Source organism: Urocitellus parryii, chromosome 10 (genome assembly GCF_045843805.1).
Source record: "Urocitellus parryii isolate mUroPar1 chromosome 10, mUroPar1.hap1, whole genome shotgun sequence".
Classification (NCBI taxonomy): Eukaryota; Metazoa; Chordata; class Mammalia; order Rodentia; family Sciuridae; genus Urocitellus; species Urocitellus parryii.
Window position 1 is genome coordinate 36212383 of NC_135540.1, and position 72089 is coordinate 36284471.

Genomic DNA, 72089 nt, shown 5'->3' on the forward strand with positions numbered 1-72089 from the left:
ACCAGTAGTGGCCATCAGTATATCAGCCTTGGTGAGAGCCTGAGCTGTCACAGGACCCAACGAAAGTTCTATTCCTGCCACCTTGACATTCTGTCATAAATCCCATTGAACAAGCACTAGAGTGGGACAAAGACATCTCATAAATGAGTGGGGTTACTTTTCAAGTCTATAGGTGCTATAAATGTTAATAAAATTCAAATTTAAAATCATTGAAGATGGTTTCAAAGACTGGCACAAAGGTATATGCACTTCCTCTTCAACATCTCTCTCCACACATCTCTTTCCAGCTGTTTCTCCCCTTCCTCCCTCCCACCCCCAACATACCAAGGAATCTTCCATGGTCACAGTCTTCTTGTAGTCTTTCTTGATAGCCTGACAAGAGTAACTGGAGTATAAAGAGCAACTAGAATTCATTTATTCTTGTGGTTTCTTTTATTTTAAACCAAATTAACTGTCCCCTCCATTATATATTAAATATGATAAAATATCTCATAAAATATAAACAAAATTCATAAGAATATACACATATTCTTAAGTAAACTTTAAGGAAGTAATGTTTTGTTCTTCACCTTACGGAAAATAAACTTACACTTTCAAAAATATTCCTGTAATGAATTTATAACATGAGTTTCTTAATACAATAAAAAGTAGTAAAAGGCAATTTTACAATAAAATGGGAGGACAAATATAAAAAGATATGTTTACAGTCTTATTAATTGAAAAAGTAGGCATTCATGATTTTGGTTGTTTTGGAAGGCACGCTTTGTGAAAAAATACTGATACATAAGTTTCTCTCTGTGGACTGAAGAAGTGGGAACATAGGGAATCCTGAAGGAGGCCTGGTTATATATTCCTGTACAAAACCACGTTCATAACACTGGTAAATCCTTCCTCATTCCTGGAAAAGGCCGTTTCTGGAAATAAATGTGTACAAGTGGTGGGGGAACCTTCTGTAGCCAAAGATACACAAGTTATTAAACCCCAAGTGTAATATTTTCAGAGCTGAGAGGATGTTGGAAATACCAAATCCAGCTCTGGCAAGTTCTTCAGAGAGATGTCTCTTCAGGTGCTGCTGTGGTGGGCCAGGCAGGGCCGGACGTGTAGCATAGCAAGGCTCTGCAGGAGATTTGGATACAACCAGATTATATACCACTGAACCACGCCAGGAAGTGAAGTGACTTCAGAGCAGAATGTCCCATAAATGGCACAAGAGCCACATCTGCAGACCCTTGGCCCTCTACTTCACTTGTAGACCAAAGCGCCAAGACTCTTGAGCTCTTACAACTCCAGTAGGTAAGTATCAGTAAATTCCACCAACCTCAATAAGCTTATCAAAGACATGTTTTTCAGTCATCATGACTTTTCTTGTACTAGAAGTAATACTGGTTTTTCTAATATATTTTAGATCTAATACTTTCCACAATGCATTCATATACGTGTTACTTATTAAACAATGGCAGATCAGAGATTCATAGCCTATTAAAACTAGAGAACTATCAACTAGCTTATTCACTTTGAAGATGAGAATACTGATATTAGAAGTATTAGTAGCTTGACAAGCATTTCTAGAATTCAATTTTCCTTTTTGACGTCAATAAGATAGCCTATATTTTCTTCTTCTTGGTTACTGTCTGTAGAGATGAGCTAATATGTAATGCATTGCGTTAGCTTTCAGCTTGGGTTCTCTCATGTATAAGACAGTTTGCTGTGGTTTTTCTGAATGTTTCTATTGAAAATTGTTGCTATACAACAGTGTGATGGCAGCTGATCAAAAAACTACAGAAAGTCTTCATCAGACATTTAAAATAAATCCAGGTGCTCCTTTTGAATGTAAGGGTAATTCATAATAAATTAAAGGGGAATTTAAGAATATTTTTTGAGAAATACCAGTTTTAGGTAGGTAATTGTGAGGAAAGTAAAAATCATACAAGTCAAACTCAGGAGATTCTTCCACAAGCCCCAAGGTGAGAGATCAATGTCTTGGATTGTCAAGAATTCTTCACCGGTACATCTGAAATTCAATTAAAAAAAATATATATATATATCTAAATTTCTAGTATCTGTCAAATTTATTAACTCTTCTTTTGCTAAAGAAACTGATAGGTTATCCAAATCATTAGGAGTTAGTCTTTCTTATATAATAGCTAAAAGTCATTGAGTGCTTATAATTTTGCTAGATACTGTGCTAAGCAACTTGGATCTAATAGTTTAGTTATATCTTAAAACAATCCAAGGGAATATAGATATACACATTTGAAAGAGGAAGGGAGTAGACTTAACAAACTTGGCCAAGCCTACAGCGACATACTGTGGAGCAAGTTTCTAGCCTTATGATTCTTTCATTTCCAAATTTATAATGCTGCTCTCTTCAAAGGATATATTCTGTAGGGTGAACTTTCACTGAGAGTTTCCCCATTAGAGCTAACTTCTATGGGTCACCCTCAGCTTTAACTGATGACATCTATGGCCCTTGCTAAGATGATCAAAGCTCCCCACAGTTCTGCTTACTCACAAGACAGTAAACTACACAGGCTAAGAATTCTAAAACAAGGACCAAAGGGGAGCAGAGCTTCCAGCAAGTCATGTCTGTCAGCTGCTGCACCAAGACTGTGGAGAGCATCACAGATATTCAGCTCCAGGATGTCACCTGCAGGCCCAGGAATAAGAACTGAACTCCAGCTGGAGCAGAGCAGGATGCAGCATTTCTGCCACAGGCAGAAAAGCACCTGATACTAAAAACACCTGCTGCAGCCACAAAAATTGCCTGCTGCCATTCTGGTGCCTATTGTTCCATCTCTTAGAATTTAGCAGTTACAAAAATATCTATGGCTTCTCTTTGCTGTAAGAGGAGCTCGTCTTTCCTCTTGTGAGGATGAGCCCATGTGAGCATGAAGCCTCTGGTGGCTCCTCCTAATCTGGTCCCATTTTTCCCATCCACTTTGTTCTCACCAGCAGCTTGGCACTGATTTTGTGCCACAGCCTGATCAAACAAAAGAGAGCAGGCAAGTAAAGAAAACACCTCTTCCCAGATTTTCTGGTTGGTATAGAATTATTTCTATACTATTTGAAAAATCCAGGTGAGTATTAGTATTCCAGCATTCTCTTTTTCTTATTAACTTAAGCATCAAAGTCAAGCCATTAACAAACAACTATCATTGAACAGGTAGGCATCATCAAAATTTTAAAGCAAGATCCTTAAATTTTATTAAAATCTGCATTTCTGTTTTAATGACAGTGTGTGAAAATAAAACTTCCTTCTCAATTTACTGAAATATTTCTTTTTTTCCTTTAAAGGATACATCCTATGAGAGGAAGTATTCCAAGTCAGTTTATACACACACATACATAACTGAGCAGCCTTTGGTTTTGTCATGTCTCCCACATGTGTGAGCAAAGGGAAGAGCCTGGACTTGGGGCCATTGTTCCCTCCCTTGATGCCATTACTGCCTCGTTAATTCCTACTACTGTCCATGGGCTGGGCTCACAGACAACATATAATCTGTTCAGTTCAGAGACTACAAACCCTTGAGAAACTATTGAAACACCCATTTCAAATTCAAATGTTCTGAAAAATAAGAAGTCAAACTCACAATCAAAACATCAAAATAAATTTTCCATAGGGAGAAACCAAACATTTCTCCACATTTAATACAACATTGAGACTGTAGTGGAGTACAAGTACAGCATGTTCACATGCACTAGTGTACAAGGTCTCACTTTGTGAGTGAGAAGACTTACGTTCAGAAAGATTCATTGAGTTCGGGCTCTAAACCCAGGGGACTTTCTATATCTAATCACAGTGGTAAGAAATCTCATATGACATGGAATGGAAACTTACATCACATAGCTGATACAGCCACTGCTTTCGGTTGTACTGAGTCCTGGACAGAAGTTTTGTCCCAAAAATTCATTATGTTGCAAAGCCTATATCATAAAGGGCAGAGGAAAGCAAGATAAATAGTTTTACATTTCAAGAAGTTTCCAGATGCCAAGTACAGAACTGCACACTGTAATCCCTCCTGGTGGGGAGACTAATGCAGGAGGATAGCAAGTTCAAGGTCAGCCTGGGCACCTCAAGGTAATGAGACCCTGTCTCAAAAAATAAAAAGAGCTGGGGAAGTAGCTCAGTGTTAGAGTGCTTGCCCAGCACACACAGGTCCCTAGGTTAAATCCCTATTATTGCAAAAATTAAAAGTTGCAAAAAAATTATCATAATTAGGCCCTCAAGTTTAATCTTCATTGTTGTTTCTAAAAATAAACCAAGTCTTACATTCACAGCCTTTGTCACAGCACAGAAGCTGACATATTTTCCCTGGTAATCAAGAGACCTAAGTTTGGGACGTTGGTTCTCATTGGCAAAAAAGGGAGACCTATGGCTAGATAGTCCAAACTTCTTTCTTCTCCCTCAATTTTATAACCCCATAAAAACTAAAATTAAAATGATATGATAGTGCTTAGTAAACATTGTCAATTTATAATAACAATGTTTTCTTGTTTGTTTTCATCAAAAAATAGTTGTAATTATGGGAGTTAGAAATTTGGTTACACTGTGTTAAGACACAGCTTCCTTTGGAGTTGATTAACTTGCCAGTATGGCTCTGGGTATAGATGGTCTTCTGATTCTTTTTTAATTTCACTTTCAGTATAAACAATGTGTTTCAGTCTCCCTTCCTCTTATTGATTCCCTTATTGAACTAACACAAAATATGTTTTTCATTAATTAGTTAACCTTTTCTATTAATTAGATTTCCCCCTCAAACAATGATGTGATTGGGAAAATCCAGATACATTCCTAAAAGACAATTCCTTGATGAAAGAGATTCACAGTTCATGCCCATGGAAATTAGATGATTGAGATTTATTTTGGTTGTTCCCACTCTGGAAGCTCTGTCACAATGGCAGACATGGACATCTTACCATATAGCCATAATGAGGAATACTCAAGTACTCAAGCCATGAGAGCCAAGGTGTTGTGGTGCCAAAATTCAGAGTCATACCCAAGATGACCTAAAAAAAGCAAAACCAAGTGTCATGAGGACTCTAGACAAGACCCTATATAAGAACTTTGCAACCTTCTAAACATTTCTACTAGGACCTACTCTTTCTTAAAATTTCTTCCATTTTCTTCTAAATACTGATTTTAGTCCTTTGTATGTATATACCTCTGCATGCCTAAGGCAGTTTATGGTGTTAAAGGAAGAAAAATCCACCTATAATCTATATAATATACTCTACTGATTTGGGGAAATTCTTTATTATTTATTCTTTATTTAAGACTCTGTCCTTAAATTGCTCTGTAACTGTACACTAAATAAAGATTAAGAAGTAAGGTCATCTCTTCTTATCTGATAGAGATTAGTTATAGGAGACTCCAGCAACTCCCACCCACAGACACCAAAATCTGACAATGCTTATATCCCGTATTTCAAAAATGTCATAACATTTGTATACAACTCTGTATATACTTTATGCTTTAAATATGTATATTCTGAATTTTTAAAATAATTTCCATATTTCTTTTGAAACATAATACAAGTCAACCACCAAATAAAAATTTTTACTCTATAGTTTGGGGACTAATGAAAAGAAAAAGTATATATTTTCAGTACAGATGCAAATTTTGTTTAGAAAAGATTTTTTTCCCATGGTTGGATGATCTTTGGATGTGGAACCCATAGATATGAAGGGCTGATGGTACTGACTACTCAAATTATACCTCCACTATCTGTCTCCCTCACAAACCTGAACATCTAAAAAAAAATACACCAGAAAAATCCTGAGCATTACATGCTCCTCTCTACTTGTACACAATAATAAGAGTTGTTATTTACAAGGGTTTGCTTTTTGTACTCATGCCTGTGGGAAATATCTGGAATTCAGAATGTCAGCTTAAATACCCCTAAGCCTAAAACTAAAAAAATAATAATAATAATAACATGGTGAATTCAGAAGAACACAGTCAATATCTCTATTTTAAGCTATCAGAAAGCAGTATAGTGGAGATGCCAGGAAGGACTGCCAGAGACTAACAAGAGACAGCTACGAGTTTCATATAACACTTGTCCTAACTGGTGTGAGACGCACTGGGATATGCAGAACAATGACAATGTTGGGGTGTGTGTGCATATGTTTAGACCGGACCTAACTAAGTGCTTGGTATATAATAGCAACTCTGAGCAAAATGTTTTTTTATGATTGGTTTTTAAAATTCCATTTGGAATGCTTTATATAATAATTAGCAAAGCATCACATCAAACAAAACATCTTCATGTATTGAAAGATAAATTATCTGTTGTACAACAGCATAGGAACTGTAACAAGATCCCTTTCTCAATGATATTCATTGTAGTTGCCAAATTCATAAACAGAAGAATTAAACTTTGGCAACAGCTTATGCTAAATATGTATCATTGAAAAACAATTCCTACTGAAACAGAGCGGACATGTATATTAATAGGATGAGCACTCCTGTTTAGTTCATGTCACAGGGAGAAGGTTGGTAGCAAATTTTTGCTGATTCATCATTTTGAATGCACAATTTAAAGCATATAAGATTAGAACTAAGTAAACATTAAAAACAACTAAAAGACATGCAGAAATACATTGATATAAGAGAACCTCAGGATCTCCTATAAGGAGGGAACCTGTGGACTTTGGATTTTCCAGTACTTTCAATACTTCTTTTCAAAATATAAGAGGCGCTCCAGTTAGACTTCCCATGCCACACACTGTTAAACTCCTCATAGATCTTCACTTTTGCCTTGAAGCCTACATAATCCAAAAACCAAACCATCTCTGCTGATTATAGACCTGGCAATTCTCTAACACCAGCATGAAGGTCAGGCACAGAACCTGTTGTTTTTATGAGGGAATTGGCCAATCATAATTCTTCTGGGTTTTGAGTTTCCAATGTATCAAGGTTTCATGATACATCATCCAGAAGTATTTTTAAAAGCTCATTAGTGAGGATTGGTTAAAAGTTAGAGTAACAAAATTAGAACTCTAGCAAAAAGGACCAGGAGGTCTCTAATATCAACTGTATGGCCTCCTGAAAGTATTGGAGTCCCACACAGGATCCTAAAAGCAGATTTTAAGGACAAGTGAAGAAGCAGGCACGAACAAGGGAAGAGATTCCCTCTCAAAGCAGTACAGTTCACACTCACCATCATAAATACAAAATAGACAGTCACAAGAAACGTCTTTATTTCCATCGCCTTCTCCCCTGCTCCCAGGATCATTGCCATGGTACCGGTGGCATAAGCCACCAGCAAAACAATAAACATCAACGTGAAGAAAGCCCCCACATCTGGTTTCAACCCTTAGAAGGAAAAGAAAGAGTTAGTCCAGCTTCCTAGGTCACCTTGTATTTGAAATTATTTATTTTGCCAATAACACTACAACATTCTGATAAACTAATATCAGAATGAAACATGTCACCCACTATCCAACTATCATTATTGTTTCCTTCCATGTAACCACATAAAGTTATCAAATAGTCTTCTTTTTTACATTTACCGCAAAAGCACTTTTCCATGTAACATCCATGCTCCTCTATGTGTAATGATGAACAACTTCTAAGTGGCTGAGATGGAGGGATATGGGCAACAAAAATGGTCACAATTCTACTGTCACAGGAAACTCCTCAACAAGCCATTCACGTACCCAGACATCTCCACATTGTTCATTGTGTTCTGTAAATTATTAGTGAAGAAACAGGGATCAGGATTTTAATATCCCATAGTGGGAGGAAAAAGGGACTACTAGGGATTGAACTGCTTGGGTATAATTATGTCTGCATTAACCCTAATATTATGTCTAACTATAATACACTAATAAAACATTTTAAAAATACATGGGGGGGCTGGGGATGTGGCTCAAGTGGTAGCGTGCTCGCCTGGCATGCGTGCGGCCTGGGTTCGATCCTCAGCACCACATACCAACAAAGATGTTGTGTCCGCCGAGAACTAAAAAATAAATATTAAAAAAAAAATTAAAAAATAAAAAAAAATAAAATAAAATAAAAATACATGGGGGAAAGAAAGGTATCCCCATAACCTAAGAACCCCTAAACAAATCACCACATGAGTCTGATTGAAAGTGGGCTAATTAAGTTTCCTAAAGTATTCTATATAGTATAATGAGCTAAGGCTCTGTGTCATACCATCTGAGAGTTTTGGAAGAGTTGTAAAAACACTGATCAGAAGTCTGGGGGTCTCGATTCCATGATTAATTCTTTATAACACATATGATTTGTAAAATGGAAGGCTTAAGATCTATCAGTGGTTCTTATCCTACAGTATGTTGGAAAAAACATATATTTCTTGTATGTATGTGTGCAGGGTGGGTGGGGAGGAGAAATGGAAATTCTGAGGCAGTATCTGAAGTGAAGCCTGAGTCTAATGCACAAAGGAATCCATCTACAGCCAACAAATAATATTTTTATTACATAAATGAGCACCAAGTTACCATCTTCCTTTCTCTGATTATAGAGGAGGAGAAGGAGAGAATATATATATATATATATATATATATATGTTGATTTTTTTAATTCCTCACAGTACATCCTTATACATAGTAGGGATATTATCTGTATTTTATCTCTACATAGAGACATATATAGTTATAGAGAATAGATAAGCCAAAAATATCAACTAGTTTATAATTTCTTATTTGTGTATGACACACAGCATCTCTCAGTAAATTGAAGTTTTATAAATAGTTTTGAAGTTTGTTTGGCCCAATCACAGGGATGCATACTGGCAATCCCTGGTGTCTGGGAAGCTGATGCAAGAGGATCCCAAGTTCAAAGTAGGCCTGGGCAATTTATCAAAACTCCAACTTAAAACAAAACAAAAATAAAATTTCTGGTGATATAGCAGAGTGGTTATAGCACTTGCCTACCATGCTCACACTCTGGGTTCAATTCCTAGTTTCTGTTTAAAAAAAAAAAATGGCTGGGAAAAATCTTGACAACAATGCCATCAGTGAACACTTATTTTACAGAGTGCATGGAGGGTATATGTACTTCCATAGCTTACATACAGTTTGGTTTATAGTTTTAATAACTATGAACATGCTCACAGAGAGAAATGAGCATTACCTGATATTCAAGGCTAAAGACACAACTGCTTCATCTTGCTACTTACCTAACATGAAGTATAGTATAGAAGTAAATATAATAGTTGGAAACAACCTCCGGGGTATTAATTCAGATAACAGTTCCCCAAGGAAATAAGGCAACACTCTGTAGTATCCACTGAGGTACTCGTGTCTGCAGAAAAAAACACACACCACACATCTCAGATTAGTCCAAGAAGGCACAACCCAGATGAGATGCTGCTGTTCAGATCCTGCTGCCACCAGGTCTGACACTGCAGCTGCCCATAGGCTCCAGGCTGACCCCCCCAAGCCCTTCTTTATCTCAAGGCAGCCTCCCTAAGATATCAGCCCCATGAGGCTCTTACTGTGACCCTCTCATGACAGCACCCTTCCTGCTGCCGCCCACTCTCCCCAACATCATCCCTCCAGGGACACAGTCTGCATCTCCTCACTCTCCTCAGAGACCCTGCTTCTCCTCTGAGGCTGTCTCTGCCTGAGGAGCAGCATTTGAGGGGCTAATGTCAGTGGTAAGAGGCTTTTCTTCTCTCCACTTGTGATTGTGAAAAAGGTGACTTTATTATGTTCCAAGGCCCCCAAATGCAGGTGCAGTTTCCTAAATTCTTTTTACTTGTGCTGCTCTTATGTTTAAAAACAAAAAGACTTCTTCCTTCAATGAGTATGTCTTTCAATAATACACCCTTTCAGGTACCAAATCCTCATTTTTCCTCTTCTTGATGTCTCTCTCCCATAATTTCAAATCCATAATTTCAAATTCTTCCACCAGTGTCCTCATTCCTTTGCTCTCTGAAGATTCCTGTCCTTGGCATGTACGTATGGGCTAATCTCTTGCATCTTCAAAAAGCAGAAGAGACAAAACCAACCTGCCTTTTACTGTAAGGCTGTCCTCTGGCTCTTCCCACTCCTCCATCCACTGAGAGCTAAACTTAAGTCATATTCTTTGCCATTTTTATTTCCCATCTCCAATTTGCTGCTGATGTCACCACTACTCTATACCAAACACCTCAAACTTTTCTTGCAAGGGTCACAGTGACCTGTTATTTCCTAAAAACATAAAGATATTTTCCACCCTGATTATCTCTTGCTTTCTTGCTACATCGGGATTGGCTGTTCATATCTAAACACAAAACACTCTTTCCCTTAGTGGCAGGCTTCACATACTCTTGATATTTTATCCTCCCAAGACTGCATTTTATCAGTTAATATTGGTAATCCCAAGCTGTATCTCAAAAGTTCACATTGTGCATGATAAGTCTGCACAATTTATGGCAAATCTCCAAGATCACATCCTTGTCCCAATCCTAGAAGTGACCTGTATGACCAATAGCTACCCATGCCCCTTTCTGAAAAAGAGAGCTACTCACTTAAAGAGTTTCTTCTGGAGCTCAAAGATCTCCCCAGCTGAAACACTGCTGAAACACTGAAAGACAACCAGCACGTAGAGTGCCCAGGCTCTGCCAGGACAGAACAGGAACAAAAATATTACAGTCAACACAATGCTGTTAGCTCATACCATTAAAAAGACTTTTAATGCTTCCTTTCCTTTAATACAGAAGTGTTCTGGTTAAAACTCAGAAGGAAGCATGAATCCTTGAGATCTCGCCCCTTCACTGTATCTCCACAGTGGTGCCCCTGGAATTCCATAATATAGCCCTATTTGAAAATCATGATCTTAGCTTACTGTGAGCTGAATTGGGTTCCCAGAAATTGATATGTGGAGGCAATAACTCCCAATATGAGGGTATTTGGAAGTAGATGACTTAAGAAATATTAAGGTTAAATGAGGTCATAAGTGTAGAGACCCCCAAGATGTGATTAGAGTCTTTAGAAGAAGAAGAAACATCACAGCATACTCTACTGTGAGGGTACAGAGTGAGGCTGCTCCCTGAAAGCCAGGAAGAGACTGACCCTCCTGGAATGAAACCCTGAGCTTGGACTTCCACACTCTAGAATTGAGAGAAAATGAATTTCTGGTTTTTAAGCCATAATGTCTACAGCATTTAGTCATGGCAGCCTGAGCTAATTCATACATCACAGAAATACGACCACCTTCAATTTTAAGAAGAAAATGACCAGTATCATTCCCAATATATATCATTCTTAATGGAAGATCAATAAACCCCCAAAGTGTTAAGACATCCACTTAGCCTGTTTGCTTTTCAAGTGGAATAAAGAAAAAAATAAGACATGTGGAAGGAAAATGCCAGACAGTGGAGGGAACCCGCACTCAGCTCTATACCACAGACACCAGCACTTGACCATCAGCAAAGCCTTGACAGTTAGCCTTGACATGGGACAACCACCCTCCTACCAGGCTTCCAAAGTACTCAGAAAATAAATCAAACTGATCCTGATTCGTGGAAAGAAAATTAATTTGTGAACCTTTGTGAAAAATAAGACTTTTAATGCTTCCCTTTTTAGCAAAGTAATTGAAATTTAACAAGGAAATGTTCAGTCAATCTATACTTTGATAGATACATGGATGTAACATGGATAGGCTGCACGTCACAACCAAAGGGTTTAATTAATTAGTTAGTTGTAACTTTTTGAAAAAAAAAGAGATGATGTGACACATCATTTAAATAACAAAAGCAAGAGAACATATTTAAATACTGTAGCCCAAGTGAAGAACCCCAGGTTCTTTAAGGGAAAAATAAGAGTCCTTAGATGATAATTTTCCATAGTACCTAGAGAATGAAGAACTAAGTGTACAGGCTATTTTAAATGTAAATGTTAATATAATGATTAAATTGAATGGTAATCAGCTAGGTTTAATAGAAAAGCAGCTACACAACTTTCAAAAGCTAATTTGAGAAATGTGGGACATGGCAAAGATTCAGTTCAATATGTTGTGTTACACCTAACAATACAGTGATGTTAATAATTCTGGAAAAGGAGACCATGAAATTCCTTGTAAAACATAGGATAATTTATTTTATATTAATTTTTTTTCATTTTTAGGTAATTCAGTGCATTCAAATTCTTTCCAAGGTGGTAAGACACATCTGTATTATGTACTTAATTTATCTGATTTATTTTAAAATTTTAACGATAAGTTAACAAATTACACTTGTATGTTTATGGGTACAAAGTGAAGTTATGGTTCATGAACATAATGTGAAATAATTAAATCAAGATAATTAAGGTAATATCTACCACATCAAATATTTATCATTTTATGGTAAGAACATTTGAAATTAATTCTCAGCAATCTTGAAATATATATTATTAATATTTATTATATTCATCACATTGTGTAATAAATCTCAAAGGAAAAAAACAATGCCTTATTCCTCCTGAGATTCTGTACACTTGACAATCTTCCTTTTTACCCTGACCCTCAGCATCTGGCAATCTCCATTCTACTCTCTGCTTCTAAGAGTTCAATTTATTTAGCGTAAATAAATTGATCCATCCATGTTGTCACAAATAACAAAATTTCTTTCTTAGAACTGAACAGTACTCCACTGTGTATACACATCTCAATTTCTTATTCATTCATCTGAGGATGGACACTTAGATTGAATCCTCAACTTGGCTATTGTGAAGCGTACTTCAGTGAACATAGGAGTGCAGATATCTCCTCATCAAACTGATTTGAAATGTTTCATGTTAATACCCAGAAGTAGGACAACTGGGATTGTCCTATTCCAAGGAGGGGAGGGGAGTGGGGAGGAGAGGGGCGGGGAGGGGAGGGGAGGAAAGAGAGAAAAGAGAAATTGACACTTATTTTTTCTTTCAAAAATAATCAGCCTTTAATAGACATCCAAACAAATTTGCTATAACTTTCTTCAACTGTCCTCAATATTAAAATGGGGATAAGACCATGCACCCCTCCAGCTGTTGGGAGGTACCTGAGGTGGTGGATGTCAAGCATGGGGTCCAGTGTTTAGCAAGGAGTGGTTCTCATACATAAATTATGATGAGAACCTTGAGGTCTGTGATGTTGCTAAGCACCCATGCTATGAACATGACACAGCCACTAAAAAGTTTCATCCTATAATGAGATTTTTTTAAAAATTTTTTTTAGTTGTAGATAGACACAATAGCTTTTATTTTATTTATTTATTTTTTATGTGGTGCTGAGGCTGGTACCCAGTGCCCCATGCATGCAAGGCAAGCGCTCTACCGCTGAACTACAAACCCAGCCCCTAAAATGAGATTTTTAAGGGCATACTGTGATTAAACTAGGTAATGATCACAACACTAAGATAAGTGTTATCCATAAAACAGGAAACCCTGATTCCTACCAGCCAACCCTATACCACCACGTCAAATGAATTGAAAACCATAAAGGAAATTGCCTCACAAGTAACAAGAGAAATAAACAAACTGGACTACACCAAATTCAGAAACATTTATATACCAAATGCATTATCAAGAAAGTGAAAGACGGCCTACACAATGGGAGAAAATATTTGTAAATCACATATACAAAAAGGAATTAATTCAATTTTAAAATGGACAAAGGACATTATACCAGAGATCAGATGGATGCCTATTATTTAGCAAAAGAAAAAGTAACAACTTTTGGTAAGGACATGGAGAAACTGCAACCCTTGTTAACTACTGGTTAGAATGTAAAATGGTGCAGCTCCAGTGGAAGACAGAATGCAGATCCTCAAAAAAAAAAAAAAATAACAGAATTACCATATGGCCCAGCCATTCTACTTCTGGATATCTACCCCCCCAAAAAACTGAAAGTTTGGACTCAGAAAGATATTTATAAACTCATAGCAACATTATTCATAATAGCTAAAAGGTAGAAGTAACCCGAATTCACATGAACCAATGAATAGATAAACAAAATGGAATATGTAGATACAATAGACTATCATTTAGCCTTAAAAAGGAAAGAAATTCCAATACATGCTACAACTTGAGGAATCTTGAAGATATTATGCTAAGGGAATACTACAAGAGTCCAGGCATGTAAGATTCCTGGAGTAGTCAAATTCACAAATGCAGAGTAAAATGGTGTTAGGCAGGTCTAAAGAGAAGTGAGTTTGGGGAGTTGCTGGTTCGTGGAATTTCCATTTGGGAAAATGAAAACAGTGTTCTGGAGTTGGGTGGTGGTGGTAGTTGCACAAAGGGAATATATTTGATACTGCCCAACTATCCACTTGAGAATGGTGAAAAGGATAAAATTTGAGTTGTACAGTTCACTACTACATATGTTCATACATACATCTGTAAAAATTTAACTCTTCCATTCATTCTTCAGTACATTAACTCATCCTACCCACAATAAAACAATGATATTTAATTGCCATAAATTCAAATATTTAAATGATGTTCATAAGCTTGAAAAAAGTAACAGCATATTCTCAAACTGAGATCCAAATTTACTTACCTATTCTGGATTTCAGTACAATCATTTTTTAGCACAAGAAAGGTGGCACCTACAATCAGTCCCAGAGCACCTGTGGCAAACATCTATCAAAAAGAAAAATGAAAATAAAAAGGAAAGAATTCCCACTAGAGGTAAAGTTTTTATACATGATTTATTATTACAAGAAATATGGCTACATAATCAAATCTCTCCATTGAGATCAACAGTTTAAATGGCATGGCTAGAATCCCTGGGAGAATATAAAGCAATGTACTTATTAGATGCTTTCTAAATTAAATTGAAAATTAAGGTATCTGTTGTTTGGAGAACTGATAAAACAACAGAGCAGATGATTGAACAAGCTAAGTTTCCTCTCAGGATCCAACAGGCTCTTGTAGTTTAGGGCTGGTTGAGGTTCTGCACCCACAATGCCATACAGGGTAAAAAGTCAAGCACACGATAGGGAAAGTCATTTTTAGGCACAAACTAAAGTCCAAGTGGCTAAAATTTTAGACCGAACTGAACTCTCAACTTTTGTGCCCGTAAACATGCATACTTTCATCCATTAAGAGGTTCATATGAAAGAGGATGTCTTTCCTCTGATTAGAAATAAATAAAATTTCAGGGCTGGGAATGTAGCTCGGGAGTACAGTGCTTGCCTAGCATGTGTAAGACAATGGATTTGATCCCCAGCATCACAAAGTTAATAAGTAATAAAATTTTAAAACTACACACACAATTTCTTACAATGGAATTTTGTACAAACAAGGAAGTAGGGGTGAGCAGGATCCTTCCACTTTACCTCTGGTAAAACCCCATTTGTTTGAGAAAGTGCATTGTCACTGTCACCAAATCACTCAGCCAGCTCTCTCTGGGGACACCCAAGTGCTTCCATTACCACCTCTTCCATCTCCTCCATCACTGCTTGTCCTTCAACCTCAGCCACTGAGGCCTACAGTTAACATGTCCCACCTGAGCCTCCCCCTCCCACCCACCCCCCACCCAGCCTCGCCTACCTTCACCTAATCAATCAGCATGAATGGCTCCCAAGGAGACTTGACAACATCCCTTTTGTTTTTAGGATAAAATCTCTCAAAAGGATGCCTCACTTAGCAAAGGCTTAAGGGTAACTGTTATAATTTAGATATGTGCTGTTTTCTCAAAGGCTCATATATCACTCAAAGCATGAATAGTCACAGGTAAAATGATTAATTTATAAGAGCTGGAACTTCATCAGTGGTTTGATCAACTTGATGGATTAAAAATTTATAGGCAGTGAGAGTGACTGGAGGAAGTAGGACACTGGAGGCATGCCCTTGGGATTATATCTTGTCCCTGACTCCACCCCTGCCCCCCACTTCCCAGCCACCAACAGCTGAGTAGCTTTCCTCACCCATGCCCTCCCACTACGATTGTTGCATCATCTTGGGCCCTAAGTAATGGAATTGGCTGAAAATGTACTGAACTTCTGAAACTATAAGCCCACAATAACTTTTCCTTCTCTAAATTGTTCTTGTCAGGTATTTTGGTCACAGGGATGAAAAGCTACACTATAATATAATTTATTCAAGTAATTCTAATTACTAATGGGGAAATTATAAAATAAAGAAATGTTAGTCTAAAGAAAACAAAATATGTATCTTGAAAACTTCAAAGCTAAAAGAAAATCTCAATAATACAGTAGTACCAATATATGAAGTAATCTGTAAAGGACATTTTAGGCAAGAAGAAAACCAAAGTAGAAAAAGGGACTCATAATCAGAAAACACTGGTTTATGAAGACTACAGCCTAGAAAAAAAATATTATTTAAATCTTTTCTTTGCTAGATGTTCTTAAACATCCCTTTGCTAATAAGACAGAACTCCATTCTGCATATCTTCACTACTCTCAGAATATATTCTACTTCATGTCAGCAGATCAACCTTCCAAAATAAATGTTAATGTCTCTGCCAACAATCAGCATGAACATGTATATAAGCCTATATTTTCATATGGTATACTTTAGAATATTCAGTCTTTCAAACTAGACACTGCATTCTTTGTTTCTTGTGCATTTCAACATGACATTTTATACTAAATATTATCATTAGAATGCTTCTTACAAGTTTCAAAGCTTTTAAACTATTTTTAGTCAGTTTTCAAACACAATGACAAAACTATGAATCCTATAATCATGCCATACTTTCTCGAGGTCTCCATGTGTCATTTTTCTTGCATGAAAAAAAAGAAAACCACTAGGCAAACTAAATATTGCACAATCGGGCAAATGACACTCCATGAGCTTTGTACATGTGGCCTCTATTTTTAACAGAAGGATAAAAAAATAAATTCTTGCATAAGGTTACTGTGTTTTTGATCAAATGTGTTAACCAACATTTCTCAAGGTGTATTCTGAGGGATGTTTGCTGCTTTCACTAAAAAAAATGTTTAGCATGCTAATAGGAAAAATGATGTTCACAGAGATTAATAATAAAGTCCTTCAAATTGATTGGATCAGAACATCGTTGTCACATTAAATGAACGTTAAGTCTTCTGTACAGATAATCAATTCATTCCAAAATGTTGCAAATAAATGCAGCCTTTGGTTAGAAACCAAGTCTGAATTATGTATGTATCTAGTTCAAATCAAACGAGGGCTCTGAGAGAACAGATACAAGATATTATCAACAGAAAGAAAACATTTTCACAACTCCATGTACAAAACTTTGAGAAGTAAAAAAACAAATGGTTAAAAACACCAGGCCAAGGGTCAATAAGCTGCAGCTTGGGGGCCATAATAGGGTCAGCAACCTATTTTTTGCTCTGCTCAAAAGTTAGATGGTTTTATGTTTTTAAAGAATTGGCCAAAGGGAAAAAAAAAAGCTAAAGAGCAATATTTCTTGTGATAATGAAATTTACTAGATATTCAATGTTCATGAATAAAGTTTTATCAGAACACAGCCAGGTTCATTTGCTTATGGCTGCTCTCACAATAAAATGACAAGAGTTGACTATCTGAGACAAAGACCATGTTGGCCTGCAAAGATTAAAATATTAACATCTGGCTCTTGACCAAAAAGCATTTTCCAATTCCTACACTAAAACTCCAGTATTTAAAAATTGTAACAAAAGGTGTCCCACTAAACTTAGGGAGCTATAAGGTTCTACTTTTATTATTCTCTGAACATTACTAGAATTGCTTTTGTGGAACTGAGTTCACTGATGAGGCAAATAAGCTAACATGGAACCTAGAAGCTCTGGGTCTGCTGTTTGCACCTAGGACCAGTGCATGGTGGTACATGCCTGTAATCCCAGTGACTCAGGAGGCAGAGGCAGGAGGATCATAAATTGGAGACCAGCCTCAGCAACTTAGTGAGGCCCTAAGCAATTTAGAGACCCTGTCTCAAAAAAAAAAAAAAATAAAAAATTTTAAAGATAGAGAGAGGAGAGAGAGAGAGAGAGAGAGAGAGAATTTTTAATATTTATTTTTTAGTTCTCGGCGGACACAACATCTTTGTTTGTATGTGGTGCTGAGGATTGAACCCGAGCCGCACCCATGCCAGGCGAGAGCGCTACCGCTTGAGCCACATTCCCAGCCCCCTGTCTCAAAATTTTAAAAATAAAAAGGGCTGGGGATGTGGCTCAGACACACACACACACACACACACACACAGAGACACACACACACACAAAAGAAGCCTAAGACCAAAACAAAGCACAATTAACAGCTATGTTCTGATCAGGCTTGTCCACAACTACCTACCATATATGCATATATGTTTTGGACAAGATATTTATAAACCAATTTACAGGCAAGTAATTCAAAGCAGAGCCCAAATCACAAAGAAGAAATATTATCACATCACTGTTTGAAAATAGGTAACTCAGGTTGATAGATCTAACATACCTAACAGCTCCAAATGACATTAGATCTATTCTCAAAGAAGAAAACTTTACCTTTCACTGATAGGACACAAAAGTATTCATGTTCTGACAGAAATGCCAAAACACAAGTATCAAAATGTTTGGGAAAATTGATAGTATATTTCAAAAAGCATGTAGACGCTCAAATATTTTTGGAAGGTGACAATACTTACGCATGAAAATTACAGTGCACTAGTTAAGTATCCTGCAGTATTTCATTAGAACCAACCATATAACATCTTTCAGTACTCAGCAGAGATTCAGTGAATGTTAATAAAAATAGTAGCACCAAAATAATTAGTAAAATTGATTTCCTTATGTAAATGATGGACCAATGTCTGGAAAAACTAGTGTTTTGTGTGGCACAGAGATTAAAAATAACAACAACAAAAACTAGACCTTTAAAAATGATAACCAACAACCACCCCAGAGCCAACCAAAAGAAAAAAGGAACAGTATCTCATGTTAGTTAAGAGAAGTAATGAGACAGTAAATAGCCTTGTTAGGTCTGATGATGAACATCTGTAATCCAAGCAACTAGGGAGGTTGAGGCTGGAAGATCACAAGTTCAATGCCAGGCTTGGTATCTTAGTGAGATTTTTATATTGAAATAAAAAAAAATTTTTGAAAAGGGCTGGAAAGATAGCTCAGTGGTAAAACAAAACAACAAAAAACAGCTTTCCATATGTAAAAACTAATGTTTTACTGTTCTATTGACTGTTTCTCTATCCAAAGTGTAGTGCAAATGACAAGTTAATGGAAAGGTAGGTAGAAGATACACATAATCCTGACCGAGACTAGAACCAAATTGTTCCCACAGTAGTACAATAGAGCACAAGAGCCTGGTAGGTTACCTGAGGAATAGTGACCGAGGGGAAACCTAGATAATTTCTGAATGCACGCCAGAGAATCCATCTGAACTGATGGCAGAAGGAGGTGACGTGAGTGATCTCCTTAAAGCCTGAGCTCCTCTTCTGACCATCTGAGAGCTCCTGTAATCTAGCTTCTGTGTTTCTGTAGAAGGAGGATTTGGCATAAGATTCAGCTAATGTGTCTACGACTAGCTTTTCTCTCTTGGAAAACTGTTCAGCCCTGTTGGCTTTGGAATAAAAGGGATAAAGAAAATAACCATTATTAAAAGATAACAGCTGATTTAACCTGTTTTTCTGTGACTCGTTTTTTGGATAACACCTTAACTCTAAAGCTTAAATATAAAAAATCACAAGGATTGTCATTGCTTTACACATTAGTAAGCACAGCTAATTGACCTAATTTCTGCCATAATCTTATGGATATAGAAAACTGACATTGTCCTAACTATTGGGACTCTTGTTCTTAAAATAGACATCGTACCACAGCCATAATTATTAATATAAAATCTAGTCCTTGCTTTCTTCTATGTCCAGATGCATAAAGTGCCAAGTTTCTTATTTTTAATGTAATAAAAACCACAAGCATATTTCTTTTTAATGCAAACTCGCTTTATAACTCACAGTACCATATAAATATACATGAATAAGTTAAATTAAAAAAACAGCACTCATGGGCAATGAAGCCTATCTGTTGATTGGTGTCAGAACACAACATTAGTGTAAATTCAAAAGCAATGTTTTAATGAACCAGCACAAATCAATCAGGCAAAAACATGTGAATCTGAGACTCATATACCTTCACAGTCGTCTTCTTTTCTATTTAACACTATAGCAGAAGAGTCTCTATTAATGACGTCCAAAAAGAAGTATGCAGGATTGTTGTAGGGCTCACACTGGTAACCTATGAAAGAAAACCAAAGAAACCAACCTGATGGTCTCAGAAAAAAAAAAAAAAAAGTGGATCACCTCCAGAGGGTGACGGAGGTGAGGCTAAGAGAATCTAACAAATTCTCCCTCATCCTCTTGCTCTTTTTTACCCTAATTTGTCTCTTCAGAACATTTTATATTAGTCCTTACTCATCATAAGTCAAGAAACTCAAAGAACTATTAAAATCCTCTGGTGCTTATCAGGACTTCTTCATAAATCTAAAGCTAGGTCCAAGGAAAAAAAGTGTTAAGTGCCTGGGTGCACTGGGCTTAAGTTCACCTGGAAAATTCTGTAATGGCAATACACATAACAATTATTGCTTCTCTGCCATTTAAATAGAGGTTCAAATGATCACCTCTCAAGCTGCCATAATTCCACGTAGATGACAAATCTCCAAAGCACCATTATGAAGAGAAGGTGACCAGCATAGCACATCTGGGCTCTTACCTCAACTTCTTGTGGCACAATCATCTGAACTTGGCCTGAGGTCTGACTCTTAAGTTCATCTACTCTGGATTCCACACAGTCATGAGTACTTGATCATTTTTAAATGACAGACATTAAATAAAAATTAAGAAAATAGCTAGTGAATATTTAAACTTCATTTGGGACCATAGAGAAACATCTAGAATCATATCCAAATCTCTAAAATAAAGTAGATCTCATAAGCCATTAAAAAAATCACATAATTCAACCTGAAATACAAAGATCCAGGTGTCTCAGAAATTTTGGTGCATCAAAGTCAGATTTAGAACCAGCCACTCTAATGACTAGCAGGTCACTCAAATTCATTCAGGGCCTAAATCTGCAATCTCATCTTACTAGAAATAAAGTACCATGTCCCTGAGCCTCATGAAGGCAGAATATAATCACATGTCAGAGGGAAAGCTAAAAAAAACACAATCTCCTATATGGTCAAGAAGAAGATAATGTTGGGACTTTCCATAAATATTCAATTGATGGAATAACTGGCTGTTGGTCCAACCAGTTAAGCACAGAACTTTCAGGGAAAGAACATCATAATTTTGAAGCACAACAAAGGCCTAGTAGAAACACACTCACACACGCACACTCTAATATGAAAACAAAAACAACTACAGAACAAGCAAGTGCTGCACAATGAAGCAAAATTTAGCACCAAACTGAAGATCCTTTGCAGTGATGGAACCTGAGATCCATCTGTACAGAGATCAAGTAACACTCCTGTTGACCCCTCCGCTCTCCACAGGAGTCTGTGAAGGAAGGATCTAGTGCATGAAAAGGTCAACCACACCTGCTGATTCAAAGTACTCCAAAGCCTTCTGGGCAGGACCGTGGTACATGAGTTTTCCTGAGGCCAATAAGGTGAGGCTGTCAAACAGCTTGAAGATGGAATAGCGAGGCTGATGAATGGTGAAGATGATTGTTCTTCCTCGCTCAGAAATGCTAAGTTTAAAAAGGAAAACTATTAGCCATTAAATATCTGATTCCTGCACTTCTTAGTAAAATATTTTATTTCTGCTGTCACCCAGTTTTTCTTAATTTTCATTTATGAACTTCCCCCTTTCATCTCCTATTTTCTACTTAGGGAACATAAATTCAATGCATTTATTGAAAATACTGTTTTCTTGTTTTGCACGGTGGAGTGCACAGCAAACTTGCTCCTGCAGAGAGCTCTACCTAGTCCTTCTCAAGCACCACTCTGTACTCAGGCTGCTTAAATATGCAGGTTCTGTTTCCAAGGCCCTGAGTTCTGTCTCAGCCCCTCATTAAAAGAAAATAGTTATAGTATTGGGTATAAATTCATCATTCTCTAACAAATACTACTAACAGAGTTATAGATAATAAAAATATCATGGATATGTTCCATAAAGGGACCTGAACTGCATACCATGACTTGGCATCTCCACTTACGTGTGCAACTGAAATCTTAAGAAGTTTAAACCATACACATATTCCTATTCTTCTGTTCTCCTCTTCTAGCATAGAAACTCGTTTACAGGGGCATGGGCCACAGACGAAGAGGAAGCTACTGATAGAGAGGAGAAGCCATGAAGGTGGTGTGTCTGGAAGCTTAAAAAGTGGGCCAAAAGGGGACTGCAGAGGCCACTTCCTGTCTAAACACTAGAAGGAATACGTACTTGATGGATCCACCAGAGGTTTAAGAATAAATATTTGTTTCCAATTTAACAAGGGAATAGTTGTCCTTAACATACTCTAGAAATACTGTTATCAAGCTTCTATAAATGGTCACTTCTCTCCGTTTTTTCCTCTCCCATCAGATTAAAAGACATTTAATACAAATTCTTCAAATTCCTATAGTATTTGGGACCCTGAGACAGGTGAACAAATATTTCATTACTGGTCAGACTCCCCTATTTTGAGTTTGATTTATCTTAGCAGAGCCCTGGACCCAGAGGGTACTGGTGTTTGGATTGAAGGAGTTGGCCAACTGCTACCTTGGATATGACTGTCAGCTTTTATCCTAATGACTGGATGAGTCATGATAATCTTAGGACCAGTGGATATAACTCTTAATGATAATAAATAATCTGCTTATAGGACTTTTTTTTCTTTTAGAAAACAAATCCTTTAAGTTTTACTTGATATAATACATTTCAGTAATTATTATAAATAGCTCTTAGACTGTGAAAAATTGACTAGTGTGATAAAATACACAAGATGTATTTTTTCCTCTTTGATGAAAATCATGTCTATAGCTAGTATGACAATTATAATACTTAATCGTATTGGATGTATGGCACGGCAGTGATGACAATTAGTACTCAGGGCTGTCTGTTAGTAATTAGACCTTGGAGAAGGGACAAGGTTGGTATCATTAGCAGGGCAGCACCTTGCCCCTTCTGTCAACTAATCTATCTGGTAATTGTCTCTAGCCTTCAAATTGACTACAGACCATCCCTCGAGTGGAGAACTTTGGGGGTGTGAAACAAGTCTAAGGGCTTTTAATCCAGGGGGAAAAGGCACTGGTATTATTCATAGCATGACCTGAGGTTGGAGAGCCTATAACCAAAAGTAGAAGGTAATTTCTTGATGGATGGAGGTTCCCTTGAAGCACTGCCAACATAAATCTACCTCAGTTAAGTAGTCAGAGTAACTTTTCAAGATTTCAGATGTGAGATACTTCTATTTCAGTCAATGTATTCCAAATCTTGATGTTTTTGTTTCCCTTTAATTCTAAAGTAAACAATTATCATGAAAAGAAAATAAGGCAGAAATGTTTACAAAGTGGGTGGAGGACACAGTAGACAGCAGAGCAATTGGAGGTCTGGTTGCATTAGAAAATTAAATTACTTGTTTGAGTAAATAAAGGAATATATTGAGAAAATGGGAGTCACTCTCTCCTGTCTGATATCATTTATAAATATGAAGATGGCAAAGACTCAAAATGACAAGGAGATTTTAGACTGGAATTCAACTATTATTGTGAAATTTTTAATAGGTACACACTAACAGAAACAGCAACAGTGACAGATGTATTTTTACAGGGTTCTTTCTTTTCAAATATATATGTGCATGTGTGTACACACATATAGGCACATGCACATAAAATATTTATATTCCACATATTTCTAAGTAAAATATAGAAGTACTTTTTCTACATAGTATACAAATATAAACATACATACTCATACATGTGTTTTCCGATGTTTGCCTACAACTGTCTGTTGGCAATGCCAGTAGCAGTAACAGTAAAGAAACAGACCTTGGTTTCTAAATATAGACCTTGGTTTTCAAATACACAAAAAAGAGCAGAAATGGCAGACACAAGAAAAGTACAAGACAAGATAGAAACATTACAATGACCATAAAGAATAGAAATGCTTAGCTGGGCATGGTGGTCCATGACTATAACCCCAGCAACTCAGGAAGCTGAGGCAGAAGGATTTTAAGTTCAAGGATGGCCTCAGCAATTTAGTGAGATCCTAAGCATTTTAGCAAGACTGTCTCAACACAAAAAACTAAAAAGGACTGGGGATGTGGCTCAGTAATAAAATACCTCTAGGTTCAATCCCCATTAAAAGAAGAAGGAAGAGAGGAAGAAGGGGATAAGAAAAAGAGGAAGAGGAAAAAAAAGAAAAAGAAGAAGGAGGAAGAGGAGAAGGAGGAGGAGAAGGAAGAGGAGAATGAGAAGGTAGAGGTGGTGGGGGTGGAAAGAAGAAAGAAGAAGAGAAGAATAGAAATGCTTGAAGAATGATTAGGGAGACATTATAAAAACACGTAAGCCACATTGAAGAGACTTCCACTGTTCAAATTTGGGTTAATTTCAACATTAAAATAGTGTAAAACATCAGGTTTTACCCATTTCACAAAATGGGAAAGGAGAGAAACCTCTTCCTTCCAGAGAATGTCAAAGACGGCATGTTTGGCTGCTACCACAAGAACAGGAGTTGTGGTGCGTGGGGAGACGTTGGAGAAACTGGATATTGGCATGAAACACTGTTCAATTCCATTGTTCTCTTCCTTGATAAAGTAAAAGCATCACTTTAATTTCTTCCATTTTTTCAGGCCCCAAATCTTAGGAGTTATTGTCTCAATCCTCACACTCCATGTCCACTTTCTGAGCGGATCCTGTTGGTTCCATTTTCAGAACAGATCCAGAAGCCAGGCTCTGCCCATCGTCAGCTTCCTAGTCAAAGCTGTCCTACTTTAGCAGCTCCTTCCTAGTGTCCTCCCACTCACCCTTGCCCAAGTGTTCTCCAAATGCCAAATGTTCTCCACAGCAGTCACTGCTCTTCTCCAAAACTCTCACAAAGCTTGCCACCTCCTCTAAGGACAGGAAAAGCCACGCTTCTTACAATGGCCCAGGAGACCTATGCAACCTGCCACCAGCCCAACTCCAACTCTCATGGATTCTAACTGGGATAAGTTGAGCTGTGGTCTCCCCAAAACTCATATGTTGACGTCCTAACCCTCCAGGACCTCAGAATGTGGCTACATCTGGAGACACAGTCATCAAAGAGGTCACTAACCTTAAATGAGGTCATTAAGGGGATCCTCATCTGACTGGGACAATTTTAGAGATCAGTTCACAGACACCGAGGGAGAAGATGGCCATCTGCAAGCCAGTGAGAAAGGCCTCTGAGCAGACAACCCTGTGGACAGCTTGATCCCAACTGCCAGCCCCCAGAACTGAAAAAAGGAATTTCTCTTAAGTCCCCAGCATGTGGTATCATTATGGCAGTACAGTAGTCAGCCTCCACCCACACTGGTCACAGGTTCTAAACTCTCTGGTGCTCCACATTCCTTAGACATGCTCTGCTTCAGGGCCACAAGCTGCTCCTTCCAGCTACAACTTTCCACTGCAGAATGCCGCAGGTCTCACTCACTCACTCCCAGCTCATGCGTCACGTGCTGTGGTCTTCCCAGCTCTTTAAAAAAGATCCCTACCCCACCACTGGCGTCCCTCCCTCTTCTATTGCTTTTTTATTCTTGATAACACTACTTTGTTCATTGGCTGTTTCTCTCTAATCAGGAAGGAAGAAATTCTGCTGTTCATTTCCAAATACTCAGTAGGAATATCTGGCATACAGAAATCACCAAATATAAAATAAATGAAAGAACAATATTCTCATAGCATTTACCTTTTCAGGAGCAAAAGGATAGCAACTGCTGTGCTGGAGTCTAAACCAGCTGTGGGCTCATCCAGGAACAAGATGGGAGGATCCGTGATCAGCTCCATGGCTATGCTGGTCCTTTTTCTTTCTCCTCTAGATACAAACTGGGTTCCGGCCTAAAACACAAAGTTATTGTTATTATCTACAGAAACAACCACAGTCACTGTCATTTAGTAGATTAACCTGTGCCAGTCCTATTAAAGACACTTTATATTGTTGTCCTCAGTATTCTGAGCAGCAAATAAACAGACATCTGAGAGAAGAGAGGGTTTCTCTTTTACCAGATGAGTAAAATGAGGCTCAGGGCATAGCTTCTGGATGGCTGGACCAGATATGAAGGCTGTACTTTTAACAGCTAAGTCCCCAGCTTATGGTAAGAAACATACATATTTTTCTTATCAAGTCAAATATTTAAGTTTAGCCAAAGTAAGCTGGAACACTAAACGAAACGTCCCTGATAGTGGAATCATACAATAAAACAAGAAATAAAGAGAGGAGGGGAACAAGGAAAGTCTCTCTAGTAATTATTAGTCTTCTATCAATGTCCCAAACACTGTGGACTTTTGGAGACCTCCAAAAGTCTCCAAGTGGATTTACAAAGAATAGACTCACATACCACAGCACATCAGCACATCAATCACTGCAAGTCTTTCTAAATTGACAGTATGTCCACCCCAACTCATTGCACAATTCCTCATTTATTCTTTGAGACAAATCTAGAAGGTGGTATAATCCACAGGGCCACTGAATCAGTGTCTTCAACCAGTCTATATAATTTTGTGTGATGAGGGAAGTAGGAAAGTTTTGGGGAGACAGAAAGTAGAAAACAATTCTGAAATTCAGAGTCTCCAAAGGGATAATAATCAAATGCTACCCAAGGCCCATGACTGGGTCCTATTAATGGTACTACAAAAGATATTTGGAGACAATGTGAATGTATATGGGCTTGACATAGGTGATGATATGAGCATACAGTCCATTTTATTAGTTGGTAATGGTATCGTGGTAAAGTAAGGAAATGTCATTTTATAGATGTAAAATAAGTATTCAGGGAAGAAACATCGTATGATTTTATTTAAAATACTCAGCATGAAATTACTGAAGTAATTATGGCAGGTGGTATTTACAACTGATAAAGCAAGGTGAATAGTATGATTAAGTATAGTACCATATGATCTAACAATCATATCATTATCACGTTGACTATTTTCTCTACACTTCTGTTATTTTAAAAATTCATAACATAATAAAATTATTTCAATTAAATTAAATAAATTATAGCAAGTCAATAACTGCCTTAACATATTTTCCCTGAAAAACCCAAATAATTAATTTTGAGCAGTGCCTGCTTAAAGTTAAAGAACATAGCAAAAGACTACCTTACTGGGAAGGCAAAATCAAATAAATAAAGAGCCAAAGGAAAGAAAACTCAATGAGTCATAAAACAAAAATAAGTGCTAAATGGTGGCATCCCAGGATTATTCTTCCAAACAAAGTACACTTCACATAAAATACTATCAACAGGTACCAGGGGAAGCAGCAGAGAGTACAGCCCCTTAATTCTTCATTGCCTCTAAGGAAAGGTGATAACAGGGGATGTCAAAGAAAAAAAAGGCTATAGAAAAATAACTTGGTCACTACACAAATTATAACTAAATCCTAATGTGACCAAATACAATCTTCAAAGCCAAATTACCCCAAAAATGAACTCCACAGAACTAGAATCCTTGGATTCCTAACACATCAATTCCAGAAATACACCATAAAAAAAAAGCATAAGAACAAAGTCACCCCAGTGGAAGAGGGAGAAGAACTACTAAATGGATAATAAAAAAAAAAAAAGGAAGAAGAAAAGTTAGAGGAAAGACGTCAAAGAGCCCTGACTTAACAACAAGGGTGAGAAGACCACATGGAAAAGGCCATGTGAGGAGCATGGCGCATTCCTGGGATTCAACCATCATTAAGATTGCTTCTCCAGCTTCATTTCCACCTTCATATTATGTAACTTGACTTTTCTCATCATTACAGAAAGCAGCCACTTTTGACCTCACAGACCTTAGGAAACTTCTGCTTAAGGTCACATTGTCCACATAGGGAGGTCCTCTTTGCTGGCTGATTCTATCAGGCTTTGTCACTTTACCTTAAAATTGGTCACTTTACTCAGACCTAAATCTTGAATGAGTTTGTTGATCCTCTCGTTTTTTTCGTGATTTGTCATAGTTGTTGGAAGCCGAAGAGCCGCTGCAAACTGTAAATTTTCTCTCACTGTCAGGGTGCCCATCCCAACACCATCCTGAAGGCAAACAGTATTTTAGTAAGACATACTGAGTCTTTTCTAAGACTATCCCTCCAGCAAAAGTAACTTAGTCCATGAAAATAACAAATCCAAGGTTAAGTTACAGCTGATGGTAAACTTTCAGCTCCACAAATTGCAGAGCTTCCACCTACAGACAACTGCAGAGCCTAAAGGAGGCATTTCATCCCTATCTGCACACCCAGATGGAGCAAGAGTAGGTTTTCTCACTATACCTAGATACCTCCAGATTGTTTAGTATGAGGATTTAACAAATGCATCTTCTGGGGGGAAGGAGAAAGGTGCAGGAAATGCTAAAAAGGAGAAGAGTAGACAATTTTGGAAATAATACCACAGCTAGAAGCAACACCAGCACCCTACAGGGGTCATATTCCAGGTCCTCTCAGTCTTTTCATTTAATTCCACCCTCATTCTTATGGGAGATTATGAAAAGCTGGTGTAAAGAAAGGTGTTTCCTGGATCATGTCCTATATTCAATTGGAAGCATGGTAAACTACAAGCCAAGACTCTTGCCCATACAGAAATAGGGGAAATCTGAATTTCCCACTTACTTGTGCCACATAACCTGAATGACATGGGAAACTGGCTGGTCGAGGGGCTCCATTTATCAAAACTTCTCCAGATAATCCATGTGGATCCTTCCTTGCGGCTAAGACATCCAACAACCTATAAAAGGACATTTTATGGGTCTTTTTCTCCCTGTACACAGGCCATACCTCTCAGCTATTCTGAATTAAAATTTTCTGCAAGTTGGACAATGAACTAGTCACAAAGTCTATGGTTCGACTAAAATTTTGCATATACATGTATGTGCACACACACACACATATATATATATATACAACACATATGAATATATTTAAATTTTCACCTTACCTTTCATTATAAGTTGCCAGAAAACCCGAAAATATACAATCAAGGCAAACTTGGCTTATCCAGCACATATCTTCCAAATGATCCTTGTGACTGACAGATCTTGGAGAATCCAACCCAGGCAATACACTTTCTCTAAGACTTATGTCTTTAATTATACCTTCAGCTCCATCTCCCTGCTTTCATATCATCCCCTTTCTTTTCTTCCTCATTAGCTCATAATATGACCAATAATAGAATATCAATTACATTATCATACTGTGTTTATAAAGTTGACCCAATAACACTTCCTGTTACTTGGAATAAAGCCACAAGGTAGCCTGACCACACATAATCCCTAGCACTTAGACTGGACATGCACAGCAAAGTCTCAATCAACATCTGCTCCATAAACTGATTTTTAAAGCACACTGAAATAGTGCAGAAAAGACTTGCTTATACTTTATTACACTCACGAGGATTTGCCTCCATCTCTGGGTCCCATGATGGCATTGAGGCCAGGTTTCATGATCCCACTGGAAACACAAAAACATATATCAATATATCGTTACACTTTAAACAAAGTTCAGTTGAGGTCTGCATTGAATACACTCAAGAAAGGTTGACGAAATTGCAGACAGAAAACAAGAACTAAGTCAAAGTGGAAAAAAATAACTATAGATTAAAAAAAGTCTAGTAGACAAAAGGTGTCAATCACTAGTCAAGAGTTATAAGAAAGCTGACTCAGGCACCTCTCATCTCCTTTCATTTGTTTTTTAAACCACTTATTCCCTTTGGAAAGTGGCACATCTGATGATCAAAGTTTCTTCAAATTAGCCTGAGGATACAGCTCAACACAAGACCCAATGCTTAGCACACAGGAGCCCTGGGTTGCACCCCCAGCAACAATAACAACAAAAGTTTCTTGAAATAACTAATAGATTCTCTTGAAGCCTCATGGTTCCACTTACTCCTCTTTTTTTTTTAATGAAGACATGATTTTCATTCTTTTTTAAATAACTGTATTTTGTTTATTTTTTGTGTGTGTGGTTCTTAGGATCAAACCCAGTACCTCATATGTACAAGGCAAGCACTCTACCACTGAGCCACAACCCCAGCCCCCCCCCCACTTACTCCTCTTAACACTCTGTAAAGTACATAACAGCTTCTGAGAAATGTTTGAACACCAATATTCTTCAATAGCCTCAACTGCAATGTAGTCAAGGCCTACACAATAAATTAATGACTAATTCATAGAATATCAACAGCAGTGGTCTCATTACTAAAATCTAACCAGACCAAAAAACAATGTATCTTAGATAGAAACCCAAAGGCTAGCATGAAGCACTCCAGAAGATAAGAAAGCATGACAAACAATTAAAACTCGAGAAAAATGTTTTACTGGGGCTGGGGTGGTGGCTCAATGGTAGAGCACTTGCCTAGCATGTGTGAGGCACTGGGTTTGATTCTCAGCACCATATATAAATAAATAAAATAAAGGTCCATTGACAACAAAAAAATACTTTTAAAAATGTTTTATGGATTAGAAAAGGAAACACACAGCATCAACAACTGGAAAATGCTCAATTTAGAATTTGGAGCCATTGCTCCCGTAGGGGATATCTTTAAACATGTCCAGTCCCAGAACAGTATGTTTCAAACAAAATGGATGAGTCGGGGTGGTATATATTCAGACACAGCAGGAAGGGGGGGGGGAAACACAGCAGAGCCACCCTGGATTACACAGGTATGATAAAACAGAGCCTGGCTTAGCCCACTGAGAATATGTAAGTAGGTCAAAATAGTAACAGTGAGAGTTGCAAGTTGACAGCTGCATTCTCAGGTAATGATTCCCACAGAGGTCAATGCTATGATTTCTCAACTGTCATCAGTGATGAACTTCCCAATGTAGTTACCCCACAGTGCTTATATCCAAGAGAACCTCAGCACTCACCACTTGAACTGTCACAAAGGCACTGTGGCCAGTGGGTGCTGAAGTGAAATGTACTTTTTGCTTTGCTCATTAACTGAGATACCTCTCCCTAAAACATTAAAGACAGTGAGAACCCCATAAAGCTCGAACAAGCCAGAACACAAGACATCACTTATTGTTTTGTGTCTTTTCACTTCCCAAGGGAAAAAAACATACCAGTGACTGGGTAAACTGTAAGGTATATCTATCTATAGTGCTCGATGCACCTTTTCTATTACCAGCTACCTAGTATCTGCTACTGAAATCACCAGAAACAAGCTTGGTATTCATGAAGGCTTCACAGCCAGAAGAGTTTTCCAGATTTTTATAATACCTACTCAAATAAAGACCAAGCAATCCTGAATTCTTCTACCATAAACTAAACTTGAATATGTTAAGACAAAGAAGACTGCTTGCTTTGACACTAAACTCTATCGTTCTAAAAACAATAATGTACAATTACATATGCAAGGGTTCCAATGTAGAGCAGAGGCTAATTCCACCTCCTTGACTCAACTCGATATTAAGTGTCTATGACATACAGACAAGACACTCTTCTAGAACATGGAATAGAGCTGAGAACAAAATTCTAGGACATGGAATAGAGCTGAGAACAAAATAAGCAGATAAAGAAATGAAAAAACAATGTCGTTTGCCCTCCTAAAATTTACATTGTAGTCTAGAATCACACTAAGGAGATCACCTCTTCTCTATTTTTATAAAGCCTGTGACTGAGCCGTGCCCACTGGTTTACATATTGCTTATAGCTGCTTTTATGCTACAAAGACAGTTTAGTTGCAACACAGAAGTATGACCCAGAAAGTTGAAAATAAAATTGCCACACACACCTGCAGTCCCGGCAACTTGGGAGGCTGAAGCAGGATGATGGCAAGTTCAAGGCCAACCTCGGCAACTTAGTGAAATTCAAGCAATTTAATGAGACCTGGCCTCAAAATATAAAGCAATAAAGAGTTAGGGATGTAGCTCAGTGGAGAGTGGCCCAAGATTCAGGCCCCAGTAGCATGAGGGAAAGAGAGAGAGAGAATAATTACAATTTATCCCTTTGTAGAAAAGGTTTCCTGACCCCTGTTCTGCTACATGTTCAAAATTTTCTGGTTTCCTCACCCATCTATCATCCCTCAAAAGCTATTTCTTATTGCCCAAATCCATTAATAAGTCTATAATACTTATGAGAACAGATGAGTTGTCTATGTCAGTAGCCATTTACCCACATTTGTGGAATAAATGAGTGACTTCATTTTTGTAAATTTGGAATTACTCTGAAGACACCAAAAACTTCTTACATATATTTAAAAAAAACACATACACACAATTCAAGAAGTAGGAAATGACCCAATTAAGATGTGCAAGTTTTACATTTTTATGTATGAGTTAAAAATAAATTCAAGCCAGCTTTGATAGTGTACACCTGTAATCCCAGTTCTTTGGGAGGCTGAAGCAGGAGGATCACAAGTTTGAGGCTAGCACAGGCAACATATGGAGTACCTGTACCAAAAGCAAATCAAAAAAAGGCTGGGGAATGTAACTCAGTGGTAGAGCACTTGCCAGCCTCTGCAAGGCACTGAGTTCAATCCCCAGTACCATAAAAATTAAAAAAAAAATCAATGAATTAAAAAAGAAGTAGGAAATAGCTTACCAAAAATAGGTATGTACTGACTGGAAAGGAAACTTAGTTACATTCCCACTTGTGAATTTATGTTCACATAATGTATCAGTCATCCTATTAGACTTGCCCTTCCCCTTCCTTTCTTAGTAGGAAGATGATGAAAGATCTGGGTGGAGGACAGCAACCACCAGCACCCAGGAACACAGGCTGCAAAGAGGTTGAGAGGAAAAGAGAAGCAAGTCAGAGGCTGGGAAGGTGCTTATATTAGGGAATTTAAAAAAAATGACTTAGCAAATCAGTAAGAATAGCAAAAATATTAACAGCCAGTTTTTTATTTTTTTGAGAAGATTTGACAAATATGGAAATATAGAAAGAATCCAAAGTATTGAATTGTCATTGCTGCATTCATGAGAAGTCATGAGCCTTAATCTACACAGAAAGCTATAAAAGTAGATATGTACAACTCTCAGGGTGCTGCAGGGACAGCTGCCTGCCACCCACTGCTCCTCTCACTCCTCCTATGAGATCCATATGCATCTACACACAGAGGCAGTTGTTGTCATTGTTGTTGTTTCTCTTGAACAAAAATAGAGATGCATGAGCATGCACATGCATGTGTGTATGTACATACATGTATTCCCTAGGCATGTTCATTGAGAAGGCCTGGGGACGATGATGTGTAATAGCAGCGAACACTCTAAACACCCAGATGTTGTTTGCAATAAACATCCTCCACAAGAATAAACATCAGCTGACTCCAGTACTAGCAGGATAACCACACAGTGAGTCAGAAACTTCTTTATTTGAAGTAAATGGGGTACTGAGAATTGAACCCAGGGCCTTGTGCATGCTAGACAAGCATGCTACCACAGAACTACATCCCCAACCCTTTTTAGACAGCTAAGTTGCCAAGCTGGCCCCAAACTTGTGATACTCCTGCCTCTGTCTCCTAAGTGACTGGGATTACAGACCAGCATCAACATGCCCATCAGAATCTGAAACTTCTAAACTGTGACAAGGAAGTCCTCAAGAATTAGGAAATGAGTTAAAAGAATGAGGGACAAAAAGAACTCATTTTGAAAGGTGTTCCACTGACCAAATAAGGGATACTAGAAGTATCAACATGTATAACAATAACTACTGAATACTATTGAAAGAAATAGAAATCCATGAGTCAATACAGAAAATGAAAGAAGAGACCACGAATAAAGCTATTTCCTAGAATGCAAACTATTAGAAGATAAAATGGAAAATCACCCTTTGGCATCTATCACAGGGGCTGCTGATCAAACAGGAGTCATCAATGGAGCTGATGCTTGTGCGTTTAGTGAAGAAAAATATATTGAATAATGTCAAAGCATTCTCCCCTCATAATAATCAGGCACACAGAGGAAAACGGTAGCATTATGGTGAAGTTTGGCAGACAGAAACACAACAAGGTGATCAATTTTAACATCACCTGGAATTGGTTACAGCTAGAAAGTAGCAGGCTGGATGAGTCCAAAGAGGCATAATAAGGTGGGCAGTCACATATATGAGGAGCACAGGGACAGGCAGCCTTCAGGATCTCACCTGCCTTCTTTCTGAAGCTACATGTCCCCTCTCGGCTGCTGCCAGACTAAGCGATACACAAATGAGAGAACAATTTTGCAAAGTAATGCTGAAGGAGGAGCTAGGGATAAAGGAGCATCATGTGGGCAGCCTGCTCTCAAATGATTCCCCAAAACCAGTTATGACAATGTATACAAAAAAGACACAGTTAATAGGAGCAAACACAGTGCAGTGCGGACAGTCAAGGACTCTGGTAAAAGGGTTATGTGCATGCAGGTTCATGTTCAAAATTATTTCCATTTTTAATTATTAATTTTTAAGTTTCCCAAAGAATATAATGACTCTCCTTCATAAATATAGAATATCAACATCTGCTGAAATCAATATTTTTTTTCCATAGATTTTCAGCACTGGTGGGAGAAAGCTCAAGTGCTCATTATGGAAACAAACGGCACATAAGATAAAGGATTTTCATAAAATAAGAAAATCTTTGGAATTCTCACGAACAAAATTTTGTTTATTTTCTTCTTACAAAAGGAAGGGGGAAAAAACTAAGTAAAATCAAGATTCTTCACAGTTTGGGAAATAAAGTTACCATTTTGAGTTCAGATGATGCTATCAAATATTAATAAAAAAATAAGATAATGAGAGCAACCCTTCTCCCATCCCAAAGTCTCAGGGATAACTAAATCATAAATATAAGTAAGCATGAATGTCAATCCTTACTGTTTTTTTAATTATAAAAATTCAAAGAATCACAAGATTTGATTGCACTTTTATGAGCCTAGGGAAAAATAAGCCAATGACCTCCTCCTTCAATGAGACACACACTATTCAGTCAGAAATACACACATTGAGAAGCCTTGAGCAGAAGAGACATTTAGTGTAGTGAGTTACTAGTCCACTAGCTTGAGAAGATATGCAAAGTTAATGCACCCTCGTACAGGATGCACTTTACATCTATTCAAACCTGCACATATTCCAATTCTACCTCTTTTATTGCAAAATCTGAAGGGACCAATATGTACTTGATTATATTTCACAAAATGTGTGTCAACGTCTCAGACAATTCTAGTGAGTCATGCAGTAAAAGATGATAGCTTTGCATCTACCATTCTTCTCCTTATTCTGGTCAGGATTTCAAACCAATACAAGAAAGAGATAAGAAGGCACAACAGCAGATGTGCAGCATGGAGAGTTCCAGTTCTGCACAGTGCTCTTGGTCTCAGCCCAGTCAATTCAGATCTTGATCATTTCTTTTTCACCCACATACAAACATATGTACCCAACTTGTCATTTCCTTGTCCTCTGAAGGAAGTTGGAGGCAACTAACATGAAAGACTGCAGTGATATAGCATATAAGACACCAAGATTGAAAACACATCTGACTTTATATGGATCCACAACCACACTGGGTCAAAGAACCCTTTTATAACTACTTCCCCAACTCCTTTCCTTGGAGAGTCAGGAAAAAGTTGCTTGCTTGTTCTATCAGTAATAATTTACCCAAGAAAAGAAAGAAAAAAAAAAAACAGGACACATAGGGCATGCTGTCTGGGCTAACCCAAATTCACTTCCTGTCCCCACAGGGGAAAAATATAAGCTCTATTCTCTAGAAAAGAAAAACACATAAAGACTAACATTTGCAAACTCACAGAGAAACCTGATAGTGGGTTCTATAGACATGGTCCTTCTCTCCACACTTAAAAAAACTAAATGACACAAAAACTGCTCAGTCTCTCAAAACATGATACAACCATTTTTACAAATTCCATCAGTTCCTTTCAAAGTTAAACATATACTTAATAAGTGATTTAATCATTTCAGTCCTAGTTTAGCCAAAAGGGCATGTATCAACTTGTACAAAGACTTGAATGCAAAGGCTCACAGTAGCTTACTGGTAATAGGCAAACCTATGAAGTTCATTGTAGGCCAATAAAATGGTCTTTTAAAAAGTTCAAGCACATACTTGATATTGGACAGTATTTCTTTCTCAACTGTTTTCCGACCAAGGAGAAAGCCACTCTTCACTTTTACTCGATAGCAGATGTTATGAAAACTCAACACAGGCCCTTCAGAAAATGTCTGCATGTCACTGGAGGTCATCCAAGGCAGGTCACTGGGTTTCCTTTGTAACATTGAGATCCAAACCTGGTCATTACTGGAAGTCATCTGGAAAGTTTCTGATTTTCTGTAGAGAAAAATGCAGTAGTAAGTTGACTGTCCACATAAATGAGATGGTAAATATTAGATAACAAAACAATTAAAAAAATTAAGTTAACAATCAAAACAAGCTGTTTTAAACTGTGCTCCAGTGAGTAGATTCCTTTTCAATGAATGGCCCATGACACTGTGATAATAACAACCTTAGAACCTACAATGGGGGAAGACACACTTCGTACAGCTGCACTCCAATTCAATGTTGAATAAATTCCTAATAAGTAAAGGGTTAGTAGTATGAAAATTACTCAATACTTATAAAGCAGGAAAAACACAGGTAAAGGTGGAAATGCATACCATAATGCAACCAAAGGTCAGAGACATGATCATTTGCATATCCCCCTTTTTTTCTTTAATTTTTAGAGATTATTATAATGTTTTGACCAAAAGGGGTTTAGCCAACCAGTCAGGGACAGGAAAAATTTCTCTTAATTAAAGTCCCAGACTTTACATCTCTGGTTGCTATGCATAATTATCTAAGAAGCTATTATGATTTGGGTAGTAAACATCCTCAAAGGCCATGAACTAAGGCTGTGCTTCAGAGGATATATCTTGTCAGTGGTCCCTCCCTTACTTTCTCTCCCTGCTTCTGCTTTGCCTTGGGGTGAACAGATTTTCTCCTCCATCCCCTTCTACCATGATGTTTCTACCTTACAACAGGCCTAAAAGCAATGGAGCCAGCTGGCCATGAGCCAAAATAAACCTTTCCTTCTTTAAATTGATTTCCTCAGCCTTTTATCACAGCAATGGAAAGCGGACTAACACAGAAGGTAGACCCCAAAATTGTTTGCAATGACTTAATCATTTCCTTAGTTGGCAAACATATTTAAATTCTAAGAAGCCATAAGAATAAAAATAATTAAGTATTATACTAATACTTAAGCAACTCAAGATTTTAAAGCAAAAACTGAATACTAAGTTTACAAATGAAGCTTAAAATGTTTCATTAAACAACTTATAAAAGGCCCCTGAAAAAGATTTACATTATGTTGAACTGAGCTTGCAAAATAGGTTTGAAATGCTAACTGCAAAAAAACCCAGTTTTCTTTTTTAAGAGCCAAAAGCATCCATGAAGAACTTTCTCTTTGCCTATGGTACACTAGCTGCTCCAAACTAATCATCCTCCTGGGAATAAACATAAAAATGGACAAAATATAAGAAGTGGCTATGTGAAGAGTTTTCTAATGAGAGCAAACAAACCAACCAGGACTTGAGAAACCAAAGTCCTAGCAAGGAGAGAAGAGCACTGGGCAGTCCCAGCACCCCATATCCTTCCCTCTTGTAAGGATGGCCTTAGTCCTTAGCCTAAGCAACTCCATTTTAAAACTCCACTTTGAAACCTATATGTCGCAGTCTGGCTGGGCACAATTCAGGAGCCACTTGTCAAAAGAAACAAACTTTATTTTTAGAACACACACACACCAAACCACACAGCTCCTCAGGAAAATCCTCAGAGCCCAACTGCCACCACCGGCTTCCCACAACCCTCTCCACCTCCCCAACTCCTCCTGCTCTTGAGGCTGATTGGCTGGGTCTCGTGGGCAGAGCCAAAAAAAGTCCCCCAATGAGCATCTCCCTGATCTGAAAGGGCGGTGAAACAGCCTAATGAGCATCACTGCAGAGGAGCCAATCAGTTGGCAGCTAGAAATTTGCTGGGGCTGCTGTGAGCCAATCATCAGCTGGCAGCCGGAAGTTTGCTAGCCGCTGGAAGTTTGCTGGGGCCCCTTCAGCTGTGGCTCTCAACACCTATAGCCTCACCAGGAACACCTACCGAGCCCTCCAAAAGGGTCATCAGGCACAGCCCTGACATAAACAACTCACTTCTCCCCACCTTGACAAACTCAGAGTGAAGTCTCTGTCATGTTGCCCTCATCCCAATAAAGGGTGAGAGGCAAAAAATCAGGGTGGGGACCACTAGACCAGATGATTTAACCTCAGGGCAGATGATGTCACTGAGAAATCCAGTAGCTAATGTAGTCAGAAGCCCCAATATTTTAATATAAATGATGGAGCAAATGAATAGACATTCAGCCAGTCGACACTGATGCCCTCACGCTGGAGAGCCTGATGAGGACCCGGACTGACATCCCAACTCTTCTCATCGTTTGCCGGATTCTCTGCATCTTCCTCACTGCTCTCAAATGGAATAGAAACTGTTCTCACTGTGACACACCCTTTGGTTCTAGTTTCTTTCTTTCTTTTTTTTAAAATATTTTGGTTTTTAGTTGTACTTGGACAAATGCCTTTTTTTTTAATTGATTTTTTAAAAAATAATTAAATGACAACGGAATGTATTATAATTCTTCTTACACATATATACCACAATTTTTCATATCTCTGTATATAAAGTATGTTGACACCCAATTCGTGTCTTCATACATGTACTTTGGATAATAATGTCCATCACATTCCACCATCCTTGCTAATCTCCTGCCCCCTCCCTTCCCCTCCCACCCCTCTTCCCTATCTAGAATTCATCTATTCCTCCCATGCTCCCCATCCCTATGCCACTATGAGTCAGCCTCCTTATATCAGAGAAAACATTCAGCATTTGTTTTTTGGGGATTCTACAGCTACATCTTGACCCGGGTGAGAAATGCAGTCTCTCTGTATGACCCTCTCCTCAACCAGCTGTCAGGTCCACCCCAGGAGAAACCTGCCTCAGTTCCTGACCTGATCCCCATTGTCTGAGCGAATGTGCATTTGCTGGACTTAGTTCTGGCACTTGAGCTTAACATGCAGAGGGAATGTCTTTCATGAGCCTGTCATGATTAAGAGTGTTGGCAGTGTTTAGAATTAATCTAGAATTGTTTGCTGTGAATTGGTTATGTCTATTGCAGTGTCTAGCATTAAGGATTGTCATTTTTTTTATTAAGAACCTCTAGAGTGAAATTGTATTGAGGATTTGAGTGAATATAGCATTGAAAAGGGCAGAAGCACATGGACATTCTTTATTTCTTCCGCTCAACTGCATAAGTCACACCTTTGCTGATCATGACACCTCTCCAGGTATGGGCATGTGCAGACTGCACACTCATGGGACAACACTCAGGACAACCAGGCAGAGAAACTGCTAGAGGCATCTTCCTAAAGCCCCTAATATATCTGAGCAAATATCTCAGCTGGGAGATACAATTGGAGTTTTGTGTCAGAAAACATAAGGAGCCCTGGAAACCCCAGATTCTGAGATATCAGAAGTGTTACAGCCCGTGACTATGGACAAACTAAAAAGAAACCAGCCTGGGCTCAATCAATGTGCTCTGCTCAGACTTTGCTAGAAGAAAATTAAATCCACTCTCAATTATTTTTTCAATTTAAAAAAAAAAAACATAACAAGTATGCCCAAAAACAAAACTTAAAATTCCCAAAACAAGAACATAGATGCAGACCACAGATAATCCAAACTGGATTAAAACCACTGATTAATATGTTCAAGAATATAGTGAAAAATTAGATTATCACAGAAGAACCCTTCTCTTAAAAAAAAAAAAATCAAAACTAAGAATTTAAGCTATGGACAAGGAGGCCCCTACAGTCCCAGCTAAACCAGAGGTTCAGGCACTATGACTGAGTTCCAGGCTAGCCTGGGTAGTCTGGGCAACATGGCCAGACCCTGTCACTTATAAGAAAAATAAGGGGACTGGGATTATAGCTCAGTGGTCAAACACAAGCTCAAGGCCTAAATTCAACACCTCGCACAAGGAAGGAAGGAAGGAAGGAAGGAAGGAAGGAAGGAAGGAAGGAAGGAAGGAAGGAAGGAAGGAACATATAAGTAAATGAAAAAAGAGGGGGAAAAGCTCCTGATTAAAAAGGAATAGAACTATATAAAAGAGCATAAGAAACATGGGACATGTGGCTCAAGCGGTGGTGTGCTTGCGGCCCGGGTTCGAGCCTCAGCACCACATACAAACAAAGATGTGTGTCCACCGAAAACTAAAAAAAAAAAAAAAAAAAAAAAAAAAGAAACATGGGACAGGATGAAAAGGGTCCAGAAACTAAGAAGAAGAGGAAAAACGGGGCAGGAACAATATTTACAGATATACTGGCCAAGTATTTTCCAAAACTGAGAGTACTAAGCTACAGATTTAATAACCTGTAGGGACAAGAAACAGGAGAAGCATAACCTGTAGGGATAAGAAACACAGAGGCGAGGCGTGTCATAGTTAATCTGGCGGGGGTGGGGGCGAGTAATCTCTGAACAACTGTTTTTATACCCCCAATTTAGCATTTAGAACTCTCTATTCATTTTGGAAACTGAAAAAGAAAGAAACCATTTAAATATTGGCACATAGGATATTAAAGGTAAATAGCTGAGTTTTCATCTGTGAACACAATGAATGGTAATAATTAGCCAGAATTCCATTCTCCTGAAGGAATGAAAGAGGTGGCACAGTAATATGTGAAATTTGCACCTTTACTTTTAAAACACTGTAAGCCATCTCCCCACGCCAATTCCAACACCTGCAATCACTTCTACTGCCACCACCACCCAAGCCCCCGCATCATGGTCAACCACTGAGGATCTTTCCAACCTCCTATGATATATTAAGAGAACTATGGAACACACTGTTTGACTTTGTTAGTTTTGATTTTCTGTTTTTATTTCTGTTTTATACTTATAAAGAAAAGAGATTTATTTTGGCTCACCATTCTGATTTCAAGGTCAAGGAACACATCTAGTGATGGCCTTCCTTCCCGCAACCACATTTTTTTTTAAATTGGTGCAGTGTAGCTGTACATAATGATGGGATGTATTGTTACATATTTATATATGTACACCATATAACAATGGAATTTGACCCACATCATTCCCAACCACTTCCTCCCTCCCTCCCCACTTACCATGCCTTGGTCTCATTACTAATTTCCTTTTGATTTTCATGAGCTATGCCCCCATCTTTCTTTTCCTTTTTCCTCTCTAGCTTCCACATCTGAGAGAAAACATATGACTCTTGACTTTCTAAATTTGACTTATTTTGCTTAACATAATGGTCTCTAGTTTGATCCATTTTCCTGCAAATGGCAATTTCATTTTTCTCTATGGTAGAAAAAAAAAACATTGTGTATATATGCCACATTCTCTTTATTCATTCATCTGTTCATGGATACCCAGACTGGTTGCATAGTTTGGCTGTTGTGAATTGTACTGCTATAAATGGGTATGCATCTCAGCTGGGAGATACAATTGGAGTATTGTGTCAGAAAACATGAGGAGCTTTGGAAACCTGTAGTATGATTACTTTAATTCTTTAGGTACCAAGAGTGGGATATTTGGGTCATATATTGGTTCCATTCCTAGTGTTTTGAGGAATCTCCACATTGATTTCCATGGGGGATCGTACTAATTTACAATCCCATTAACAGTGTAAAAGTGTCCCTTTTACTCCACATCCTCTCCAGCATTTATTGTTTGTATTCTTTATGACTGACATTCTGATTCATGAGATGAAATCTCGGTGTAGTTTTGATTTGCATTTCCCTAATTGCTAAAGATGTTGAATATTTTTTCATATACTCATTGACTATTTGTGTTTCTTCTTTTGAATAGTGTCTGTTTAATTCATTTGCCCATTTATTAATTGGGTTATTGGATTTTTTTGGTGTGAGGTCTTTGAGTTCATTACATATTCTAGATATAATCCTCTGGCAGAAGAGTAGCTAACACAGATTTTCTCCCATTCTGTGTGTTCTCTCTTCACCTTCCCAATTGTTTCCTTTGCTATACAGAAGCCTTAATATTTTGATGCCATCCCACTAGGGTACTCTTCCCATTCTTTCCTAGCTTTAGGGGTCCCATTGAGAAAGTCCTTCTCTGTGCCTGGAGTTTAGACCCTACATTTTCCTCAAGGAGTTGCATAGCTTCTGGTCTAATTCCTATGTCTTTGATCCATTTTGAGTTGATTTTTGTGAAGGGGGAAGAAAGGGTCTAGTTCTATTCTTCTACATAGGATAACAAGTTTTCCTAGCACTATTTGTTTAAAAGGTTATCTTTTCTCCAGTGAACATTTTTGGCATTTTTGTGAAGGATCAGATAACTGTAGATGTGTGAGTTTGTCTCTGTGTCTTCTATTCTGCTCCACTGATCTATGTATCTCTTTATACCAGGACCATACAGTTCTTGTTACTATAGCTCTGTAGTATTACTTGAAGTCAGGTACTATGATGCCTCCAGCATTGCTCTTTTGCCTTAGAATTGCTTTGACTATTCCAGGTCTTTTATTCTTCCAAATGAATTTTAGGACTTTTTTTTCTAGCTTGTATGAAAAAAGCCATTGGTATTTTGATGGAGATTTCATTGAATTTGGGTAGTAGGGCCATTTTAACAACATTTATTTTGCCTATCCATGAACATGGAAGGTCTTTCCATCTTCTGACGTTTCTTCAATTTCTTTCTTCAATGTTCTACAGTTTTCATTGTAAAGGTCTTTCACCTCCTTTGTCAATTTATTTCTAGGTATGTATGCATGTAATTTTTGGCTATTGTGAATGGAATCATATTTCTCAGCAGATTCACTGTTGGTATACAGAAAAACTATTGGTTTCTGTGTGTTGATTTGGCAACCTGCTACTTTGCCAAATTTGTTTATTAGCTCTAGCATCTTTTGGTAAAGCTTTTTGGATCTTACAGGTAAAGAATCATATCATCTGCAACCAGTGATAATTTGATATCTTCCTTTCCTATTTTCATCCTTTTCATTTCCTTCTCTTGCCTAATTGCTCTGGCTAGATTTCTAGGACTATATTAAATATAGTGGTGACAGTGTCTTGTCACAAATTTTAAAGGAATGCTTTCAGTCTTTCCCATTTACTATGAGGTTGGTTTGGGGGTTTTCATATGTAAACTTTATATGTTGAGGCAGTTTCCTTCTATCCCTAGCTTCTTCAATGTATTTATCATGAATGGGCCTGAATTTTGTAAAAGCTCTTTTTTGCATTTATTGAGCTAACAAGTGATTTTGTCCTTATTTTTATTTATGTGATGAATTACATTTATTGATTTATATATACTAAGCTATCCTTGCATCTGTGGAATAAAAGCAACTTGGTTATGGTGTGCAATCTTCTTAATCTGTTGTTGAACACAATTTGCTAATATTTTATTAAGAATTCTTGCATCTATGTTCATCAGGATATAGGTCTGTAGTTTTTTTTTTTTTCCTTGATGTGTCCTTATCCAGTTTGATGTAAGTGTGATACTGGCTTCATAGAATGAATTTGGAGGTTTTATTTCTCTTTCTACTCCATGGAATAATTTGAGGAGTTACTCTTTAAAGGTTTCATAGGATTCAGTTGAGAATTCATCTGGTCCTGGGATTTTCTTTGTTTGAAGACATTTTATCTCTGCTTGTAACTTATTACAAGTTATTGATTGATCTGTTTAGGTTTTCTATGTCTCCTTGATTCAGTTTTGGCACATTTTATTTGTTTAGAAATGTATCCCTTTCTCCTAGGATTTCCAATTTCTTAGAGTATATGATCTGCTGGATCTGAGATGTCTGTGGTGATTTCTCCTTTTTCCTCTCTAATTTTATTAATTTCGTTTTTTTGTTTGTTTGGTTGTTTTATCTTTTTTCTTTTCCTTGTGTTTAGTTTGGCTAAGAGCTTATCAATCTTGTTTAACTTTTCAAGGAACAAAATCTCTGTTTCGGGGGAGCTGAGGTTATGGCTCAGCAGTAGAGCACTCGCCTTGCACGTGTAGGGCCCTGGATTCAATCCTCAGCACCACATAAAAATAAATAAATAAATAAATAAATAAAGTTTTTTTTTTTTTAAATCTCTGTTTCACCAATCCTTTGTGCTGTTCTTTTCATTCTCAAGTTTATTGATTTGGCTCTGATTTTAATTATTTCCTTCCTTCTACTGGTTTTGGAATTGGTATGTTCTTCTTTTTCAGGGACTTGAGATATATCATTAGGCTATTTATTTGGAATGTTTCTGATTTTCTCAGATACATACTCACAGCTATAAACTTTCCTCTTAGAATCACCTTCATCAGGTCCCAGAGTATTGGGGTTTAAGTGTGCAGAGTTTAGCTCCCTCAGCCTGACACTTTGCAAGAAGCTGTGGCTGTGATTTAGGTCAGCTGAAGGCATGCCTCGCTAGGAGAAGGAAAGGTCCTTTTCCCCTTATCACAAGACACAAGCTTCTGCATGGTTTGGCCTAGAGGAAGAAGCTTCCTGCATACTGGACCTGGGAACAGTACATTCGGGGATTAGATAATGTCTACAAAGAACTTTGGGAGGGTACTTATCAAAATGAACAGGAACAATTTGGATTTAGTTCTGTGTACCCGCTGAGACATGATATTTGGGCTATGTGGATGACGTGTTACTGAAGAATTGCTTGCTTTGTTAGAAGAAGAATATAAAAGAAACTTACAAATAAACCTCAGCATGCAGTTGCAATTGCTGCCTTGGCTCTGCATCCCCTGTGTCCCGGTGATTTCGCGACCCTTACCCAGGGACCCGAACGCACTAGACGTTCACACCAGAGGTTCTGATATGTTGTATAACCAGTCTTATGTGAGTCTAAGAATTTTTTAATTTCTATCTTGATTTCTTCTATCAAAAATTCATCATTCAAACGAGCATTGTTCAATCTCAATGTGTTTATGTAGGTTTTGTCATATTAATTTCTGATTTCATTCCATTATGATCTGATAAGATGCAAGGAATTAACAATTGCTTGACTTTAGATACCTCATTGACTCAAGATAGAAATTAGACATTTTGAGGTTTCCCATTAATAAAAGACAACAATTGGAACTAAAATACCCAAGAAAGATTACCCATGCTGTTGCAAAACAGTGGGCTAAAAATTATATAAATAAAGTAACAGTGTTAGAAGCATGTGTAGAGTTTCCTTCCCTGTAACTGGGTTAAATTTATAACTCACATACTGAGCAGCTGCTCAGTTCCTGGCTAGGAATCTTCCTCAAAGAGATATAGGGCCTTTATAATTCTCCAGTCAAAAAAAATAACAAGTGATTAAATTGGTCTAACAAATGCAAAACATCAAAACATCCAGTTGAAATGCTATATAACCAGAAAAACATGCATAAAGGAAAAGAAAGAAACAAAGTCCATTTCTCTCACTAATATAGGGCAATGCATTAATCTAAGACAAAACCAAAAATAAAGAAAATACAATGTCTCAGCATCATGCTAACTTCAAAGTCCCCAATCTCCAATTAATCCAGTACACTGGGTTTCGGTGACTCACAAAAGGTAATAACTGTTTTCAAATGAACAGTAATCTCTCCTGTGGTAACAACTTTCTGGTCACATACACAGCTCTCATTGGATCAGACTAATCTTTTTATGTAAAGAAGAATATCCATCACATCTAGATTTCCGTGTGACAGATATCAGCTGCCCACCTTCTTGTTGCTTGCTGGCTTCCAAAGTTCCTGCTCATCCTAATTGAAATTTTCTCACTGTGTCCCAGACTCATTGCCAAGACCTGGAGTCCTTAGATAAAAGCCTCCAAAAAACTTTGCAACCCACCTTCCAATCCCTGACGCCTACTCATGCTGTGTTGATGATGGGTCTTAGCCAACTTGAAAAGCCCTTCCAAATGGATGATGAGTTGTTACTGGTGGCCAGAATAGAGGCCTGAATTGGGGTTCTGACTGACTGGATTTGGCCATCCACCTACATCAGCTATAAGAGAAGACCCTATAAAAAGGAAAAATGAATTTAATGACAGTTTGACCAAAGCTGGAAAGACAGTGAATGTGCCTTCACTCATCTCCCAGAAGCATTACAATTTATAGGTACAAAAAGCCAGGAAATAGACACATATCCATTCAGTGAGACTGTGGGAGCCAAGAGATACATGACAATCTCAGTGTTCTAACTTTGGCTGCACCCTCCTAGGGTGACAGAGAATCAGAAGCTGCTTTGGCTAAAAGCAGGGATCCTTCCCTTGGGCATGCAGATACCCAATATGTAACTAAAGCAAGAAAAAATCTTGGCACCTCTGCTTTCACTTCCTCTCTGTCTCCTTCATTGCCTTAAATTTGGAGTTAGGTCCCTTCTCTGCTCTGCAAGTAGTCATTTTAATCACTCAAGGAATATTCATCTAAACACTGGAAATTCCAGATTTATTATCCCTTACTAACTCCATTTTGTCCCTTTCTAAATCCATTTGCCTCTTTAACTTTGTTTCCTCTGAGTCACTTCCTTCTACATTTACCTCAGATTTCAGTTAAAACAGGCCTGGTTTATAAGAATTTCTGTGACAAGGGACTGAAACTATCCCCCAAGCACTAGTGAGACTCCCAGAACAAATCACCCTGTGCTGAGACTGCCCCCCTAAGCAAGAACAATTACCCCGTGATAAAACTGAGACTGTCCCCCTAAGCAGGAGTGATCATTTCATGACAAATAGAAACCACCTCCTCAAGTGATTAGGACCTTTCCAGAGCTTCACAGAAGCAATTCTGAGATAATGAACAACCCGACCACGGCCTGAGACCAGGATGGCTTACTCTTTCAGCTACGCAAACCCATCCAACCCTATTCTTGTAACAATTTTCTACCAAATCTCAAAATTTCCTTCAGCCCCTTAAAGACTGGTTTGGTCTCTGTATTCCTACATGTATTCTTCTCAGCATGGTCATAGTAATTAAAGTTTCTTTCCTTCCATTTACCACTTCTAATACTCTGACTGGCATAGTGTGACAGAGGACAGTGATCTGTCCAGACTTAGGAATCTGGTAACGCTGGTGCCAGGTCAGTGCTTTGGCAGCACTTGGGGGCTTCCATTCTCAGCACAAGATAATTGCCTATAGGAAGCTGGGATGGAGGAAATACTCTAAAGGACAAGTTAGCAAGAAATAGTTGGGGGCTGAGAAAAAAACAATTTGGGGCTCCTTTGAAATTTTCTATTCTTAAATGGGCCTGTCACATCTTTCCTGAGGTTCTACTTACATATACCACCCTCTCCTCCCCTCTTGTCACATTCTAAACAGTAAAGTCACACTTTCACATTTTTGAAAAGTGTAGACCTTTTCCTTCGCTATATCCTGCTATACCTATAATAATAATAATCTGCATTAAAAACATCATTTTTTTCTACATTTTACTTTCTACCATATTGTGCACTCTTTTCTTACCAGAGTGCAAAATTCAGGTATCATACAAAGAAAATAACACATAGGTTAAAAAAAGTACCCAGGTAGATTTTAAGTTCTTAGCTACACACAAAGACAAGAATTGAAAGGAGGAAATGTTTGAGGCTCAGAGTTTCAGAGGTCTCAGACCACAGCTGGCCAACTCCATTGCTCTGGGCTAGAAATGAGGCAGAACATCACAACATAAGGGTAAGGAGAGAAAAGCCACTGCAGATGCAAATATTGCAATCAGTAAGCAGACAGAGCTCAGCTCACCAGAAACAAAATATACATCCCAAAGCCACATCCACAGTGATCTACCTCCTCCCACCACACTAAACCTGCCTATAGTTACCACCCAGTTAACCCACTTAAGAGGACTAATGCATTGACTATATTAAGGTTTTCATAACCTGATCATTTCACTTCTAAACTTTCTTGCATTGTCTAACACATGAGCTTTGGGGGGACCTCATATCTAAACCATAACACCAGTTAAACCTATGTACTAGTTGCAATAAAGGAGGGCCACCTCGGGCCAAGAGCTCAGCACCTCACCTTTTTCCTCCCTAGGGATGATTCTAGTTTAGGGAGAGTTGAATTCTGCCTTAGAACCATTGGGTTCCTGTTTAAGCACCTCCTTAAATTATTGTTTGAGGTTAAAATCAAGAGATTGTGGGGCTGGGGATGTGGCTCAAGCAGTAACACGCTTGCCTGGCATGTGCGGGGTGCTGGGTTCGATCCTCAGCACCACATAAAATAAAATAAAGATGTTGTGTTCTCCAAAAACTGAAAAATAAATATTAAAAAATTCTCTCTCTCTCTCTCTCAAAAAAAAAAAAATCAAGAGATTGTAATCCTGACAAGGGGTTAGGGGCCTCAAGTCACTGTCAGGTGGCTCCTTCAACTTGTAAATAGAAAGGAAGAGAAATACAAAATGTAAATTTAAATTCCAAAATTCATCCCTTGCATTTGGTTTTCATTTCCATGCTGTCTCTCATTTGACAGATCCACCCTAAAGCAGCCAGGATTGACTATGTACTTCAAGGCCGCTGGTAAGTAGTTTTGAAGTCAATCCACTCAGGTGCTCTAGGACCTCATATGATTGCAACTGTCATCTGGAGAAATATTTTGAACATGTTGGAAGAGACTTGATCATGGAAGATATATACACTCAGTAAGAAGCTTGAGGCCTTTTAATCAGGAGAGGCTCATGGTATCCATTATGGAGAATGCTAGGCAAGTGTGGAAATGAGGACCAAGTAGGGAGCTAGTATCAAAAATCTGGGCAGACATGCTAGCACAAGGGGCATGGGTCTGGGTGGTGGCAGGAAGGACATCAAATTCAAGGGCCCAAAGAGATAAACTTTTATTTAAACAAAGAATAATGAATAAGATGCTCTTGGCTGGTGAGCCTCTCCATCCTCTCTGGGTTTTTGTTATACATTCATGTTGCTCTTAGGTTTTCTTAAATGCTGTTTGAGGAAAGAAAAATTCTTTCCCCTTTCCCTCTAAATTCTCCTGCTGAGTTCCTGGAAATTAAACTGAGGAGAAGGTGTATTCAGTGCAGTTCAGTGGTAGAGCACAGGTTTGCATGCTGGAGGTTCAAAAAAGAAAAAAAAAACTGATAACAGTTAATGAAAGAAAAAGTTTACTTCATGTACGGTCACATAGGAATTTTGCATACACATAGGAATCACGCTAAAGGAATATAGTTTGGGTCTCTGGCAGCAAGTTTTGGGAAGATGAAGGAGGAAATGTATGGTAAGGTAAGGACTGTCTTGGGAAGTCACTGTTAGAAATGGAAACTTCCTTTATAAATGTAAATATGCTGAGTATTTTTCATATAGTTTTGACCATTTGTATTTCTTCTTCTGTTAAGTGTGTTCAGTTCTTTAGCCCATTTCTTGATTAGGTTATTTGTTTTTATTGTTGTTTTTTTTTTTTTTGAAGGGAGGGGTGTTAAGTTTTTTTAGTTCTTTATATATCCTGAAGATTAATGCTTTGATGTGCAGGGGGCAAAGATTTTTCTCCCATTCTGTAGGCTCTCTGCTCATGTTCTTGACTGTTTTCTTTGCTGTGAAGAAGCTTTTTAGTTTGATACTAGTTCATCTATAATAATCAGAGAAATACAAATTAAAATTACACTGAAATTTCATCTCACTCTAGTCAGAATGGCAAATATTAAGAATACAAGTAATAATAAATATTGACAAGGATATGGGAGAAAAGGTACACTCATATATTGCTGATGGGACTGCAAATTCGTGCAACAACTCTGGAAAGCAGTATGGAGATTCCTCAGAACACTTTGAATGGAACCACCATTTGACCAGCTATCCTTCTCCTCAGTCTATGCCCAAAGGACTTAATCAGCACACTACAGTGATGCAGTCACATCCATGTTAATAGCAATTTACAATAGCTAAGTTATGGAACCAGCCTAAGTGCGCTTCAACCGATGAATGGATAAAAAAAACTGTGCTACATATACGCAATGGAATATTACTCAGCCATAAAGAAGAATAGAAACTATGGCATTTGCCAATAAGTGGATGGAACTAGAGACTTCGAAGCTAAGTGAAATAAACTAATCCCAAAAAACCAAAGGCCAAATGTTCTCTCTGATATGTGAATGTTAACACACAATAAGGGGGAGGGGGATAGAAGTTCACTGGATTAGACAAAGGGAAATAAAAGGAAGGGAGAGGAGATGGGAATAGAAAGAAAAGACAGTAGAATGATTCAGACATAACTTTCCTATGTTCATATATGAATACATGACCAGTATAACTCCACATCATGTATAACCACATGAATGGAAAGTTATACTCCATATATATATATATATATATATATATATATATATATATATATGTCAAAATATACTCTACTGTCAAATGTAACTAAAAAGAATAAAGACTAAAAATTTAAAATAAAATAAAATAAATGTAAATATGCTTTAGAAAAGTTTAAATTTATACTATATTTGTAGAATAATCAGAGAAAGGTAAAGAGCTTTCAATTGTCTTAAACTTCAAATATCATCAGAGGTTCAAGGAGTTTCAAAAAAGGTAACCTCCACTCAGGACTAGTAGGGTTCTTGGCTTACATGATGGCAAAGAATTTCAGCATGTGCCAGTCAGAGACACAGACAAAGGAAGCATGGCACATTCAAGAAACGATGTGGGCTTTCTCAAAAGTGAGAAGCTGATGGAATGAAGCAAGGAACACACATTCAAAGGAGAATGTAGGCCATCTCCAGAGAGAGAAGCAGCAATCTCTGGCTATAACAGGGGTCTATTCATACAGGGACAGTTTCTAGGGGAGAGATTAGAGGTGGAGCAGTTACACAACTGTGCACCAATTCCCTTATCTTTGCACATTGCCCTAATGTTATTTGTATAAGCAAGGACATGGGTCAAGAGCACAGGCCAAGTGCACAGTCTGGATAGCTCATGAGTGGCAAGAGTTCATGGGCAATTTCTGCACCTCAAAGGCTCATGGGTATCTCCTGCATTCCAAAAGTTCATGGGTGCTTCTCTTTTGAGACTCAATCTAGTTTTCTTTTTCTGTATCCCCTAAATTCCCATCTCACACAAAACCCAAATACCAAGGAGAAATATTTTGAGGTAGAATTCTCTGGAACCTTTCAACACAGACCCATGTTTGATAGATCTGTTTTCAGATCTGCACTGGTGGATTTACGTTGTCACACACAATGTTAACATTTAACACTTTGGCCATTGTGGCGATTTAAAACCCATATGGAAGCTCTTTGTCAGTGACTTTCCAACCCTCCACCTTCTCTCCAATAATGATCATAACTGCTCCCCTCAGTCAAGCATTGTCCCAACTTTTCATTGTAAATAACTCAACTTCCTATCACTCCTAGTTTTCCAGTTTCCTCCTTCCAGTAAGACATTCTAATTAACAGGCACCTCTCTTACTCTCAATAGTTTTAGACATTTGGACACAGCTAGATTTTCACATGGTCTAGAGTTCATCAGATACATCCTAGAGAAGCTCAGAGGGCCTTTAGTCCCAAGTCTAGGAAGGGTAAGTTTGGGAGTAACTTTTGTGTTTAAGGTGCTCGCAATCCAAAAATCCTTGATTTGCCTAAAAGCAGAGCTTCCACAAAGAACTCAGTTGTCATAAATCCCTCCCCTCAGGAGTAACCAGGGAAGAGTAACTCTTACCAGACATTTTCCCAAAACTATCACGTCTCACATCCACCGTCCTAAGAATCCATTCATCTTACAGTCGTAATAGGGGCCTGTTGCATGCTGCTCTGCCACTGCAGTTTATTTTAAAAGTGGTGTGTTTTTTTTTCCTTCCTCTTTTTTCTCTGTCCCTCCCTAACCACAGAGGAAGTAAGATTAACCTTCTTCCTATCCAAAGCTGAGATTCTGTATGTTGGCTCACAGACCACCAGGAATGAAGGAATCCAGTCTTAGGGTTTGGCACTGGAGGTTCTAAGAAATAGCTACCTCTCAAGGCTACAAATGAATGACGGGGGGGGGGGGGGGGGGGGGGGGGGGTAGCCTTTGTGTATCTCTTGTTCCTCCTGGCAGTTAGAATCACAGCCTCTGAGGCACAAGTCTACTGTGTATTCTTTGCTAGCAAAAGGGAATTTTTTTTTTCCTTTTTCTCAAAACTTTTTCCATATTATTGGATCAGCATCAGGGACAAGGCCAGAGCTTTCGGTATCAAAGTGATTTGTTTTCCTATAAGTGCCCTCTCCCAGCACCCCTTCATTATTAAGATGATAAATAGGCCCCAAATTCTAAACAGTACTGTGGGACACCACCCAAAAATTATTTGAGCCAGGAAGATTTTGGTTTGGCATTGCAAACTATTTTGTGGCTCCTCCCACTCAATGAATTGTGCAAAAACATGTGACCTCTGTCTTTGCTTGGCTAGGGAGACTGGAAACTGGACAGCCCACCTCCTACCTCATTTGACAAAAGAACATTCCATGGAAAACCTTTGATGCTTCCCCGTAAATAAAGCAAACTCTTGCTCTCTCTTTCCAGTGGGGAAGCTTGATCCCTAAGATCAGAGAGCTGTCCTATCCCCATCTTCTAAAATTACTTCCTGTGTCCTGTGGTTTCTTTGCCCTTTTGTCTTTCTTAGCTTTATTTAGCAGCCAGCCCATTATGCAGCAGAGGAAACCCAAATTCCACCTCCTGCGCAGGACATGGGGGAGACACTACTTTGAGTCTCACTTTCTTTTTTAATCTATGGCTAAGTTTTCTTCCTAATCATATTAAAGTAGATAGTTGGGCAGACACGTGCACGGAGTTGGAGGAGCGAGAATAGAGCTCACTGCATCTTAAGTGACAGAACTTTACATTGGGTGACAGAGAACCCTATTCATAAACCATTTCCTTCACAGCCAGATGCCACCTCCTTAAAACTAAAAAGAACTGGATGGAAACATATTAAGGGACTTTCCAACTTGTGAGAATGTGCAGAACACTGAGGCTGTGTCCTTTGGATGTCCCTGATTCACTGTGATACTATGCATATTGTGATTTTGACCTCCCCATGGCTTTCCCTTAAGTACTAATAGGGAAAATTTCTGACATGGCAGAGTTGATGGAAGTCCACTGAATCAAGGCAGGAAATGACTGGAACCATCCCAAAGAAAAAATTCATGGGTTGGAGGATTCATGGGGGTGGCAGCCTATAAAAACCCACAGTGCAAAAGAAACAAGGCCAAACCCCCTTCTCCTGGCACGGCCCACTCTACATTCTCTGAAGTATACTTTCATTTCATTAAATAAGCCCTTTGTACTTGCTTATTCTTGCTGTATATCCTGACTGGAATCTTTCTTTCAGGAAGACAAGAATTGAGGAATCCACAACATAGAACCAAACTGGGTTTTGTCAGTTAAATTCACGTGCCTATAGACACTCAAGAGGGGAAAGCAAATGTTCTTCCTGCACTACAGACAAAGAAGGTCAAGGACTGAGTCTGTGAGCTAAGTCTGAAACTGTAGAGATTAGGCAGCACCAGATAGAGGCACGGAACTTGCAAAGTTAAAAATTATCAATTTCCTTTTATCCACAAAGTACACAACAAATTACTTATAATAATATTATTCTACATTTATAAAAAGAAGTCTACAAAAAAGACTGCCCAAAGCAGCTCAATATAATGTTTTGCATCTTTCTACTTTCATCAGTAACACACAGGGAAAGAAAATAAGGGAAAGTATATTCTGTTCACTATCTAGATACATTCAGTAGATACTTAGTACGTGAAATGGTAATGTGACAGAGAAATTAAATTTTTAACATTACTTGATTTCAATTCAACTTCCATGTATGTCTGGGGCTACCATATTGGTGATGCAGGTGATGATTTTAAATTGTATTTCTCATTATCAGTTTATTTATAAATAAAGCAATTTGTAAAGCATAAAAGATACATATATTTGGCATGTCTTATAACAAATTCTTTTCTAGGTTTCAAAAGAGTACAATGCTATGATAGTATAATCTTTCTTTCAAATATAAGAAAGTGCTAAAAAAAATAAATAAAACTAGGGAAGTGAGAAATTTCTGTTAGGTCAGTCCTCAAGAAAATGGGATCAAACCTATCATGATAGAAAAGATTAAGAAAAACAGACATTAAGTTAATTATCCATCAAACACAGGAAGACTTATGAAGAATTGCTTATCTTCCTCTAATGCAATGCTGGGGGCTGTATTGATTACAAGGGGGAAAGCATACACCAAGTACTCACTGTAATAACCTATGAGAACCTTTACTTAATTAGCAGAGTAAAAATCACATCCTGGTGTAGAAACCTAAGGTGATAATAATATAAGCCTCTCATGAAGACCCATGATGAAGGCGAGCTCAGGTGCAACTAAGACTCCACACCTACATGTAATGACACAAAGAAGACAAAGTCCCTGCCTGCCCTAGAGATGCTATAAAAGCTGTGCACTTCTCTTAGGGAATCTGCCTGGGAATTCTGTCCTCACCTGCTGCTTCCCTGGTTTCAGAGAATAAAAAATAAAACTCTATTGTTGCTGCAATATAGTGTTCCTGCTTGATTCTTATTCTGCAGGCTCAGTAACAAAAGTACCATATGCTTCAGTTTAGGAAAAATAAACTTATAAAAAATGGAAGTGTGGCAAAGTCTAAAAGAAAATGCTTCTATTTTTTTTAAAACTGTCCATTATTAGCTAAACTCAATCTTCTTCCTCAAGCAAAATAAATGAGGTAAATCCCCCCAAATTAAACAAGATCTATGAACAGAATTCATATAACTTACAAAAAAGAATTATCATTCATGAAGTTAGTTTCATACATTTGTGTTCAAAATCTCCAATAGCACTGGCAAGCCAATGAAAACAGGAACTACCTTTAAAATATTAACAAAATTTCTCCTCCACTTGGAGTAACAACTAAGCTTGGGAAGATTTTATCTATCCCATTTCCATTCTGCCTGCACACATTTGGAGACAGGCAAGGTTTTTACCTTCACTGAGCCACTCATAACACACTTTCAGAATGGTAATCAGTTGCACCTCCACATCATTTTCTGAAAAACAACTCTGAACTGTCAATTTGTATTTCATACTCACTTTCAAATGAAGATACCAGGTCTTCCAATGAACAAGGACTTAGACTCTTTTTTTCCACCTTTAAGTGTCCAATACGCAACTAAAAGCAGGGATAAAAATCTTAGCCTCTGTTCCTCCAGTTTGCATCTGTGCCCTTTTCTTTGGATCAGTGACCTTGAATTCTGGGAACAAGACATTTAACTAATAAATGTTTTGCAATGAGTAGAACCTATACTCCCCCAGCAGGCAATAGCAGCTTTCATACCTAAGACAAAGTAAGGATTGAACAACTGGACCAGTTCTGAGATAATGATCAACCAGACCACAGTGTGACCAAGATGACATGTCTATCTGGTCACCTTGTCTATATAATCTAGAAACTCATGTCAGTACCCAAGACAGGGCTGGAAACATTGGTCTTCTGTCTCTCCAGTATAGTTACACTAGTTAAACTTACTTTCCTGATTTTCACTGATAATCTTGCTATTTGTGCTATTTTCTAACAATATGTGCACACAATACCTCCCCACTTTTCCTGCCACACAAATTTCCTCACTCAGCCTAATCACACACAGTTTGAGCTCCAGTTTCAGGATGTGTGTGCTCAGAGGCAGAGCATTAACAGTCCTTGATATAAGCATTGAGAGGAATCTTGTGGACCTTCCAAACAGGCCCCAAGAAGGAGCCTCCTCTCAACAATGATGTCAGGCATCTGTGCTGTGCAATTCCTGAAGTGCTTTCCCCCAACACCCCTGCCTCCTTTCCAGGTTGCCTCCTTTATGAGTCTCCCTGAGACAATCAGCAATCCCCAGGAAAAACAGTGCACCTTAAGAGATAAAGGAGTGGAAACTCTGAGGGAGGAAATGAGACAGTCTCACAAACCCCACACACCACCACCACCACCAAAAAAAAAAAAAAAAAAAACTCTAGGACAATTAACTCATAGCCTGTTAGCCATTAAAAGCATGGTGTGTGTTTGTGTGTTCTCCCTAACTATTTCTTCAGTCTTATGGACCATAAAAGCTAGATCCACGGCTGGGGTGTAGCACTTGCTATATGCTGGAGTTCCATCCCCAGCATTGCAACAATTCCCAGATGCACTAAAACCAGTATGCCTTCACCAACATATCTCCAAGCATAAACAACACAAAAGAATGAAAACTTTGGCTGCTGTTGGTTCAAAATTGAAACCTTAAGCCACAAAAGGCTAAAGGCAAAGAAACTCTCAGGACCTTTAACTTGTTACTCAGCATAACTTGTGCTCTCTTCTACCTGATCTGCGTGTTCTCTTAACAGCTTCCAGGACTCACACATACCACAAGGTTTATACAGGCTGTGTTCCAGATTGGAGGAACATAAACGCCCCTGGGCTCCAAACCTCCAGGCCCCACTGTTTGCACAGGAAAGGAATACCCTTTGAAACTGTGCCCAAAACCAGTGAAAATTCCTAAATTCCACAAAGCCCATCCCTGCAAACCCCTACACATGATAAAAAACTGGCCCCTTTCCTTATTCCAAGAGCCAGCATAATAACTCTTAGAGCTGTCTTCTTTTTGGCGTAAGGAGAGGTCCCAATACAGGTCCCAATCAGCAATCGCTCGATTCACTTTCCATTCTACAAGTCACAAGCATCAAGCCTACCTCAGTGGTGGCGCGCGGGGCTGGTAGCGCGCGGGGCTCTCCTTTCCTCCAGGGCTCTGCAGACGCTGTGTGTGCGGACCCTGGACATGGCCCGCAGCCGTGGCAGAGCCCTTCCCAGGACCAGAAAGAGCTCACCGCGCCCGCTACCCTAGAAGGGGGCACTCACTGCGAGACTGAGGTTGAGGGAACCAGAGTGCCTGGCGGCCTTTCCCTGGCTGGGACACAATCACCACCACCCCAGCAAGGCCAGCCCTGCCCTGCGGAGAGCAAAGCGGAAGGAAGGAGGAGGGGGGAAAACTTAAATGCCAAAATAAACACCAGGACTTGAGAACCCGGGTCACTGAGTGCACAGGCACAATCAAAAACTCCCGGTTTTTTACAGACAGAAAAAGTGAACAGAAGGTGCATGGATGGTTAACAAAGAGAGAAGCAGCATTAAGAGGGAGAAAAGGGGAGGGAGAGGGACAGACACAGGACATGCGCGCAAACCGCGCAGGTCCACTAAAAATTGATGTAGCGGTAACGTTTCCAGGCATTTTACAGTGTGCACTGTCTTCCCAGACATTTGTTTAATTCGGCTTCATACAAGCCTTAGATATGCTCATTTCCTAGATAAAAAAAAAAAATAAAAAAGAATTTAAACTCCGGAGAGTCAGTAGCTATCCAAGATCTCAAGGCACCAATACTTATGCTCACGTACACCTTAGGCAGATTTTTATTTTGGAGCAAACCTGAAACTGACACAAATCACCTAACTCCAAAATTAGAGATCGTTGTGTTAGAAATAACGAAGAACCACAGAAAAAAAAAGAAAAAGAAAAAGAAAAAAAATCAAACACATGCTTAGAAGAGAGTGGCAAGGCAAAAGTTTTTATTTGTGCCAGAAGGGAAAACAACAGAACCTGGGTAGCCAGTGTGTCTGCTTATATCCCAAGGCAGTACTGCCCTTTACCCTGATTGGAGGAGCTTGGGGTTGGTTGCAATCTATGTGATTGGCTAATTCGGCAAAGGGTTGGGTTATAATTAAAATTGCTATAATTGGATCCAATTAAGGCTGAACACTATATTCTGAAAAAGGGCCACCAGACTTTCTATGGAAACTCAAGGTGCGATGAGTCCTGGAGTATGTACAACTGTCAATCAGAGACAGCTGAGACAACCCAGGTCCTATCAAAGGACAGAAAGACAGTTCACGTTTGCCAGTTAAAGGGCTATTAGAATAAATATGGTTCCCAGCTGGAAGGCATTGCTTCCAGTAGGTGGTGCTGCCCCCAAGGGAATCTGTTGCTTCCCTTTTTCAGAAAGTGATGACAGACAGATCCTGAAAATTTCAAAACACAAAGTCAATACATGGGTTCTTACGCACAACAGGAAAAACAAAAACACAAGGTTTTATATTAATCAATCCATCCAAGGTGTATTTTGGTTTCACTTTCACTGAAAGCGATCAACTTAGTTGTTTAAATGGTTTGGGGAGAGTTCAAACATCCCTCTTTCACATCAGCTTGGTCCCATCAATTGGCTCTGAAATCACAATGTTCTTCCAAGTATATTAGATTTGTGTCCACCTCTTGGTGAGAGGTGAGAAGACAGGCTTCCTTGGGGGACAATATGAGTTCTTTTTTGGAAGGAGATGTCACCTCCTGATCGTCTTCATCTCCAGTATTTCTTCCATGAATGTGAATGTGTTAGAATTCTAAACCTTTAACTTAAGTGCAATAGTTTAAGAAATGATAGATCATGTAACATTTGGAGAAGACTGTTCTTGTCCTATTTTAAAAGGATTATAAGGGTAACAGGGAACCAAACTAAGAGTACTGAAAATTATTCATACTTTTCCTGATACATTACAAAAGTTGTGTGTATTGTGTATATTTATTATCAATTGTTTGCTTGAGATGAACTGCCAAACATGCACATGTTGGGATCACTATTACCAACTTCTTTCCTTTAATAATTTTAATTATATGCATGTTAGATGAGGGAAGAGTATATGATAGATAACTAAATGGTATTTAATCCTCAAATAATTTAATACAGGATTCAATATGCATTTTATGATATCTGAATATTGTTACAGAATTGAATAAGTCTTAATAACCTGATAAGATACAGCATTGTATCCAAAAGAAATATCAAATATATCCCTTCCCCTTGAAGAATTTGATCAGCTAATCATAGGAATTGTAGCATATTACACCTATAATCACTAGATTGCACCACAAGATAGTAGTTGTTAAAGTGCTCAAATTTTCAATAGATGTTTTGTAGCAACCCAGTTAGAGAGGAAGTAGCACCATTATTGGACAGTTGTTAAGTGTCACCCCCCCACTCTATGAATTTGAGTTATTTTTATTTATGTCAACAATCTCATGGAATAGCTAATGAAGTTCATAGAGTTTAAGTCAACTGCTCAGGTTACATAGGCAGGAATGAATATGACCAAGAGTCAAACCTTGATTTCATTTTACCTATTGCAATGATTTGGATCTTAAATATCCTCCAAAAATTCTTGTGTTAAAGAATTGGTCCCCAACTGGTAGAGCTTGCCCCATTGTATGATATCAGTTCTGAATACCTAGGTTGGTTCTATACCTTTGCTACTCTGAATAGCACTGGAGTAAGCATAAGAATACAGAGGTCTCTTTAATATGCTGATTTCACTACCTTCATGTATGAACCTAATGAGATTGGTGGCTCACAGTACTTCTATTTTTTTCCCCCCAGAGAACCCTCACATAAAGTAAAGTATTGAAAGTGCAAGCTATTTCTGGGCATGGAGGTACACACTTGTAAGTCCAGTGGTTGGCAGGAGGCAGGGGTGTTGGGGGTGGAGGGTGAGGCAAGAGGATCACAAGTTCAAAGCCAGCCTCAGCAACTTAGCAAAGGCCTAAGCAGCTTTGCAAGACTATGTCTCAAAATAAATAAAAAGGGCTGGGGATGTAGCTCAGTGGTTAAGCATCAATAAGGTTCAATCCCTGGTACAAAAAAAAAAATTGTGAGCTATTGAGGCAGTTTTCTATCTAGCTTAAAACCCATCCTTCTCAAATGTATATTTATGATTTTTAAGTTTTTATTAGTACATGTGCATATTTGCAGAGATTTTTTGGGTGACCTTTGTTATTCGTACCCTCAATGTCTTGGGTATTAATTAAGGACACATTATTACTTTCAGAATTACCATAGTTACTTTCATCTGCCATCTTGTGTGCACTTTACTTAGTATTAGATTCAGAAACAAATTTAGAAAATTCATAGTATTAGGAGGAAAACACTAAATAATAATGAAAGATATTTATCCAATTTATGAAAGTGATTATACTTTCTCATGCCCCTTTTTCTAGCTTCTTCAAAGCATAAGCACACCTTTAATCTCTAGTACTGTTTCCAAAATCTTTCATCATCTCATAACCACTACTCTTTGCCACTTCTCTATGCCAGAAAAAATTACCTGTTCACAGATATATTATCTCATTTATTACTCTCAAAACACCTCCAGATAGGGCTGTGTTGTAGCTCAGTGGTAGAGCGCTTGCCTCACATGTGTGAGGCGCTGGGTTCCATCCTCAGCATCGCATAAAAATAAATAAATAAAATGAAGATATTGTGTCCACCTACAACTAAAAAATATATTTAAAAAAAAAACCTCAAGATAGCATCAAACTCATATCATATGCGAAAACGAAAGCTAAACTACTTGGTAGACTTGTCTACCTTTGGCTGTAATATTCCCTGGGGGAATCTCCAACCATTTAGTCCCTAGTACAGACACTTACCAGGGAAGGCAGCCATGGGAACTTAAGGCTGATGGCACAGGCTCTGTGGACAGAGATCTCTGGAGTGGGTTTTTGACTCTACTCTCAATAGCTTTGGAATAAAATTGAGCTCCTAAGGCTTTTGATGGGCTAATGACTATATGAGATTCAATAAGAAAACACTTAATGAAGTGTCATGACAAGCACATTACTCAACTTGAGCTTGAAAGATTGATTTATTAGGAAACTTATCTTGCCAAGAGCCAGCTATCTATCTATCTATCTATCTATCTATCTATCTATCTATTTATTTATTTGTACTGGGGATTGAACTCAGTAGCACTTAACCACTTTGCCACACCCCAGCCCTTTTTTTCTATTTTATTTTGAAACATAGTCTCACTGAATTGTTTAGGGCCTCACTGAGTCGCTGAGGCTGATTTGAACTTAGGATCCTCCTGTCTCCAGAGCTGCTGGGATTACAGGTGTGCACCACTGCACACTGCCCAGCTGTTTGTTTGTTATTGTTTTATTAATATTTGCTTCTTCTCTAAATATTTCATGTACTTTTTTGACAGCAGAATGTATTTTGATTCATTGTACACAATTGCCGCACAACTTTTCATTTCTCTGGTTGTACATGATGTAGCATCACACCACATGTGCAGTCATATAGATACATACGGTAATGATGTCCATCTTGTTCCACGATCTTTCCTGCCCCCATGCACCCTCCCCATCCTGCCCTCCTCTTTGCCCCATCAAAGTTCCTCTGTTTTTCCCATGCCCTCCCCCATTAAGCCTTTGATTTTTTGGAGATTGGCTTACTTCAGTTAGCATGATATTCTCCAAATCCATCCATTTACCTGCAAATGCCTTAAATTTATTCTCTTTTAATGCTGAGTGATATTCCATTGTGTATATATACCACAGTTTCTTTATCCATTCATCTATTGAAGGGCATCTAGATTGGCTCCACGGTTTAGCTATTGTGAATTGAGCAGCTATTAGCACTGATGTGGCTATTTTACAATAGTATGCTGATTTTAAGTCCTTTCAGTATAGACCAATAAGTGGGATAGCTGGGTCAAACGGTGGTTTCATTCTAAGTTTCCTAAGGATTCTCCATACTGCTTTCCAGATTGGTTGCACCAATTTGCAGTCCCACGAGCAATGCATTAGTGTGCCTTTGCCCCCACATCCTTGTCAACATTTATTGTTCTCTGTATTCTTGATAACTGCCATTCTGACTGGCATTGAGATAAAATCTTAGAATAGTTTTGATTTGCATTTCTCTAATTACTAATTAAAAATGTTGAGCATTTTTTTCATATTTGTTGATCAATTGTATATCATCTTCTAATGAGTGTCTGTTCAGCTCCTTAGCCCATTTATCGATTGGGTTGTTTAGTTTTTTGGTGTTAAGTTGTTGGGTTCTTTATATATCCTGGAGATTAGTGCTTTATCTGATGTGCATGTGGCAAAAATTTGCTCCCAAAATGTAGGCTCTCTTTTCACCTCTTTGATTGTTTATTTTGCTGAGAAGAAGCTTTTTAGTTTGATTCCATCCCATTTATCAATTCTTGATTGTATTTCTTGTATTTTAGGAGTATTATTAAGGAAATCAGAGTCTAATCCAATGTGATGAAGATTTGGGCCCACTTTTATTTAATATTTTTTTAATTTTTATTAGTTGTTGATGGACCTTTATTTATTTATTTATATGTGGTGCTGAGAATCAAACCCAGTGCCTCACACACACTAGGCAAGTATTCTACCACTGAGCCACAACCCCAGACCTCTAATTTTTCCTCTTTTAGGCACAGGGTTTCTGGTCTAGTACCCAGGTCCCTGATCCACTTTGAGTTGAGTTTTATGCATGGTGAGAGATGGGGGTTTATTTTCATTTTGCTGCATATGGATTTCCAGTTCTCTTAGCACCATTTGTTGAAGAGGCTATCTTTTCTCCAATGTATGTTTTAGGTACTTTTGTCTAATATAAGATAACTGTATTTATGTGGGTTTGTCTCTGTATCTTCTATTCTCTACATTGGTCTACATGTCGATTTAGGTGCCAATACTATTCCATTTGTGTTACTATACCTTTAATATAGTTTAAGGTCTGGTATAGTGATGCCTCCTACTTCACTCTTCTTCCTAAGGATTGCTTTGGCTATTCTGGGTGTCTTATTTTGTCAAATGAATTTCATGATGGCTTTTTCTATTTCTAAATGGAATGATGTTGGGATTTTAGTTGAAATTGCATTGAATCTGCATAGTGCTTTGGGTAGTATGGCCATTTTGACAATATTCATTGTGCCTATCCAAGAGCATGGAAGATCTCTCCATCTTCTAAAGTCTTTTTCCATTTTTTTCTTTAGTGTTCTGTAGTTTTCATACCACTCCAGATGACAACTTAGTAAGCAACTCACAGAAAAAAAGGGTTTAACAACCTGCAATCCTCACTCTTCAAAAGGAGTGCACAGTCCAAGAAGAAACAGAAAGGACAGTGAGACATAGGCAGTGAACATCCATTCTTGTCAACAGTTTTGACCACCTCCGCAGAGATAATCTCTTCATTTTTATGCTTTTATTGGTGCATTATAGATCTACATAATATTAGGGTCCATTTTGACATATCTTACATGCATGAAATATAGTTTGCTCCACTTTGGCCCCAGTAATTCCCCTTTCCCTCCTCTTCTCCCTCACCCTGTTCCCCTTCCTCTATTCTACTGGTTTGGCTTTTATTTATTTATACTTTTTAAAATTAGTGCTTTATAGATAAAGAGGCAATTCACAGTGATATATTCATATTTTGTACACAGCATAATTTGGTCGATTTCATTCCACTTTCCCATCCCTTCTCCTTCCTCCTCTATTCCCTGCCCCTAAGATATTTTTTTTCTTCTTTTTCCATCAAGTGTGAGTATGAGTGTGCGTGTGTATGTGTGTTAAGGTGTCCTGATTGGCTTGTTGATATTCATGTATACTTTTTTTCTCTTCATTTTTATCACTTTTTCCTTCTTTTTCTTTGCTAAACCTTTTATTTCACCTTGTTTTGACTTTTGAGGAGTAGGGTTTGTTGTTGCTGTTATGCTCTGATTTATCTTTTTGTTGTCTGGTTTGGTTCTTGTTTTCATTTCTCTTATTCTTCCTTCTCTCTTCCTCCTGCAATAACCAAATATGCTTCTTGTCTCTGTCTCTCATTGTTATTTTACTTCTTTTTGCTATTTCTTACTGCTTCTTTATAGACATCTCTAATTACCTGTTTCCTGATTAACTCTTTGGCTTTTGAATATTTTTTTCTTTTTTATTTGTTTTAATTAGTTACACATGACAGTACGATGGTCTTGACATATCATACATTTGAATCAGATAGGGTATAATTTCTCATTTTTCTGAGTGTACAGGTTGCAGAATCACATTGTTCAAGCACTTTTGAATATTTTAAACTTTCTTTTTCCTTCCTATCCCATTTTCTTCTCTCTTAATGAGCTATAATTTTACCTTTAAGAATGATTTAATTTATATAATTCATGCCCCCATCTTTCATGTTGCTTTGGTTATTCCTACTAGGGAGGGCACAGTTGATATCTGCTGTGTACTTTAATGCAATATCGAGTTCATGTTCACTGATTGTTATTGCTGTGGCTAAATGCTGACTGACCCTGCCAGTCCTCTTTATGTGGTAGTTATTAGTGTACATGCCACAGTAGACACCAAACATTTATTCTAATGCTGTATGTTGATCACCACCATTGTTGTTATTGCTTGCTTTCCCTTTTCCTGAAGGGGCTGGGAAGCAACTGGTACATTATGAGTTCATGTAGTAGAGACTCCTTAGCTGAACATAACACACCAAAGTGACAACCTCTGCACAAAAACTGACACCCTCCACCCCCCTTCAAAAATACTTTAACACATAGAAAATGGGAGAGAATACCTTAAAACAAAAACTAGGCACCAAGTAGGAATGACTAGAAGGGGACATCAGGTCCCACCCTTGAATGTGAATGTCCATATAAAATCAGAGACAGATTAAAAAAACAATGCTCAATGCTCCACTAGTGAACCACATCCCCAGCAACAATGTATATTTTTGAAGTATGTTATGCCATATGCTTTTCACATCAACTCCAATAAATACTAGACATCTTATTTAGTTCATGACTACTATATTTTCTTCTTCATTTCCAGACTATACCCATCTCTTGTCATTTCCCTCATATCAGCCAATTCTGATAATTTTTGATATATGTTTAAATAAGTGGACTTTAGTATAGATAATGTCTCACTTATACTATGTTATTAGGGTGTATTTTGTATTACATAGTTCAACCAAGTATTCTGATGATTGTGTTGTAATTCCTAGCAAGCCACCATCATATTTTATTCACCCAGACCTGCAGTGAACAGTTGCTTCTAATGCCTCCACTTAAACATCTTTGTACATATATTCCCTTGTTGACTTTCACAAGTTTCTTGTGCTGGAACCCCAGTGTATAGATACTTTTCCCCAGATCTGTCAGGCTGCCCATAGAGTGACTTCCCAGTCTTTAATTCCAATAGAAGCTTGAGGATACCAGTTTTAGCCACACCTTCAGCAGCATCGGTATGATCCAGCTTCCTCATCTCTTAAAGGAATGGTCTTAAAGTAAGACTTCATTTTACTTTGCATTTCTGATTCCTAATAAGGTTGATCATCCCCTCATACAGTTGATAAGCTCTTGTTCCCCTTTTTATCAGTTGAGTCAAGGTCATTTTTGTTGATTGTAAAAATCTCTTGTATGGCTTTATTATTAATCCTTTTAGTATTAATCCCTTATCAGTCCTGGACACTGTTAATACCTGTCCTCTATTTGGTAAGTTTGACAATGTTGCCTTCATTTTCATGTAGTCAAATCCTTCAATGTTTTTTGTTGTTATATTGGGTTTTAGAGAGTCTTAAAGAGACCTTCATAAGGTCCTGATGTTCTTATTTATTAAACTTTTTATTAAACTTTCACATAGACTATATGTTAATAGTGACTTTGCATAACATAATCCGTAGGTATTTTTCTTCATATAATGAGCCAGTTTTGTCAACACTCTATTTAAAAAGTCATTTTTTTACTAGTTCATGGTATCACTGATACAGTTCAGATTCACTGGATTTTCTTGTTTTGTTTTTATTTTGTTTTTTGAGATACTAGGGATCAAACACAGAAAGTCGAACATGCTAGGCCAGCACTCTACCACTGAGTTACATTCCCCATAGTTCACATTTTTTTTTCCTTTTCTTGAGAAAAGGTCTTGCTACATTGTTCTGGCCTTAAATTGCAATTATCCTACCTCAGCCTCTGAACTAGCTGGGATTACAGGTGAGTACCACCACGCCCAGCTTCAAATTCACTCATACATATGTCTGGTTTTGAACTAATTTCCCTTCTATATAGATCCATAAAAGTGAAGTGGTACATCTTTATATATAGTCAGGTGGTCCTCTCTTTGTTTTTTCTATGCTTTTGTTTTGCCAAATCAATTGTTATTTTTATGAACTGTATTTTCCCACACAAATATTCAAAGAAGTATGGTTGGTTCCTGGGAATAAAATAAAAGAAGCTATTCTACAGAAATTTAAATGGAATTGTGTTGGATTTATTAGTTTGAAGAGAGTTGTCATCTTTATAACATCAGAAACATGATAGTATTCCATTCATCCAGATCCTTCCTTATATACTTTGTTTCTTAAATTTTAAATATATTATGCATTAACTAATATGAATCTTTGTTGCCACTATGATTTTACTACTATTTTATGGTGGTTTTGCTATGATGAAAATAACTTTGTCTTTCATTATATTTTCAGTTTGATATGACTATTATAAAGGAAAACAACTAATTTTTTTAAAAAATCTTACATTCGACACATTTGTTGAACTTCTTTACTAGCTATGGATTTGTGTTGATTCTTTGTGTTATCTATAGAACATCCTGCCCCCCCCTCTCTTTTTTGGTACCAGGGATTGAACTCAGGGATACTCGACCACTGAACCATATCCCCGGCCTTATTTTGTATTTTATTTAGAGACAGGGTCTCACTGAGTTGCTTAGCACTAACTTTTGCCGAGTCTGGCTTTGAACTCACAATCCTCCTACCTCAGCCACCGAAACCACTGGGATTACAGGCGTGTGCCACCATGCCAGGCCCTGTCCATCTCTCACAAGGACAAATATATACCCCCAAAGCATGTTCCCCCAATGATGAACCTCTTCCTGCCACAACCCACCTGCCTTCATTTACTACCCAGTTATTCCGTGTCAGGGGATTCAGTACTGATTATGTTAAGACTCTCATAATTTAATCATTTTATCTGTGAACCTTCTTGCATTGTCTGACACATGAACTTTTGAGGGGCATCTAATATCTAAACCATAACATTCTACCCCTGGTTCCCAAAAGCTCATGGTCATCTCACAATGCAAAATACATTTAGTCCATTTTCAGGAGTCCCTATAGTCTCAATAGTTCCAAGATTGCCCAAAAGTCTAAGTCCAAAGTCTCCCTTGAAACTCAAGGCAAATTCTCACTCTGAGCCTTTGTAAAAATCAAAAGCAATTGACAAATATCCAATTTATAAATTTCCATTCCATGAGGGGAAAAGAGAGGCATAGAAAGAAGGGATTCGACCAAATTAAGACTGAAGTCCAGCTGGGCAAACAAGTCTGGTAGTTCTATGTGTGGCATCTGGAGCACATGGCATCCTGATATTCTCTCCAAAGGGCTTGTGTAGCTTTGCCCCTGTGGCTTTGCTGGTTGTGTAATGCCAGATTCGTGGGACCCCAATAGACCTTCAGGAGCCAAATCCAATGCAATCACACAAGAGTCTTTATTGCAAGCTGGAGCCTGGACTCACAACTGTTCATGATGCAGCAGTCCCAGGGAGTGAGTCCTGGTTCTTTGTTCATGAGATTTTATAGGTTTTGGGGGATGCTGTATGCATCACAACATCACACAGCAAATCACTTCACACCGCTGGAAAATCAAACAACTCTTAACATTGATTAGCACATTCACTGGCAGGAACAAGTTGGGTAGGGGTGATTGGTTAATACAAGAGGGTGATTCGTTTGAACCGATTGGTTTAAACCACGAGGGATGTGCGTGCTGAACTCGTGGTTTCCCAACAGGTTATCAACCACCATAAACTACTGGGGGGGTCATCTGGTATCTCAGGTATTTTCCCTGTCTCATGCTGATTGGTGGTTGCTAGGGGGTTGCTATGGGTCCTCACCTAGACAAACAACTCAGCAGGGTGGGTATGTGCCTAGAGTGCTCTGTGGGTTTTTCCAAGGACAAGGGCCATACCCCCTTCCTCGGACAGGCTTTGCTCTGAGGTAGAGGCTGGTTTCTCAAAAATGGAGTCACATCAGTTTCTCAGTTGCAGCCCACATGGCCTCTCTCTTGGTTTGTCTATGCTTGAGCACAGAATTGATTCCTGCAGCTTACACTGGCAGACATTCCACATCACTGGCATCTCTTAATCTTGGAGGTCTCCCCTGCAGTTTCAGCTTCCTTCCCTCTCTCAGGGGCTCCCCACAGGGACTACAACCCTGATGTGCTTTACCTGGCCTCCAAGGCCTTCCTTTGAAATCTTGGTGGAAGCCTCCTTGACTCCATATCTTCAGCACCCTGCAATCCTGCAGAACCAGCACCTGTGGTTGATCTCAAGGTCTGTCTCCAGGTCAAGCCTCTAGGGACCTTGGATGCAGCCAGCCTCTGAGTGCCTCTCAGTTGAGCATGGTGAAACAACTTCCTAGCCACCACCACCCTGACCTCTTACAAGCAAGGTGCTTCCATTGTCTCTCATCATCAAGCAAAGATGGCCCTTGACAGGCCATCTTTCTTATTGTCTCTCAAAATGCTGTTAGCACATCCTTAGTGGTTGTAATGTCTTTGAAAGCTACAGCTTCCTTAGCCCAAGTTTCACTTACAGCTTTTTGGCCAAACTGCAAGTTTTTCAAATCCTTCTGCATTGCTGTCTGCTCCTGATTATCACAATAAACTTGGCTAAAACCTGCCAGCAATGCTCACAAAGGCTGTGCTTTCTTGAAAGTTTCTCCACCAGATTAATTAGTTCATCACATTTAAATTGAGCCTCAAGCTCTACCCTCTTCCTCTTCTCTCTCTCCCCTCTTCCCCTCTTCCTCTTCTTTCTCTGCACTCTTCCTTTCTTCCTCTCTGCCCTCTTCCTCTTCTCTCTCTCCTCTTTCTCTCTGCCCTCCTCCTGTCCTCTCTCTGCTCTCTGCCTCTCCTTTCCTTCAGGCAGTTTCCCAATAAAATCTCTTGGTTGAAAAAAATAAATAAATTGAGCCTCAAAGTCTCAGTACACGCAGAAAATTTAGACAATGTCTTAGCCATAATGTAACAGGAATGGCCTCTAGTTCAATTTCCAATACTGTTGTGAGCCCTCCAAGGGCTGTGTGTACAAGCTATGTGCATTAGAGTGTATGAGGGGACTGGTCTGGTGTTGCACATTGATTGGGCTGTGCCACACAAGTGTGCCTTTTCTCTTGATCTGCCTATAATCCCACACAGATGTGATGTGATGCGAGTGACTTGCCAAGATGTCAATCAATCTGCTGACCACAGACATCACCAAGCAAGACTCCACCCTTCAAAACCCAATCCCTTGCCTTATTTAGGTGGAACTTTCTATCGAATGTCCTTCCCCCCAGTAAATAGAGGGGTTTGGGGTGTGCTCTCTCTCTCCTCTTGCCTCCCTTGCTCCCCTTGCCCTCCAGCATGGGAGCTGATATCTGAGGTCTCAGAGTAGTCCCCAACTCTAGCAATTGAGAAAAAGGTATTTTCATGCTTGTGTGGTTTCTTCGCCATTTTCATAGTTATTGATACAGCCAACTCCTCTGAACCCAGCTCATCTCATCAGCCTGGCCGCTGACAGAATGCACTCCCTTTTTTCCTCTAAAACCTCATGAGTCTAGTCTTTACTGTCTGGAGTCCTATCAGCTTTCTGGTCTTTTGAGCACCCACCAGAATTGCCCATCAAGCTCTGCTTACAAAATTCTAAAGCTTTTCCATCTTGCATCTCTAAACTTTTCAAAATTTCTCCCACAAATTCCAAAAAGCTTCCAAACCACATAGTCACAATAATAACCCCACTTCTTGGGACCTGTTTCCATTTTAGTCACCTTTTTTCACTGCTGTTAACAAAAGACCTGACAAGACAATTTTAAGGAGGAAACGTTTATTTGGGGCTCACAGTTTCAGAGGTCTCAGTTCACAGATGGCTGACTCCATTCCTTGAGGCCTGAGGTGAAGCAGAACATCGTGGCTCAAGTGTGTGGCAGAGGAAAGCATCTTGGAACATGGCACCAGGAAGCACAGAGAAAGTTCTCTTCCCACCAAAGACACATATATACCCTAAAGACACAGTCCCCACTAACCCACCTACTGAAGCCACACCCTACATCCCTAGGTTTACCACCCAGTTAATCCTTATTAGGGAATTAATTCACTGATTAGGTTGAGACTCTCATAACCCAATCATTTTACCTCTAAACCCCCTTGCATTGTATCACACATGAACTTTTAAGGGATACCTAATATCTAACCATAATATAATAATTTGAAAGAAGAGCCAAGATAAGAACTTGATATAGGTAGCTTCTCTGGGAGGTTTATTAGGAAACTGGAGTAAAAAACATAGTGCATCAGGAAAACCTATACACAGGTGTGCTGTTGACTTGGTCTATGTAGGCAGCAGGGGCTGAATTCCTCTCTGACAGTAGAAAGGAATGCCCCCCATAATCACTGAAAAACAGTAAGTCTGGGGCATTTCTCCTTGGCCTGATGCCTGTTGGTTGTGGGTGCTCATGGGGTGTTAACCCCTGCACCTTCCAGCTATGCTTGCATAAAAGCTAAGTGTCTTCCAGATTAGGAGCAGGTCTAAGAGCAGAGAAGTGGAGAGAGGTGTGGTGCAGATGGAGGATAGATGCTGTTTGAATTATCTCAGCTCATATGGAACTGTCCACCACAGCTGCAACCAAACATGGAGGAGCACAGAGGAGATATGACTGTACAACAGCACCCACTTCAGCCGGTCCATCACATCACTCAGATCCACCTTACTAAACACTTACATCCACCTGAATTCCACTCTAGACTATTTGACTGAGAAGCCATTTATACTTTCTAGAAAACAAAATACCAGAGGGTTCATAAAACTAACTAGTCTCTGTGGCTGGGGTTGTGGCTCGATGGCAGAGCACTTACCTAGCATGTGTGAGGTGCTTGGTTCAATTCTCAGCACCTCACATAAATAAAATAAAGTAATATCCATCAACAACTGAGAAAATATTTTAAAAAAATACTAGCTGGTCTCCATTGCTACTGCCCCTCACAGGCTATGGTCACTATTTATTGCTTCTCTTTTATACCATCTTTTCCAGAGTTTCCTCATTCTTGGCCAATACTCAAGCTCTACTAAGCAACCTTCTTCAGTCCTGAGGGCTGAAGGAAACACCAAGATGCCTCTGTGAATTCGATGCCCATTATGCAGCAGTAACCAGAACCTTCAAGATGACAGGGAAAGCCAGTACTTAACTCCTTTGATCACTGCTCTTCCACTGTGTGAAAGTTCCTAAGTGGCCAAGTAGCAGGCACAATGTGATTCTTTGGAACCCTTACTACATTTGTAGGTGCATCTCTCCCTCTACTCTTTAGGATTCAGAATATTTAATCCAACTGGGCCAAAAGCTTTAGAGATGGGAATATAAATTCTACAAATGAGTTAATGTAAACAGTATGGAGAGACACCAATATTGCTTGGTTCACAGACCTGAATATTCCAACTACTGGGAGCAGAACTCCTTGGTTTAATGTAAGGGTGTATAAACTAAATATAAAGGGACAGATAGTAGATAATTTAGTCTTTGTGAGTGACAATGGTCTTTGTCACAACTACTTGGCTATCAAAGGGAAAAAAATAGCCATAGATAATACAAAAAAATGTCTGCAAAGTTAATGCTGTCTTTAGGACCTATAATCCAAGACACTGATCCTCACTGACATTGGGGACAATCATTCAGTCATTGAATATTGTCATCTTGCCACAAAGTTTCTGGCTGGTCTGGTCTCCAGAAAGGGCAGGACCATGGAGAAAATTCAGCATCAGCCCTGCTGACAGCTCAAGCACCAGCAATAGCCCTCAGTCCATCAGTTTTGGTGACAGCCCCACCTGTCACAGAACACAATGAACACTTCCTCCCTACCACCTAGACAATTCTGTTCTAAAGCCCATTGAGCAAGCACTGGAGTAGGCCAAAGACATCTTATGAGCGAGAGATGCTACTTTTCAAATATCTATAAATGCTTTACATGTTAGTAAAATTCAAACCTAAAGATCATGGAGGATGGCTTCAAAGACTAGGAAAGAGGTAGGTGTGCACTTCATTTTGAACATCTCTCATCTCTCTCCAAACCACTAGTTTTTGCTCCCAATTCTGCCTTCCTTCCCAACTCCCCAGGAAGCCTTCCATGTCAGCAGTCTTCTTGCATTCTTGCTTTACAGCCTGATAAGAGTAACTAGAGTATAAATAGCAACTAGAATTCAATTGTCCCTGTGGTTTCTTTCATTTTAAATCAAATTGACTTGTTCCCATGATTCATTCTGACATCCAAGAA

General features: G+C 38.5%; 1 protein-coding gene across 1 annotated transcript; it reads right to left on the reverse strand.

Moving 5' to 3' along the window:
• Positions 1–569: 569 nt before the first annotated feature.
• On the reverse strand, positions 570–56854 carry LOC113175387 (broad substrate specificity ATP-binding cassette transporter ABCG2-like). The gene is made up of 16 exons (XM_077803322.1): positions 56649–56854; positions 36057–36278; positions 29414–29473; positions 28637–28751; positions 27912–28064; positions 25739–25887; positions 21427–21578; positions 20022–20126; positions 19208–19452; positions 14471–14553; positions 10482–10571; positions 9147–9271; positions 7164–7318; positions 4918–5007; positions 3839–3924; positions 570–2011 (listed from the first exon to the last, which is right to left on the reverse strand). The coding sequence occupies exons 2-16, from the start codon at positions 36257–36259 to the stop codon at positions 1864–1866; spliced, it is 1959 nt and encodes a 652-aa protein (XP_077659448.1). The 5' UTR covers positions 36260–36278; positions 56649–56854; the 3' UTR covers positions 570–1863.
• Positions 56855–72089: the final 15235 nt, after the last annotated feature.

Excerpts from the sequence above, each read along its gene's own strand:
- LOC113175387 (XM_077803322.1), bottom strand. The coding sequence starts at position 36,259 with ATGACTTCCAGTAATGACCAGGTTTGGATCTCAATGTTACAAAGGAAA. Across the intron at positions 29,474-36,056 it reads GAAATACTGTCCAATATCAA|TGGGATCATGAAACCTGGCC; the intron begins GTATGTGCTTGA and ends TTGTGTTTCCAG. Across the intron at positions 20,127-21,426 it reads GGAGTACTTTGAATCAGCAG|GTTACCAGTGTGAGCCCTAC; the intron begins GTGTGGTTGACC and ends TTTCTTTCATAG.